At 61.5% G+C, this 68,831-nt stretch overlaps 2 protein-coding genes across 2 annotated transcripts; both read left to right on the forward strand.

Annotated features, from left to right (window-relative positions):
* The first annotated feature begins 10,497 nt into the window (after positions 1 to 10,497).
* LOC138917214 (laforin-like) lies at positions 10,498 to 11,754 on the forward strand. The gene has a single exon (XM_070232568.1). It carries the CDS (start codon positions 10,498 to 10,500, stop codon positions 11,752 to 11,754), a length of 1,257 nt encoding a protein of 418 aa, XP_070088669.1.
* Positions 11,755 to 11,948: 194 nt separating this feature from the next.
* On the forward strand, positions 11,949 to 45,806 carry FAM20C (FAM20C golgi associated secretory pathway kinase). Its single transcript, XM_023655046.2, has 10 exons — positions 11,949 to 12,706; positions 14,384 to 14,562; positions 22,082 to 22,160; positions 39,985 to 40,077; positions 40,654 to 40,769; positions 43,454 to 43,634; positions 44,002 to 44,111; positions 44,300 to 44,381; positions 44,780 to 44,839; positions 45,076 to 45,806. The coding sequence occupies exons 1-10, from the start codon at positions 12,096 to 12,098 to the stop codon at positions 45,323 to 45,325; spliced, it is 1,761 nt and encodes a 586-aa protein (XP_023510814.1). The 5' UTR covers positions 11,949 to 12,095; the 3' UTR covers positions 45,326 to 45,806.
* The last annotated feature ends 23,025 nt before the right edge of the window (positions 45,807 to 68,831 follow it).

A 68,831-nucleotide genomic window follows, 5' to 3' on the forward strand; every position in this document is an offset into this window, starting at 1 on the left:
TGTGACCTCCACGCCACAGGGAGGTGCGCACAGCTGGTGCATCATCATTGGTTTAGGAACAGAGACCACGAGGTGAGCCGCGAGGCGGCCAGCAGGGCGGAAGGAGCAGGAACATCTGCCTCTGTCACGGTCAGTGGCTTAGAGCTGCTGTTTCTGCAGGTGCTAAAAATACCGTCCGCATAACCCCGGTGCTCGCCGGGCTCTTGGTCCAGCAGCACAGAGCGCACGGGCTCCTCCTCCGGGGTCTCCACCGTCCCGGGGCCTCATCAGTGTCCAAACGCGGGAGCCCTTTGGATCATCGTCGCTTCACAGGCCACACGGTTCCAGAGGTCACTTCCCGGGAATGCAGGAGAGAGCATTACCCTCGGTCACGCCCGGCCCTCTGCTGCCCCGCGGAGTCGGCCGTGTGCCACGGTCAGGGGGAGTGATTCTGGACCCTGGCATGGCCTGTCCTGAGCAGGCCACGTGCTGCGGGCATCGTGAGGCCTGTGAGGCTGCTGGGGGCTCCCGGGGCCACCCCACAGAGCGGAGGCGTGCGGGCAGGCCAGGCAACCCAGCCCTGGAGCAGAGGGACCCGGGACCGAGGGGTGGAGCTCTCCGGAGAGCTGCCCATCGTGGTGGAGTCCTCGTGGCCCTCAGTGAATTTGCATCCCTCTCTCCTGCTGCCCCCCGACCGGGACCCCTTATTCACAGTCCAGATCGCAGGGGCCTCTGAAACACCGTTCAGGTCTTCGCGCCTGCCTTCTCAAGTGGGAAGTGGGGGACAGACCGCGAAGGAGGCTGCATCTTCCAGGGAGGGGCAAAGGTGACCTGGGTCCCGTCCCTCAGGCCCCTGAGGGCTGGGCCAGGCGCCTCCTACAGAGGACTCGGTGTCCACACAGCCTGTCAGGGCCCCTCCCGGCTCCACCAGGGAAACAGAGGCCGCACTGAGGCTCCAGCAAGGACGCAGTCAGACCTTGTCTGGGGGCAGCAGCTGGAGCAGGCTCTGCCCAGAGGGGCCGGGAGAGGTTGCCAGGCCATGGGGGACGCTGGGGCCAGCGTAAGCAGGGACCACGTGGTACTGACCCTGAGACCCGGGGAACAAAGGTCCTTCAAGAAAGAGCGGGGGATCTCGGTGCTCTGCTCTCCTCCTACCTGGGGCCACTGCGTGGACCCCATAGAGAAGGGTCTGGACCCCACATACCTGTCCAGCCCCAGTTCCCACCTCAGTCCTCTGCTTCTGGGTCCTTCTTCCTCCTGGAGCTCTGCCCTGTCCCCCTCGCCAGCTGACCCTCCAAGTCCTTTCTTTGCCTCGTCGTCCTGGCGGCTCAGCGGGGCCCCGGCAGACAGGGCACTGGGGACAGGTGTCCAGCGAGGAGAACGAGGTCGGCCTCTACCCCTCGACGGGCCGGACGGGAGCAGCTCAGACAAACGAGGACTGATCTTGTTCGTCTTCTGATAGAGAGTGAGGTTGGCCGAGGACGTTCCCCCAGAGACAGGAGGGAGGCCAAAGCCTGGAACAGACGCCCTTCCAGGTCCCTTCGAGGGCACAGCCAATCCTGCAAGACCTCCTTGCATCAGGGCCACATCCAACGACTCCGGGGGCCCAGGGCCTCTCCCGCTGTGGTGGCCTGACCAGCAGGATCGTCAGTGAGAGAGAAACTCTGACCGTCGTGCAGGGACCTGACTCGGGGCCAAGTCCACAGGGCGTCGCCACAGTCCCATCCCCAGAGCGACAGCACAGAGGGTGACAAAGCATCTGCCGTTCATGAAACGCAGTCGCCTTTCTGCAGAGCCGTCAGCCCTCCTGGGGCCCAGCCAGGAAACGGCCCACAAAGCCCCAAATGCCGACCCAGCGCACACCTGCCAACGTGAAGAGCCTGCTCGGCAGCTGCTTCCAGGCGGATCCACGAGGAACCTCGCCTCCGACCTCTGACACGTTCACAGCCTGATGCAGCCCCACGCTCTCCCTGTCAGCAACACGGAGCGTCCAGATGTGCTGGACAGTCGTGGGCCCAGGCCCGTCCCCTGGGTGACAGTGGCAGCGAGGTGCCCTTTGCCAGGGGACATGTCACATGCGGGGCCCCTGCCCTTGTGGTCTCCAAGTCCCCAGAAAGGGGAGCTCGGGCGCATCCTGGATCCACTTGTTTCCATGGAAACGCTGAGAGTCAAGGGCGGGCATCCTCTGTGACCAGGGCTGGCTGTCGAGGACCCTCTGGCATGTCCCCCGGGCAGAGCCTGGAGTGTGCAGAGGACAGAGAGCTGCAGGGGAGGACCTTGTGCCAGACTCACCTGGGACTCACCTGGGGCTCACCTGGGGCTCACCTGGGACTCACCTGGGGCTTCACCTGGGGCTTCACCTGGGGCTCACCTGGGGCTCACACCCGCCAACAGGAGGAGATGTGGAATTTTCAGGGCAGAGGGAATGAGCCTCACCACGGGCTGCGTTAAGTGAAGCTGTCGCTGCAGCTGTGGGGGTTTTGGTGGCGCCATCGGGGCCCTGGAGCTGCAGGGGTCCGTGCGCCTCCGAAGCACACCCGCTTTCCCGACATCCCCCTCTCTGTGTGACGTGGGGTTTTGGCTCTAGACCCGAAAATCTGAGGCCTCCGAATAAGAAGTTTCGCTGTGATTTATTCTCACTTGAATCTTGCATTTTCCTCTGAATGTCAAGTCTCACTTGTCTAATATTTGCATTTTCATCTCCAATCACCAAACCTGTTGATTACATTCATGCGCGAAATGTTTGGTGAGTGCCTTTTAATTTCACAAAATGCCTCCTTCTCAAATTACTCCCCTATACCCAGGAAAAAGCAGAATGATGTCACTGGAACCTGGAGATAAAAATATGTCCTGAGTATCATCGGTTCCTACTTTCAGGTTAGCGAGCGACGGCAGGGTAACGTCCCACGACTATCCAAAGGAGGGGACAGTTCAGCTGACAGCATCTCTGATGTCTTGTCCCCGTCTCCCCAGGCCCCACCCGGGGTCACGGCCCCTGGACGACTCAAGCCCAAATACTGCCGCCCGCCCTCCGTTTGGGTGTGACAGCGTCTCCGTCGTGACGAGTGTGTTCACAAGAAGGCGCACACTCGGCACTGCTGAGACCCACAGCTGGGCAGACCCAGCAGACGGTGCAGCCAGCACCGGGACCCACAAAAGCCGCACAAGGGCTTCTGGGAGAGCAGGGCATGCAGCCGCCCCCTGTGTCCATTCCCCTCGGAGGCACAGATTCCGTATCCCTCACGCCCCAGGTTGTGGGCCGGGTGCACACTGGACGCTGTGCCCAGGGGCCCGTCACTACCTTCCCCCTCTGCTGGGTGCCCTCGTCCTTCAGGGCCTGCTCACACAGTCCCTGGGCGAGTCTCCCCACCCGTTCTCTGGGCTGCCGAGACCTCCAGCCCCCAGATCCTGCACCCCTGCGTCAGCTCCCCAAGCCCTGAGACTCCCCAGGACCAAGGACATGGCACGGGCTCCTGTGGCCCAGCTCTGTGCAGACGCCCTGCACACGTATGTTCAGTGTGAGCAGCCCGTGAACGTCCCTGCTCAGCTGACAACCTTCACTCAGAAGGGAGGGCCACGGGAAACAGTCACTCATGTTTGTTGAGTGCTTTCTGTGCTGCACACAGGGCTGGGCCCCAGCCCTTAGACCTCGGGCTCCTCACACCACACGGAGACCACAGATGGGAGACCTCCCATCTCCCCCAGCACCCGTCCTGCTGCCGTTTCATCCTCTGTGGTGACCGGCGCCTGCTTCTCCTCTGGGTCAGCTGTGGCTGCAGGGGGCCCGGGACCCCACCCGCCTCTTGTCCCTTGTATCTTCCTCACCCAGCGCATCCTGGGTGCTCAGTAACAAGCCGTCCGGGGGGATCATAACGGACGCTTGAGCCCGTCCAGTTCTGTAGCCATCTGCTGCGCACCCACTGCCTGCACTGGGCCCCCTGCTAGGGATTCAGGGGCGAGAAGGAACCAGCCAGATGCAGCCCCCACTTAAGATGCTCAAACACACGTGATCCTGCGCCTGGAACTCCTATCGAGAAGCTGCTGACGGCAATGGCCCGATGGCTAAGCCTACAAGTCATAGTTATTGAAAATACTTCCAAACACGGCCAGAGCCTCTGCTGTCCAGGCCTCTGGGGGCCCCACAAGGCCTGGACTGAGGAAGACGGCGCCCAGGGCCTGGCCCACGGCACCAAGGTCTCCTCCTGGAGTTGGGGAGCAGGTCCTGCCTGGGGACCCCTGGGGGGCAGAGTCGATGCTCGGAGCCCAGGACACAGCCGGCCCAGCCTCGGGGGTGGGAAAGGGAACCCGTCCTTCTAGACACAGCGTCTTTAAAACAGAAGGGCCCTCCGGGGGGGCGAAGAGTAAGTCAGCTGGGCGAGGGGGCCGTGCGAGGCGACTTCTGGGGCCAAGGGGAGGCCAGTGTGGCCGGAGTTGACGGGGGCACCTGGTCCCTGACCCCGGGCCACAGGGGTCTTCCCAACGGATTCAGCACAGATCCTGGAGCACATCCCCCTTCCTTCCCGTCCTCAGGGGCTGATGCTCATGGACTTTTAGGATTCACAGGGCACCGCGCACCCCCCGCGAGTCTCCCACCTGGCGCTAAGCGTGGAAACTGTGATCAAAGGTTAACCCACCGCAGGAATCTTCCGAAGACTCGAACCTGCACCGCACCGCGGGCCACGGCCAGTTCCCTGCCCAGGAGCAGACTCCGCCCGCGCTGGGGAGCCTGGTCTCAGGCCAGCGCCGTCCTCGGGGCTGCTTTTCGCTTCGTCGACACGGGTTCAGTCTGCTGAGGGGTCCTGTTGACCGTCGACGAGCACCTTTTCGTACCTGTGACCTGTAGTCCTGCAATGACTGGTCCTACGACCTGCGTGTGAGCATCTGAACCGTGAGCCGGCCGGCCCCCCACAGCCGGGCAGCATGTGACCCGCGGCTGCTCCGTGGAGCTCTGCCTTTGCTCTATTTTCCGTTAAGGAAAGTGTGATTGTTCTGAAAATTCTAGGGCACCCAGTTATATAAGATAATGACTGTCAGCTCACGTTCCTCCCTGATACGGGGCAGCAACAAGTGTTGTCTTGGTCTCTCGCGAGCGCCTTGCTGGCGTCGAGCTGTCTCCTTCTGCAGGACGGACAGTGGGGAGTGCGGGTCTCCAGCCCCACCCGGCTCAGAGCAGGGCACAGACACACAAGGTCTCCCTCTGAGTTGGCTGAAAATAGAGTGACATGAATAAACACGCAGCGTGTAAATGAAGACACACAAATCACTAGTGATGTCAGGTGGTGACAGGCTACGCAGAACGAGCAGGAAGGACGAGGGCTCTGATGAAAGATGTCACTGATGGGATGTGGCGTGAAAGTGGAGATCCAGAAGGAGTGGGGAGCAAGCCCAGGAAAGAGAGCCTCAGACAGCATGTGCAAAGGCCCTGGGGCAGGAGCATGCTCGCCTGGGAAGTGGAGGAGAGAGAAGTGCAGATAAGCTGGAGAGGTGGGGGTGGGGGCAGGCCGTGGATGGGCTTGCAGGCTGGTCAGCACTTCAGATGGAGAGAAATCGATGAGCTTTGATCAGAAACCGACCTGTTCTATTTGTCCTAATAGGATGGCTCTGCTGCTGTGTGGAGACAAGGCAGTGGGGGCCAGGGAAGCCGGGGCGAGGATGGGACCCTGGAGACCGGCTAAGAGGCTATTGCAAGAGTCCAGGCGAGAGACAGTGACTTCGATCAGGGGGTGCTGGTGAGAAGTGCTGATCGGGGGCGTATTCTGAAATTGGGTTAATGGGATTTACGTCAAGGCTGATTCCACCACCTTTGGCAGATTTCCGTCTTGGACATGTGGGGCTTGAGATTCTCATCAGTCATCCGAAGGAGAGAGCGTGTGGGGATCAGTTCTGGAGACGGGATGTGGGGTGCCGCGTGCCCGGGACGTTTCACATGCCAAGTGTCTGCTCCTTGAAAGTCTGACACAGGCATCAGGCAAAACCGGCCTGACTTCCATTTTTAGGAATAAATACCGACCGTTTTCCAGTTTCTCCTGCGAGGATCAGTCCACCTCCACTTTCTGGTCCAGCTGGCCTCCCGTCCGCGGTTCCGCCAACCGTGATGGAAAGGCCTGCGATGGCTGCGTCTGTACTGGACGTGGATAGACTGTCTTGTCGTTATTCCCCAAACAATACAGCCCAGCAACCATTGACAACGCATCGCGTGTTATAACTCATCCAGAGACGACTCAAAGTGTGTGGAGGACGTGCGGGTCATATGCAAACACAGGGCCGTTTTCTATAAGGGACGTGGCATCCGTGGATTTGGGGACCCGCGGGGTCCTGGAACCAATCCCCTGGACACTGAGGGACGACTGGACTTCTCGAGTCAATTTTGGTTGTTTGAGTTTTTCTTTAAAAACACCTGTTTCGTTCGCATCATCAATGTGACGGGATGGGTCGGGCACCGTCTTTCCTGGGACTTCAGTGCCTCCCTGTGTCTGGTGGTGTCTCCGCTCTCGCTCCTAAAGGCCTTACTTTGTCTCCTCTTTCCTCTCCTTGATCAGATGTCAGGACCTGCGGACGCGCCGTCTCTGGAGAGGAGCATCTCTCCACTGGATGAGCCAGCGCCCCGGTTTCTTCTCTGACACACCTGGTTTGGTTTGTTCTCTGGACTCCGTTCCTTCTGCATTTGGCTTATTTGATTGTTCTTCTAGTTTCCCAAACAGAAGGTTAGCTCACTTATCTCCACTCATGATCATTTCTGGTAAGTGTGTTATCGCTCCAAGTTTCCGCTACAAACCCCGTCCGTGGGGTCACACAGGTTTTGGTAGGCACTGTTATCCGTTGGGCTTATTTTTAAATAGTCTGAAAATTCTCTTCTGGTTTCCTTCCTAACCCAAAATTATACGTGAGTATTTTCATTGTGGTCTTAGTTCCAGGTAGAGATATTTTTAAAGCATAACTTCCATTTTGTTAAACTGCATTGTGTTCAATGAGCAGCCTGTGGGTTACACATCTGTGTGTGTGTGTGTGTGTACACACTCAGTGAGCAGAGTGTAGATTATGTGAGCATGTGTATCTGTGTATGTACGTGTGTGTATATCTACACACTCAGTGAACACACTGTGGATTATCTGACTTTGGAATGCCAGCACATTTGCCTTTTCGTCAGTGAGGGACAGTTTTTGTGGGTCTTCCACATGTGATAGAAAAGAATATAGATCATGTATTTAGTGATACAAAATGTACAAAATAAAATCAAGCTTTTTTATTGTTTTATTCCCTCCTGTTTTGGCTCCCTGATCTGTCATTTTAAGGTGGAACGAAGCAGCCCTCTTTTCCCATGACCCCTCGGGCCGTGACTGTGCAGCGGGGTGGGTGAGAGGCCAGAGAGCCTGCGAGGAGGCGCTGCTGGCTGGGAGGAGGCTGACGTCTGGAGCAGATCCCGCTGGCCCAAGCCCGTTACCCCACAGCCCCAGGCAGGCCAGGAGGGCAGGAATCTGCCCACGTTCCCAGGTTCCACCAACAAGGGTTCAACCACACCCCCGTGACGCCCGGGCACAGGGTGGATGCCGAGGACGACCTCACCCCACCGCTGGCCCGAGCCCAGGCCCCAGGCCAGCTCCCGGAATAGCCTGCGGTCAGCGGCTCCAGGAGCCTCCCGGTGGGTCTGGGATGAGGCACCCTCAGGAAAACATCGTGGAGTGGCCAGGACCTGAGCTGGTGGGCGGCTCCCTCTGGGCCTCTGTCCTCCACGCCAGGCTGGACACTGGGGCCAGGCCGCTTGGGCGGGGGATGCAGTGGGAGGAGGCCAGCGGGGTGTTCTAGAAGCAGGAGGCACTCGGCTCCCCCCACTCCCTGCCCCCAGGGACCCAAACACGAAGACCCCCAAAGACCCTGCCCCTGCACGCCGTGTCCAGCCTGCTGTCTGCCCGGACATCACCTCCTCCTCCCCTGGTTCAGCAGGGACCTCAGCTTGTCCTCCCGCCCAGTTGTGGCACCTCCTGGGAGGGACCTGCGGCCCCCGCTGCAGCCCCATCTCACCTCCTCCCCGCACAGGGCGGCCGAGCCTCGCACCCGGGGCCTCCTGCGGCCCGTTTCCTGGGATTAGCCGAGGTGGGACGACGGATGGAGACAGTCGCTCCCCCGTGAGCATCCTGGGGGAGCATCAGGGCCAGCCCCCTCCCCTGGATCCAGGAATTCAGGGTGGTCCTGTCCTGCCCCCAGCTGCCACCCCATTCTCCGCTCCCTGCACGCAGAGCTGCTCACAGAAGCGTCCCCACTGCCCTCTGCTTCCCTCAGGCCTCCTGCCACCTCCACCGCCGCCGTGCAGAGCTGTCCAGTTAAGACAACCTGTGACCTCCAAGGGGCCACGTCCGGGCTGGTGGTCAGCCTCCCACTCCCGCTCCAGGCAGCACCGGCTGGCGTGTTCCTGGCCCTCCTGGTTCACGGGCTCCTTCTCCGTCCCCCGTCTGGTCGCACGTCTCCCCATCTCCCGGTGGCCCTCCCAGCGCTCGGCTCTCTCCACTCTCTCCCAGCCTGCGGGCCCGTCCACCCCACGGCTCTGTGCGCACGGACCACCCGCAGCCCAGAATCAGGGTCCTGATTCCCAGCACCCACATCTGCTCGTCCACAGACCCCTCTGGAGCTCCTGCTGGAGCCCAGCAACCTTCCACCTTCAGAACGAGTCTGCGCCCCAGATGGGGAGCTGCCCGCACGTGGTCCAGCTACCACCTCCCACCCCCAGACTTAGCCCAGACATCCTGTCCCTCTGTCCTCGTCCTCACTGGCTGAGGCCTCACGTGAACCCCACCCCCAATCTCCCCTCACTTGGCTCCAGCCTCCAACCCCCACCCCAGGGTCCTGACTTTTGGCTCCCTGCCCCCAGGCTGCCATGCTCTTCCCTGCCTGCAAGCTTCTCTTCAAACGCCACTTTCTGAGGGGCCTTCTCCAACCAGTCTGTGTGGACAGCGGCCGCCCACAGTGTCTGGTCCTGCACCAGCTTTATTTTCCTACGTAGTTCCTGTCACCTCCCAGCCTCCCGATATGTTGAACGTTGGCTTATTGCAGCCTCGGCCTTTAGGAGAAAAAAGCCCCCAGAACTATTCCCCTCGACTCCGATGAGGCCTTTCCTCCAGGGCCCTTTCCCGAGCCGCCCAGCCCGGCCTGCACCCAGGGACATCAAGGCAGAGGCCTGAGGGGGCTTCAGGCCCTGTGTGTGTGTGTCTGTGTCTCTGCGTGTGTGTATATGTCCACGTGTGTGTCTCTATGTCTACACGTGTGTCTGCATGTGTCCGTGCGTGTGTCTGTGTGTCTGTGTCTGCTTCTTGTGATTTCCATGGGTGAATCGATTAAACCAATCAGACTTCTCTGAACGAGGTCAAGAGCAACAGGCAGAGACCCGGCCCCAGGCTTTCCGAACTCCGCCTCCTGTGGCGTGCCCTGTCTTCCCGCGTGTGTCACCTGAGCCTTGTATCGCTTCCTCAAGCACCTGCTCTGCTCCGGCCGCAGGGCAGAGCTGTGAACAGCGCGTCTCTGAGGTCCTCGTCTCAGCGGAGCATGTGCATCTCAGGGAGACAAGCCATAAACAACGAGAGAAGAGGTATCTTGTTCTAGGAAGGGAGAGCAGTGGGCCCGGAGGGAAGGGGGTGGGGCCCCTACAGGATCTGGTTGTTGAGACCATGCTTTCCTAAGGTGGAGTTGAGACAAACCAAGAACCGTGCAAGGGGGCCATCCAGAGGTGAGTGGATGAGTCCAGATAACATCTCAGCTCCCAGGAGAACGGGGGCCCCAGTGAGGCCCCCACACGTGATGTCCGTGGTTCATGGGGTCAGCCACCCCACGGCCACCATGAGGACACCCACCATGGGAGAAGGGCAGAGGGTGGAGGTTACAGAACCTGAGGGCCAAGGGAGGCACTTGGGGGCTGGGTGACCACAGATCTAAGCCCCTTGTGCCATTAGGGGTCTGTCCTCACTCCCACGCCCCCAGACAGAGGGGGGCTTGCTTCTCAACCCCCATCTCAGTTATTGCCTCCTTGGCCTCTCTGGGTAACTGTGAAAAGTTACCTCTGCTGCCCACAGACGGTGCTGTCAGTGAGAAGGAGGGAGGGGGAGGGACGGAGGGAGGGGCTCCATCTCCAGCTCAGACCCACCCTCACCTCCCTTCCCCGACACACACCCTCTGGCTCCAGCTCCAGAACGGCTGATCCAGCCCTTTCACTTACTCAAATGGCCTCAGAAACCTTTACTTCACTGACCCTGACCCGCGCCGGGGACACCTCCCCCGCAACAAGCATCTAGTGGGTGCCTGCTGTGTGCCAGGCACTGGGCTGGGCTCACAGATTCGATGGCGAGTCTAAGGAACACTGTGCCCCAGATTCTCAGAAGGGAAACCTGAGGTCCCCAGTCGGGGAGATACCCAGGCAGCAGAGCCGGGAGGGGAGTAGGGGGTTCCCACCCTAGCGCCCCCAGAGACAGCCCCCCCTCTAGTCCAGCAGCCAGGCCATGATAAGGGGCGACGCTTCATCTACCGGCTGTGGAAATGCGCCGCGCCTGGAGGTCCGGGGCCGAGAGCCTGGGGATGTTCGCGACCACAGTCCCTGCCCGGGTTCGCCTACACTCCCGGGAACTGCTGATATGCACGTTAATGTTCCCTGATGGAGGCTGCGGGTCCAGATGCTGTGGGAGCTCAGAAGAGGCCACGTCTAGAAGCGCCGCGCCCCCGGGTGTGGGTGGCCGATTCTGCGCATCCGGAGGGGCCAACGAGACACACGCCGCCCCACCCAGGGCAGGGAGAGGCCGCCTCCGCGCACCGGTGCCTCCCGGCGCCCAGCGGATCCCAGCTCGCCGGCCCGCGGGAGCTACGGCGCAGGCGTGGCCCCTCCGGGTCGGGCGGGGTGGGGCGAGGCGCCGGCCGGTGCAGCAGCCTCTTGGCCGGGCCGGCGTCCCCTCGGGATTCGGCCCCACTCCGCGCTCCTCCGTCCTCCTCCCCGAGGCGGGGGCGCGCGGGGCGCAAGGTCGCCGCCCGGCGGGGAGCTCATCCGGCGGCGCAGACGCCCAGCGGCTCCGGGGAGGGACTTGGCCTGGGTCTGGCCCTCGCTCACCGGGGAGGAGCCGAGGGCTGCAGCTGGCGGCGGCCGGCGGGCGGGCGGAGGTCCTGGTGCAGCGGCCCGGCCGGAGGGCCCATCTCGGCCGTGCCCGCCGCCGCCGGCCCTGCTCTCCCGCTGCGGGAGCCGGGCGCCCCCCGCGCCCCGCCTGCCCCTCTCGGGCCTCTCCGTCGTCTCTCGGGAAAGCCCGGGAGAGGCGCCCTCCCCTTAGCGGGCCCGGAGCTGCGGAGGATCGCGGGGCGCGGCCGAGGGGAGGAGAAAAGAGAGGGAGCGCGTCGGCCGGGCCGGCCGTGATCGCCGGCTGCTCCGCCAATCTGCGGGCGCTGACGCGGGGGGCGGCTCCGCGGCGCTCGGATATCTGCCCGCCCGGGCGCGGGGCGCCGAGAGCTCGGCCGTGCGGGCGCAGCGCTCCAGGGACGCCGGCTGCACCTGCCGGGGACCTCGCCGGCCGCTCCGCGCGCCCCCCGCGCCCGCCCCCAACTCAGTCCTCGCGGCCGCGCGCCCTCGTCTCCCCCGGTCCCCGCCCCCGGGCCGCAGCGAGAGCGCCGGGCCCTGCCCGAGGAGCCGCCCCTTCTCCGCCCGGCCGGCCCACGGAGCCGCGGAGAGGACTGCGCCGCGCCGTCACCGCCACCACGCCGGGCCGCCGCGCCCTGGTCGGCATGGGCCGCCGCGTCCGGCCCCTGAGCGCCTGATGAGCGCGGCCGCCGCCCCGGAGATCCGAGCCGGCCTCTGCGCGCGCGGGGCCTCACCCGGCTGCGCCCCCAGCTCCGCGGACGAGGGCTGCTGGGCGCGGCCGCTCCAGAGAGGCCAGAGTGAGCGGCCCCGGGATGGCCCGGCGAGGGGGCGCTTTGGCGGGGGGCGCCCTACGCTGGGTGCGGGACCCGAGACAGCCCCCGAGCTGGTAGCTGCCCGACAACAGATGGACCTTGACCCACGCCGCGGCCCCGCGTTCGTGCCAAACCGAGACTAGAGGGGCACGGGCAGAGCGCGCTCGGGAGGGCCCGCAGCCCAGGCCGCGCTCGCCGGCGCGGCCATGAAGATGATCCTGGTGCGCAGGTTCCGCGTGCTCATCCTGATGGTGTTCCTGGTGGCCTGCGCGCTGCACATCGTGCTGGACCTGCTGCCCAAGCTGGAGGGGCGCGGCGCGCGGCCCTCGGGGGAGCCCGGCTGCTCGTGCGCGCAGCCCGCGGCCGACGCGGGGGCCCCCGGCTGGGCCAAGGCGCGCGGCCGCCCGGGGGAGCAGCCGGCGGCCGCCTCTGCCGGGGACGCGGGCTGGCCCAACAAGCACACGCTGCGCATCCTGCAGGACTTCAGCTCCGACCCCTCCTCCAACCTCACGTCCCACTCGCTGGAGAAACTGCCGCCCGCGGCCGAGCCCGCCGAGGGCGCCTTGCGCGGCCGGGACCCCGGCGCCCCGCGACCCCGCGACCCCGCGCACCGGCCGCTGCTCCGGGACCCCGGCCCCCGGCGGTCGGCGCCGCCCCCTGGCCCGAGCGGAGACGGCTCCCTGCTGGCCAGGCTGTTCGAACACCCGCTGTACCAGGTCGCACTCCCGCCGCTGACGGAGGACGACGTCCTCTTCAACGTGAACAGCGACATCAGGTTCAACCCCAAGGCGGCCGCCGCGGCAGAGAGCCCCGACTGGTGAGTGGGCCCGGCGGGACGGGTGGGTGCTGGCGGGCGACCCCTCAGGCGGCCAGGGGCCCTTTGAGGATAAAGATGGAGCTGTGTGCCCCTCCCGGAAAATGCCCTTGCACGACAATGCGTTGTGGAAAGAGGTTCAGGGACCCCGGGAGGGCGTGGACCTCCATGGCAGAGCCCCCCCAGGGGAGCTCAGGGCCCTGCCCTTGCCGCCAGAATGCCTGCCTCCTGGAGAAGCTCTGCGGGGCCTTTGGGAGCCGGTCCCTGTGGCCACTGGCCTGGAAGGCAGACTGGGCAGCTGGGAGCCTGGGTATCTGCTGCACTTAAGGGAAGGCCCTGCTCGCTGGGAAACAGAGTCAGGCAATGAATGAAGGAGCGGCTGAGAGGTTGCGGCCCTCAGATACCTGGTGGTGTGGCTCTGGGGACGGTCAGGAAGGTCTGTAGGGCCTAAGGAGCCCGTAAACCAGGTGGTGAGGCCAGGGGGCTGTCCGTCCGGCCAGGTGCGCACACCGCCAGCTGCGAGGGACCACAGCATCCTGAAAGAGCAGAGCATCTCCCAGGAGCGTCTCTTGAAACGGTCCTGGTTTCAGCCCTGCCCCCAAGGCCGTCCTCAGCTGCGTAAATCCGAAAGAGCAGACGCTGAGACCCGGAGCCGGTGAAACATTAACCAGCAGCAGAGCCAGAATAAATACCCACCTGGGGGAGGTCGCCCCGGCGCCCAGGGGAAAGGCCAGCCTCCCAGACAGCTCAGAAACAAACTTTCTCTCCTGAAACTGGGCCAGGCCCGGGGTTTCTGTCTAAACACAACGAGGTACCTGCTGGCCTGAGCTTTGTCTGCCGGCTGGGGTCAGGGAGTGCTCAGAAACGTGAGGATCAAGCCGTGGCCTGCTCCCGGGCTCGTCCTCGGAGAGATGGGCCCAGAGCTGGCGGTCAGGGATGCGGATTCTGGCCACCGTCATGTCCCTTGTGGGGCCGAAAGGGCGTCACTTGCAGGTGGATTAGAGCTGAGCCATGACCCACTTTTGCTCCAGCCCAGCAGCCAACAGGGTCAGTTCTCCCCCAAACTGGGCCCTTGACTCCAGAGATGGAGAACGGCCACATGGGCGGCGGGTCCTGCGTTTCGGCCCCAGCTGGAGCCAGCGGCTGGCTCCTTCCTCTCCCCACCCAAGGCTGCTGCCGTTAAAATCAAATTTAGCCTCTTGCATCATTCCTGCCCCTAGTTGCTGGAGGCAAGGCAGAGCGCCCGGGAAGGCCTCTGACGGGCGGTGTGTCTGCGACTTGCACACAGTCTGTGGTCAGACGCGGGCTCGCTCGCCCCCAGAAAGAGCCCACAGCCCCTCGGCCCCCACGCTGACGTCATGTTTGGTGACCCCAGGACAGACGGCGGGGCCAGCGCCAACGGCCTGGGCTTGGTCTGGCTGTAGTTACAGCTGTCTGGGAGGCTCCGCCGTAGGTAAGAATTAAGGGCCTTTGGATCTGTGATTAGCTGGTGGAGCAGCAGCCGCAGAAAAAGTGCGCACGTCGCAGGCTCCTGTTGGAGCAGACACACCTTCCGTGAACCTGCGTTTGTCTGGATCCAAAGTTAGATCTGAGGCCTCTGCTGCTGACGGCCCCCTCTCCCCGCGGCCATGCAGCTCCCGGCCCTCCCTGTTGACTCCGGGTCTCCTTCATTCGCTGTAGGCCCCGCGAAGGAGCCGAGGATGAGGAATTCTCCCCCACGGGGGAGGCGGCCATCGACTCCTACCCCAACTGGCTCAAATTCCACATCGGCATCAACCGGCACGAGCTGTACTCCAGGCACAACTCGGCGATCGAGGCCCTGCTGCGTGACCTTGGGGCTCAGAAGATAACCAGCGTCGGTAGGTCCCGCGCACGACCCCAGGGGGCCGGGGCTGCTCGAGCGGCTTCCTGGCAGGAGAGCTGGAGGTGCTGCTCCCTGCTGGGGCGTCACCTCCCGGGGTGTAAGGAGGGGCCTGTGGGTTCTGAGTGGAGAGTCCTCAGGAGGGGACACTCCAGACCACAGGTGCCCCCAGTACGTAAAGGAGGGCACCCTGGCGATGGCCCCCAACACGGCGGGAGGCGCGGCCGAGGTCTCAGGGCTCCCTGTGGTTTGGGAGCAGCTCAGCCTGGCACTCCTGCAGTCTGGTGTGGACGGCATTGCCCAGGGCTCGGCTCTGGCCAGGCTGGAGGCCCGGCACTCACTCGTGCGGAGGTGACGTCTCCAAGGACCTTGGGATCTTCTGAGTCGGACGAAAAGGGGCCTTGAGTGAGGGTTTCAGGAAAGTGTGTCACAGCAGCTGCTGAGGGAGGTCCGTGCCGTTGTTCTCGGGCCGTGGGCGACCGCGTGTGAGGGTCCCGGCCAGTCACGGGCCTGGGGAGTCAGTGGAGGCCGGGCTGAGGCCCTGGGGTGAAGACCCAGCCTGGGTGGAGGCCAGGGTGGGCGGCCGGGGAACGAGGCGCAGGTCTCCTCGCCGTGCCGCGGGGCGGGCAGTCCCAGCTGCCTGGGGTTCTATCCAGCTGCAGCCCGGGGGTTCAGGTGCTGCCTGTGAGGCTGCAGGTGGGTTTTCCGGGGTCTTCTCTGCCCGTCCTGAGCTGTGCACGGCACCCACCTTGCTGTGGGGGACAGACAGACAGCTTCTTTCTGAGGTGCGGTCACTCGCCCTCCTGGGAGAGAATGGCCCGGAACAGCTGGGGGCCTCCCCTCCTGGTGCTCGGCCTAGTGGGAACCTGAGTGCCGCCCCACCCCAGGCCTTCCTCCCGTCCTCTCAGGGCCCGGGGGCTTCGGGCTGCATGGGGAAGCGATCGGTGGGAAGGACAGGGGACATCTTGAGGACGGCCACAATGGGACGTCGTGTGGCCGTTAGAGAAATGTCCAGCGCCCTGACCTGCATGCTCACCCCTCCGCGGGCCTCTGAACGCCCTGCCTTCCAGGCGCCCTCTGGGTGAGGGGGCGGAGGATGAACCAGGTCAGCGGGATTCGGCTGCCAGCTGACCGGGGCGTCCGGGAGGAAGTGGACACGCCCTGGCGAGGAATGAGCCCTCTGGACGCTGTGTAGGTTGAGTCCAGGAGCACGCTGGGGACACGGGCTCCGTCTGGAAGGAGGAGGAGGGGGACCTCCTGTAGGAAGAGGCGTCTGACAGGGTCTCGAGTGCCAGCACAGGCTTATTGCATCACGAAGGGGCCAGGAGGTGGGGCTTCCCGGAAAGTGGGGACGAGGTTTTAAAATTAGAAAGGGTTTTAGGGAACTGCGGTGCGCACGCTGAGAGAGCCTGCCCGCTGGCTGCCATCCCTGTGAGCTTCTCTCGGCCTCAGTTTCCCCATCTGTCACGTGGGCTCAGGCTTGCTCAGGAGCCTGCATCTTACTCTGCCAAGGTGGAGAGTGTGAGCAAGCTGGGAAACATTAACTGAGCTCCACACCCTCCCTTCCACCAGGGGCCTGGCTGCGGGCACCCCTGCCCCCTTTGGTCTGACTGTCCTGGGCAGTAGGGCCCATGCCACCTGACATCACAGTGTAACGGACGCAGCCCGCTGCCCGGGATCCGACCCCGGGGTCTGGGTGGCCAGTGCCTGGCAGTGTGACCCCCGCCCACCTGTCTGCTGGGCTGTCTGAGCTGCCCTCTCACCCCTGGACCACCCTGGCCGGGCTGGGCATTCCTTGGGGCGGTAGGCTGGTCGGAGTGAGGCTGGGTGCTCAGTCCTTCGGCAGGTGCCAGAAGGTTGGTTGACGGGGCTGGGCCGTCAGCCGGGCGGAGCAGGGGGCCCGGCCCCACCAGTCACCCACCAAGGTGACTCTGGGCAACCAGATTCTCACGTGGACATAGAGGTGGTTACAACTACACCCTGTGGTCTCGGGCCTCCACGTCTGAAACCCACAGGTGGGGCAGAACCTGGACGGATGAGGCTGTTTATAAACCCTCATTCTTCTCCCCTGGCCTGAATACTCACGTGTTCTGAGGAGAGAGGAGCGTGTTTAATTACGGGCCTCTGCCCCAGAGCCGTCAGCTGTGACATGACACGTGGGGTGTCTACGCCACCGCCTCTTATCATCCGAAGTTTCTGAGGTCCCCGAACGCGTCTGCCCCCAGAGGTTCTGAAGGAGGGAGACCCGGGGAGCCTACTTCAGGGGCTGTTGAGAGACGCCAGCGAGTAAATCAGAGAGAGAAGCTGGGCCGCGTCCCTGCTGGGCAGTTCTCTGTGCGGGGCAGCGTTTTGGAGCTGGATGAGCTGGAGCCTGTGCAGGGCCTCAGTCGGACACGGACACCGGGAGACGCCCCCCTGAGCTCACGTTTGTGCAAAGGCCGCTGGTGCTGAGGACGCACAAAGTCCTCTCCCGTCTCCGCAGAGCTGGTGGAACAGGTTGGAGACTGGGGTCCCCAGAGGGGAGCCGTCTGCTGCTGGGGCCCGGCCCTGCCATGACCAGAGTGGGGTGCAGCCTCCAGAGGCCCCTGGGGACCCCGGCACGGCTGCCCCTATGGGAGCTGGGAGCCTGGAGCCAGCCTCGGGATGCCAGGCTCAGCGGCACGTCCATCTCAGCACAAAAGGGAAGAAAAGAAAGACACGGGGGTCACAGTGACCCCCAGCACGGGTGCAGAAAAGAGTCTGAATTTACAAAGCTGGGAATCCAACTGCCTTCCACAAGTGGGGAAACTGAGGCCTCTGACGCGGAGACTTGCCCTCAGCTGGCACGTCCCTGTCTGTCCCCACGCGGCCCTGGGGTCACTTTAATCTCCAGGTTGTTTGTCTCACTGGTGAACGTGAGCCTGGAAACATCCCGGCAAGAAGGTCTCCTGCAGGTCCCTGAGCTTCCTCTCCGGAAGATTCCACTAAAGCTGCCGGCGTGGAACCCTCGGTCCTCTTCACGGCACGTGCGGCCCACCGGACGAGTCTATTTATAGCTGGGCTCCTGGCTGCTTGGTAACAGCCGTTTGCCGCCGTGGGAGAAGCTGGGGACATTATTTACCTCCGTTGGCCTGAAACCAGCAGGCAGCACCGTGGGCTCGGCCGTGATAATTAAGTAGCCGTCGTGCACGATTACGGATACAAAGAATAAATGGCACCGTTAGCTGCTCCATCCTCGGAATTACTTATTAAGAAGAGGAGTCACGGTGGCCTGCATGCCTCTGGTCTGAGACGCAGGCCCCACGGCCGCTCCGTCCAGGTCAGCAAAGCCGAAGTTGGGACCTGAAGAAGGGAAGGGACTCTGGGAACAGAAGTCGTGGGTGCTGGTTGATCCAGTGGGAACCCGGGCTAATTGGCGGGCAGCTTCGAGGAACAAAGGCCACGGCCGGGGCAGGCCAGGGGGCCGGCCGGCCTGGTGCCTGGGGGGCTGCAGGCTGCCGGGCCCGGTCGGTCGGCGGTGGGCTCCTCGGGAAGGCAGTCCTGCCTCCAGAAAGGCCACAGTGCCCCCTCCCACCCCCGGGCTCCACGACCTGGAGAAAGAGAACCGGAAATGCCCAATTCGCCGGACGCCGAGGCCCAGAGCTGGAGGGACCTGGATCACCCCACAGGAAGGACAGAGACCACCCCAGAGGACATGGCGGCCCCCTCCTCACCTCTTTCCAGCAGGCCGGTCAAAGGTCAAGAACAGAAGCCCACATGGGTGCTGACCCAGTTCCCCCCTGGGCACCTGCCGTGTCCACTTTGAGCAAAGGGTGGCTGCGGCCCCAGGTCCACAGGCGTGAGTTCCGATTGCATCCTTCTGATCTGGGAGTGCTGGGTCCCCCCCATAGTCTCCCTTTCGGGGAATCGTGATTTTCAAGGTGAAAGCGAGCTGCCTCGAAGGACGGCACGGTGTCAGGGGTCCAGGCTGGAGGCTGTCATGGCTCAGATGTCCCGAGGTGGCAGGTGAGGGACTGAAGTCTGGTGGTGCCGATGTAGTCGTGCCCCTGGGGTGGAGGCCTCCCGAGGCCGCTCAGTGAGTCAGGGCGGGAGGACCAGGGTGCGCACCACCAGCCCGTCACCGTGGGCCCCGAGGATGCCCACAGGCAGCACAGGGCCCTGCGTGGGCGCCCAGGAGTCTGGACGCTGCTTGGACCTCCCTCCCCTGGGGTGGGGGGTGAGGAACAGAAACGGGGACCTGAGCCATCCTTGGGGGAGGCCTCGTTCCTCTGACCCTTAAAACAAGGCAGTGTCGAGGCCAGCCTGGTGGTGCAGTGGTTAGGTTCACGTGCTCAGCTTCGGTGGCCCAGGGTTTCAAGGTTCAGATCCCTGGTGTGGACACGGCACCGCTCGTCAGGCCATGCTGAGGCGGTGCCCCACACAGCACAGCCAGAAGGACCTACAGCTAGAATACACAACTAGGTACTGGGGGGCTTTGGGGAGGAGAAGGAAAAAAAAGGAAGAAGATTGGCAACAGATGTTAGAGCAGGTGCCAATCTTTAAACAGAAAAAGAATTTTTTAAACAAAGGCAGTGACCTTGAAAACAACTGACGTGACCCCTAAGGACAGAGGTTGGTCCCCACTCACAGGTGACTGAGGCTGAGGCGTCAGAGGCCGCACCCCAGTGGCACCTCACACGTGGACCTTTGTGGGGTCCACGAGTCTCTAACAAACGGAATTAGTTCATTTAAAAGTCAAGAGGTGGCCTCTCAAAACACGGGCTGGGGCTCCTGTTAGAAATGGGGAGACTGGCGGGCCAGCCCCGTTTTCCATGGGGGAAACAGGGAGTGTGGCTGCCCCCGGTGTGCAGGGTCCCCACCGTGTCCTCCCCAGTGTGGGTGCTGGACCCCGCTCGGCCGCAGGCCTCTCTCCTCCCTCACGGAGCTCAGAGCGCGGACGAGCGTCATGTAGGAAAAGCACCAGGTGCTCTGAGTGTGTGTGAACCTGTGAACCCAGCCGTGCGTGTTACTAACGACATTAATCGGTGTTAACTAGTAACGCATTTGGCCGCATAGCTGGGAACCGCGGAGCCCCAGCCGGGAGAGGGCGAGTCCCAGCACGGGGCCCGGTTTCCTCGGTCACGGCCCCAGTCTGTCCTCAAGAAACCCAAGCTCACGCCCTCCTTCTCGAGGCCGGTCTGTGCCCTGCCCCTCGGCCTGACCCCTCCCGGGGGCCCGTTCTGCCGTCACCCGAGGCCTGGCCCGTGGTGAGTTTTTCTCTCCTCCCGCCCCGGGTGGTCACCTTTGGCCTTTGCTGTGACTTGAGGCAGCTGTGTGGGTCTGTGCAGGGCGACCCTGTGGATCTCAGAGCCGAATCCCAGTGTCTCTCGACCGTCAACCCCAGCTGGGCAGAGCGAAGGGTGGGCCGGGGCAGGAGGCCCGAGTGCCCAGACGACAGAGCCTGGCCCTTGCGGGGCCCTTAGTCCTGGGGGGATGCGAATGCCCTCTGATTCCTGGTTATTTATTTGCTCCGTGGGGAGGAGCTGGCCGCACGGGCGCGACTCGCTCCCAGGATCAGAATGATTAAACTGGCCAGATTTGCATAACATTCTGTTATTAAAATAAACCTGGATTACAAGCCCTGGAGGAGCTGACACGCTGCCCCCAGTCAGAATAATTAAATCCCCCCTCAGCCATGGGAACTGGCAGAGACCCCATGGGAACCGGGACATCGAATGGGGCTTAGTGGGGCCACTAATTTTTTTAATAATCGCTTCCGTTTTCTGCTTATAAAAACGTAATAATGTTCGTTGTAGAAATTTAGAAACCACAGATATGGGAAAAAGGAAATTGCACTCCTGTGCCGGGCTCGTCCTGGGAGATGACCACTGGGCTTAACTGCCCGCCTGGTGTGCTCATCGTCAAAGGCGGGTGTTCATGGACCGTGGGTGCTTCCTAAGCTGTTTTGCTTGACGGTCAGTCTGTGAGCGTTTGCTGTGCAGTTAAAACTCCTTTGCTCCTGGTAAGAGGGCTGCACAGTGAATCACCGTGCGCCCTGTGCCCGCCCCCGGGTTGGCATTTTCAAGTTATTCCCGGTGTTTTGGAGTTCGGTCCCTGAGGGCCGCGGGCTCAGAGCTTCGCCGACAGGCCCAGCCCCACGCTGCTCCCAGGAGCCGCTGCTCCAGCCCTGGCTCCTGGACTCGGGGGCCCGGACCCTCCAGATGCCGTGAGGAGAGCGAAGGTTGCAGAGTGGGGTCGGCCGGCAGGAACCAGGAGGAGGGCCTGGGCCTGGCGCACACGGAGGCAGGAGAGCCCAGAGATGCCCGGGGAACCGAGGACTTGTGGAGGGCTTCCAACGCCATGGTGGCCGCCGTTTAGAACGGGCCCCGTGCCCGACGCTGTTCGAGAGGCTTCCCCGCGTCGCCCGCTTACTCGTCACGGCAGGCCTGGGATGGCCACGGGCGCAGCCTGAGCCCCGACAGGTCCTGTGATGCGTTTTCCTGGTTTGGCTTGGCCGTCACCATCACCCCATGCAGGAGATGGCAGGTGTCCCCAGGGCCCTTGAATAGAAGGGGACTGAGGGTAGGGAGGCAGCCCCGTGGAAGCCGAGCAGACCCCAGCCTCAGGGCTGCCCCCCACCAAGGCCCCCCACCACGGCGCCCTCGAGCCCGTCCGCACTCCGTCCGTCCAGCTCCGGGTGTATAGTTTGCAATGTGCCCGCCCCGGTGAACATGGACTCTGGTGACGACGCCCTCCTGCTCTCGTTCACGCCTGTGACACTAGCTCACCAGTGCCTGGTGTGCGCACAGGACGCCGTCTGTGACAAGCCCTGTGCGTCCCGTTTCAGGTGGCCTGGAGCTTCGCCGTGCCAACAGGTGGGGGTTGGGGGTCAGCCAGCTTAGTGCTCAGGGCCGCCGCAGGCCCAGCCCAGCGCCCCCGAGGAAACCCCCGCACATTTTCCTTCCTTCTGCTCCGTCAGCAAAAAGGAAAACCCACAGTCAGGAAAAAGCAGGTCCTTTCGGGAATCCTGTAGCCTCCGAGCCGGCCAGGCAGCCGGGAAGCCAGAGCGAGACTTGTGGACCTTCCACCCCCGCGGGGCCGCGTGGAGCCCGGGGAGGTGTCTGAGGAGTGAGGCACCCCCGCCTGAGGGGTCTTCGGGGTCTCCTCAGATGAACTCGGCCTTGGCTCCCCTAGGACCCAGGAACTGAGACGGCGGCAGTGCTGTGTGTGTGTGTGTGTTTGTGAGCGGGTGTGAGCAGGTGTCCAGGCGCGTGTCGTGTGTCTGGGGAGGGAGGCGGTGCGGGCAGGTGCGCCCCTGGCCGTTCTTTGTAGAAGCCGGTCCCCTCGTCTGCGTTCAGGCTGTGGGAGAGGTTCTGCCCGACACCTGGTGTCAGGAGGGTGAACCAGCGTCATTGCAAGAAACCCCAAACTTCCCAGGCAGAAGGGGCCCTCGGTCACGTCCAGGGGCCCAGGCGGGGCCGTGGGGTCATGGGGGGTGCCGGCGTTGGAGGAGAGGGGCCTGGGGCAGCGAGTGACCTGTGTCTCTTCCCTCCCCGCAGCCATGAAGTCAGGGGGCACGCAGCTCAAGCTCATCATGACGTTCCAGAACTACGGGCAGGCGCTGTTCAAGCCCATGAAGTGAGTGGGGCCAGCCGGGGTTGGGGTGCAGGGGCGGAGGGTCCGGTGGAAAGTCAGGGTCGCCCCCGGGGGTGTTTTGGGGTGTGACCTCTGGGTGACACCTCTCTACTGTCTCCCCGTCAATGCAAAGCGGGTACCAGGGGCCCCGCGCCTCCCCATCCCCCTTTGACCTCCCCACACGCCTGGGGGTCAGCCCTCTCTGCACGGGGCCAGTCGGTAAACGGTTTGGGGTTTGCAGGCCGTGGGGTCACGTCTCAACTGCTCAGCTCCGTTCTCCCGGCCGAAGCAGCCACACGACACGTACATGAGCGAGCATGGCTGTGCCGATAAAACTTTATTTGTAAAACCAGTTGGTGGGCCGGTCCTGACCCACCAGATAAAATAGAACAAATAAATAGAATAGGATCATTTCAGACACTTTGTGGGTCAACAAAACGTAGCTGCCGGTTTGCAGCTGGTGGTGGTTTCATTCGGGCTTATTTCTGGGCCTCCTGCCCCCGCTCCCTGGACAGTTGTCCTGGACGGCTGCATGGAGGAGGTGGCCTGCCCAGGACTTCCCCCAGGACCCACCTGACCTTTCTCTGAGCTGGGGCTGCCGGGGGCCCAGCTGCCTCGCCTGGCTCACGCAGCCCCGACTCCCGTGAGGATGATTTGGGCGAGGTGAGCAGGTGGCGTCCACTCAGCTGGATGGTGTGCGGCCTGGGGCAGCTGTGGGCTCCTCACAGAACATTCTGGAAAGTGTGTAGCCTGTGGCAGGTGTGGGCCCCTTGTAGGACTCTCTGTGCCTTTGACCCTCTGTGCCAGGAGACACCATGAGCGGCCGCATTCTCAGCCTGGGGCGGGTGCCGGTGCCTCAAGGAACATTCTGGAAGGTGTGCAGCCTGCAGCTTCTTCCAGGCCCCTTGGGGTCACGGCCGTGCTGTGCCGGGACGGGCGGGCCTGGACCTTCCACGGCCCAGTCAGGAGGGCGGACTTGTCCTCAGGCCCCTCCTGCTGGGCCCCGGGCACAGGCCGTCGTCCTGCGGACAAGTCTCCATGGCCTGGCGGACGTCTCCAGGGACATGGAGAGCTCCCTGTGCGGAGGGGCCGTTCCCAGCCTTGGGGCATGGACTCTGGTCCCATGGGCTCAGGCTGCCGGTGGGGTTGGGGGCTCCCCTGTCCCCCGCAGGGTCCCCTGTGACTCTGAGGTTGGGTCTTGTCCTGGAGGAGCTGGGTGTGCAGCTGGGGGTCGTGACAACAGCAGTAATCATGATGTTCGCTGAGCTTCGGCTGCGTGCAGCCCGCGGTCACCAGTGTTCCTGGGCCGGGCTCCGAGCGGGGGTTCACAGGTCGCCATGTGAGTCACAGGAAGGGCTGTTATTGCCCGAGGTCGAACCTGAGCCCCCAGAGGCCCCTCGGGAGGCTGCTGGCTCTCGTTCGCCCCGTCTCCCCAGCTCTCAGCCCCGGCCCATCGGGTCTGGGAGGAGGTCAGGACCTGCGTCTCCAGCGCCGGAGGCCGAGGCGTTGGGCGGACAGTCGAGGGCGGCGCTCAGCAAAGGCCAGTGTGACAGTGGGATCCATGGGGAGGTTGAGGCCGGTCCAAGCCATAGAACTGGGGTTGGGAATCCGAGGCAGGAGGGGAAAGGCTGTGTTCACAGGCAGAACCAGGGCAGGGCCGTGGGCTCCGTGCCCTGCACGCGCGTGCTCCAGGTGACGACCCCAGCCAGGCAGCGTGGGGGACAAGCTGCCGACATCGGCCCTCCCGGCCTGGTCCTCTGGCTCTTCTGCTGGGCCGGGTCCAGCGCTTCTTGGCAGCCAGGACCCCCGTCCACTGACCACGCCGAGTCTGGCATCGATTGTGTCCCGCTGCCGGCAGCCTCCGCTCCCCTGATGACCCCCGGGGGGCTGGACGAAGACCCAGGTGCCCGCTCACCGTTTCCTGCCCCGATGGCTGTGGCCTGAGTAGGAAAACAGCTGTGGTTGTGGCCGTCGTGGTGAAAAATTAAAATCCGTGATTAATGTTTCTCGTGAAGAACTTTCTTCTACGAGCTCATCGCCGCGTTGTCAGTTGTCAGAAGAAGATTTCGAATTAATCAGGTGGGAGTGTTTCTCCCCCGAGATCTTGAAGGATGGGGGCTGAGTGGGTCCAGAGAGGGACAGGCGAGGCGGGCGGGCCGGGGTCCTGCAGAGCGTAATTCACGCGGTACGCGGGGGACCATCGAAAGCCAACGGTCACACGTTTTTAATAGGCATGGAAAAGACGTCACTGGACATCAGCCCTCGAGTTCCTGGATATTCTTGCTTTAGGGTTGAAGGAAGATTTTTTTTAACTGCTTTATCCAGATGTAATTCACACACCACACAGTCCACCGCCTGAAGCCAACTGCTCAGTAGGTTTTAGCATCTTCCCAGAATTCCGTGTCCATCACTGCAGTCGACTGAGAACCTTTTGTTGCTCCAGAATGAACCCTGTACGCCGTTGCCATCACTCCGTCCCCTGCCCTCCCTCTGGGCCTGGACAACCGCTAACCCCCTTTCTGTCTGGAGCCCCCTGTCCTGCAACCCCGGATAAACAGCAAACAATGTGCATCCTTTGTGACCAGCCTCGTTCACTCAGCATCAGGATTCACCTGTGTTGTGGCATGTCAGGGCTTCACTCCTTTTCACGGCTAAGTAATATTCCACCGTGGGGATGGACCACATTTTATTTAATGGGCATTTGGGTTATTTCGCTTTTTGGCTGCGTGAATGATGCTGCGATGGACATTCATGTCCAGTCTCGGGGGGACGTGTGTTTTCATTTCTCCTGGTGAATTCCTAGGAGTGGAGTTGCTGGATCATTTGACAATAAGTTTAACTGTTTGAGGACCTGCCGGGCGGTCTCCTACAGCAACTCCCACTTTAGGATCCCACCAGCGTCCCCGCAGTCTCGCCCACCCTCGTTCTCTGCCCGCTGTGGGTTCGAGCCGTCCCAGTGGGTGCGCAGCGATGTCTCCGTGTGGCTTTGACTTCAGTTCTCTGGTGACGAGTGACTGGAGCATCTTTTCTGGTCCCGTTGGCCATTTGTGGATCTTCTTTGGAGAAACGTCAGTTCAGATTTCTTGCATGTTTTAGTCGCCTTTTGTTAGTACGTTGTAAGAGCTCTTTACATGTTTTGGACCCAAGACCCTTGTCACAGAGGTCGTGTCGTTTGAAGCACAAGTTTTCGGTTTTGAGCAAGATGCCCGATTTGCCCGTTTTGCTGTCGTTGCCTGTGCTTATGGCATAGTATTGAGTTTTAATATTGAGAAAATGCGTGTGCGGGGGAGGTGGTGGTGCAGGCAATGTACGTGGCTAAAGTCAGGATGCCCCCGTGCACCCACTGAGCCAGCCGGCCTGGCAGGGCCATCTTGTGGGACCACCAGTAAATTCTCTCCCCTCGCTGGTTTACCCCTCTGTCCACACGGGCATGGTAGGAAGAGGCCTTGAGACCCAGCCTGTCGGGTCAGTTCAGGAGGCAGGGCACCAAGCTTCCTGAAGCAGCTGCGGGTTAGACGCCGAGGCCGAGCGGGGCGGGCACACCCCTCGCACAGGCTCTTTCAACAGATTCCAACCTGCTTCTTGGAAAGGAGCCTTCCGGGCAGCCCGTGACGTTGCTGTGCCCGCCTCCCGGCAGAAATAGGCATCCGGCTGACCCACACATGCTCCCCGGGCCCCCGGCTGGCCGAGCGCCAGGCCCTGGGAATAGAGGCATGATTCAGACGTGGCTCCCCTGAGCTCGGGGCGGACAGGGAGCGGGGTGTGTCTGTGCCCCCACCGCAGCCCGGGAGCTGGGCCTGGAGTAGTCGGTGCCCGATGTGCACAGAGCAGAGGGAAGGGAGTGGACAAGGCAGACGGGAGCGTGCGAGCAGCTGCCTCCCAGCCGAGCGGGGCCCGGGCTGGCAGCTAGAAGGCTCCCCAGAGGTGACCTCAGCTGAGGCCTGAGGACGAAAGTGAAAGTCAAGTGAAGGTTGGCTCTCTGCAGGCCAGGGGGCCAGCCTGGAGGAGGAGGTGCACTCTGAATGGACGGCTCCCGCAGGGCGAGAGGCTGCCTGTCCAGGACGGTGGCTGCGATCAGGGTCTGCATCCCGTGGCTGCTGAAATACAAGTTAATCAAAGTGAAACAAAGGCCACGTTGTAGATGACGCAGATAGAGACGGCGTCCACCGTCGCAGGAAGGCCTGCTGGGCAGCCCTGGGTTTGCGCACAGAACATGAGGGACGATGAGGCGGCGGGCGTGGGGCTGAGGCCACACGTGGGGCACCTGGACTGGGTGCGGGTTTTCTGGGAGCGTCATCAGCCCCGCTAAGGGGCTGCCCCGGGCACTCAGAGCCAGTGAGGTGGGGAGAGCCAGGCTTGTCAGGTGTCAGAGGAACAATGATGGGGAGGCCGAGGGTGGTGGGGAGAGACGGGGGGAAAGCAGACCCCCGAACACAGCGATTGGACGTTGGGGTTGAGAGAGGGAAGGTCTGGTGGCCTTTGGGGGCATCCCAGCAGAGAGGGGCGCACAGGGGCCTGGAGCGAGGAGAGGACATGCCGGGCATCACCTCTGGTCTCCCCTTCCTGCTGTGTGACCGCACAGAACTCCCTTCCCCTCTCTGGGCCTGGGTTCCTGGCGCTGGACTGGACGGGGCTGGATTGCACCCTGACTTCAAGTCCAGGGCCGCAGAGGGGGTGACCCCAGCCCGAGCCGAGCGGCACCCAAGGTCACCCAAGATCACCCAAGGTCACCCGCGAGCAGGAGGCGGGGCTGGAAGAGGCCGCAGCTGGCTGACCTCAGCGCAGTGGGGGCTGTGGTGATGCCTGTCTCCCCCATGAGATCTCAAGGCAGGCATGTCCCCCGTGGGACCACCTTGTCTCCACTGACAGTAAGTGCAGGCTAGTTTCTTATTCCTGAGCTCACAGCGAGCGACAGTTGAGTTCTGCACCTGCGTCCACAGCCGTGCTCGTGTCCTGGGGCTGCAGGAACAGAGAACCACGGCCAGGGGTTGGCATAATGGCAGCTTGTCCTCCTCCAGCTCTGGGGGCGGAAGTCCCAGGTCAAGGGGTCGGGGGCCGTGCTCTCCCCGAGGGCCCCCGGGAGGGTCCTTCCTGCTTCTCCAGCTCCTGGAGGCGGCCGGCAGCCCTGGGCGTCCTCGTCCGTGGCCGCGTCCCTCCAGCCTCTGCTCAGTCCTCGCGCGGCTTCTCCCTGCAAGTCTGTGTCCACGTGCCCTCTTCTCACGAGGACACCCGGCCCTGGGTGGCGGCCACCTGCTCCACTGTGACCTCGTCCGAGCCAATTCCATCCACACGGTCCCCGTTTCCAAGAAAGGTCCCGCTCACAGGTTCCGGGGTCAGGACTTCAGTGTGTCTTTTGGGGGCACACAGTTCACCCTGCGCAGCACCTGGTGACACCTAGCCTGTGACACCAGCACCTCTTCTCACTGCCCATTGATGGTGGCAGGGATGAGCTTTCGTCTTTACCATCCGTCAGTTCACCCGCCAGCCTGAGGCCGCCTTTTCCATCGCACGAGGAGAGACGGGCTCAGATCGAGGCAGATAATGTGAGTGTTGGTAAAACTCAATAAAGTTTTATTTTACCGACATCGTAACTTCCCATTTCCTCGCCTTTTAAGCATTTACGTTTCCGTTGTGTTTTAACATCTGTGTGGACATGTGCGCGAATCGTAGCGGCATCCAGGGCTGAGCACGAGCCCCGAGGTTGAGAGCAGGATGGAGGAGCCGGCCCCCCGCAGCTTCTGCTCCCCCCCCTCCCGGCGCCTCCCGCGGCACCGACCTGCCCGCCCCACGAGGGGCCTCTCGTCCGCCGCCTCCACTCGGTGCTGTGTCTGCGAGTTCGTCTGGTCACTGAATCGTGTTCCGTTGTGTGAATTCGCCCCGCTTTACCGTCCCTCCCCGGCCGGTGGACACGTGGTTCGTCTCCCGTTTGAGGACGTTGTTGGTGAAGCTGCTGTGACCGTCTTGTCATCCTGGAGGACGCGTTTGGAGGGAGTCGTCCGTCCAGAGTGCGGCCTTGGGTCACAGGTCGGCTGGGCTCCGCCGTGGTGGGTCCTGCCGGGTCTGCCCCCAGGCTGCGCCCAAGGTCGACATGCCGCATCGCCAGGACGGCGCCTGGTGCCGGGGCCGCACGCCCGTGTCGAGATTGCCGTGGGGCAGAGGTCGTCCACACACAGCCTGGAGGGGTCACGGGCTGTGCACCCCCCTCCCTCTGGCCGGGCCAGGCCTGACCCGACGCTGCCCCGGGTCCTTGCTGCCCTGGCGTGGAGGCAGCAGGCTCCCCTCCATCCTGCTCGCGGCTCCTCGGTCTGCAGGACCGGCCAGCGTGGCCGTGGGGGTCATCTTTCCCTCTTTCCTTAGATTCCCAGCGTGGCAGGCGGGAGAACGTCTCTGAGCCGCTGGGCTGGGCCCGCGAGAGCCGCTTCCTCGTTGTCACTGTCACTTTAGTCTCGGCCATGACGGACCAGTGGCGGCTCCAGCTCAAGTCCTCTGACCTTCCAACCACAGGGCGCAGGTGTGTTTTTATTTCCAATGATCCCTGAAGGAGGAGGAAATTGAGGGTCAGCAGGATTTACGGGTGGACAGGGAGCGGGCGGCAGGCCAGGGCTGGAGTCCAGGGTCTCAGCCAGTGGGGCCCGCGCCCCTCGGGCGCTGTGGGGCCGGTGCAGGGGCCGCCTGGAGCCCCCTCGCTGGGCCGGGCGTCTTTGTGGAGCACGCGCTGCCCGTGGTGAACCCGCTGTCTCCTGTCAGCAGCAGCTGTGTTCAGGGGGCACCAGGCAGGCCCCGCCCAGCACGTCCCGTCTGCCTCGGTTTACCTCTTCTCTGCTGGCCAGGCCTTGGCCCAGGGGCTGGACTGAAACAGAACCGTGTCCAGCGCACTCTGTCAAACCTCCCACTGGCCGTCTGCCCTGCTTTCCTTCTGCAAAGAGTAGAAACGTGTGCGTGTGCGCGTGTGTCCTCGTCCCCGAGGGCCGCCGTCCGTGAGCAGCTGTCTTGAGGCTCAGGAATTCCTCGCAGCCGAGACCCATAAACAGGCAGCTGCAGAAAGATGTACAGGCTGTGACCTCATTTCTAAATGCAGAAACCCGAGCCTCCCACCATCTGACCGGGTGAGGCCCACCGCCCAGGCGGCAGGCTGCAGGGCGCGCTGAGAAGAGGGGGCAGGAGAGCGGGGCCTCGACCCTGTGGTCATGACCTTGGTCTGCAGAGCTGCCCACCGAGACCCAGGGCTGCTGTGGGTCACCGGCCAGGCGCCTCCCCACACGGCTCAGGGCCCGAGGGGACGAGGGGCTGGTCGCGCCCCCGGCGGGTGAGCAGGTGCAACTGGGAGACCCAGGAGCTTAGTGTCGGCTTCCTGGGGCCTCGGGCCATGCGGGGTCCACGTGCTGGGGACCACTGACCGCCGTCCCCGTCCCTCCAGGCTCAGCCAGGCCTCCGCACGACCAGGTCCATCTGGGTCAAACTCTCAGACGGGCGCCCTGCTTGGGGCTGGCGTTTCCTCGGGGTCAGTGATCTGTGGTCCAGACGGGTCGCCCTCCGTTTCCACTCGTCGCCTTTACAAGGAGAGAATTTAAAGAGGCTCCAAGTCGCAGCCCCTGGAGGAGGAAGGAGCCCGGCTCAGGGCGCCGTTAGAACTTCCTTTCATTGAGATGGAACCGATGTGTAACGTTGTGTCAGTTGAGGGCGCCCTGCTGAGCTGATACATTGAAGCTGCAACATTGTTCCCATTGCAGCCTCACTGCCTCAACTGGCTGCTTTCTGGCCCCGCCCTCCCCACGTCCCCCCCACTCACTGCGTCCCCATCTGGGCGCTAACCCAGGAAGGTCCAGCTCAGCCCCGCACCCTCGACTGCCCCGTGCCGTGCGGTTTGCCCACCATGTCCATGTGGCCCTTTGACACCGTCACCTGACCCGTCTAACTTCCCCAGAAGCACAGGGCCCCGTGGACCTCAGGGGAGCCTCGAGCTCCCAGCTCAGCGCCTGGTCCCCAAGGCAGGGCGTGGGGGTCTGAGAACTCGTGTCCGGTCTGTGGGCGCCGTGTGGCTGCCCCTCTCACCATCCTGGGTCCCGGTATGCGACCGTGTCTATGGCTGAGGCTCAGCCAGGGCCTGGGGCCGGTCCCTTCTCCCTCCCAGGGCCACTAAGCTGGTGCGACTGACAGATAGAGACAGGGAAATGGAGGCGGGAGAGGTGATGGCTGTTAACACGGGACCTTCAGTCGCTCTGGTCCAGCCTGTGTCTGACAGATGCACAAACCTGCCACGACTGCGGGGCGAGGCTGCATGAGGCGGGAGGGTGGGAAGGAAGGAGTCACAGGCGCTGAACAGCTGGGGAGGGGACCTCTGAGTTGGGTCTTGCAGGGTGAGTAGGAGTTCTCCGGGGCAGGAGGGCCTCTGGGCATATGCCCCACACTAAGGCTTGGGGGAGATGAAAGGGTTTGAGGACCAGTGAGAGGGCGGTGGGGGGTTTCCAAGGATTTGCTGTTCTGCCGACAAATAATTCGTGTCTTCTCGCTGCTGGTCTCCCCCCAGGCCCCGAAGGCAAACACACGGCCCAATGCCGGCCGCCGGGTGTGGAGCCAGCAGGGCCTGGCCCGGCCAGAGGTGGACAAGGGCCCCTTTGTGTCCACACTCGGCCTGGGCCGGCCTCCCAGCCCGCTCTGCGCGCCCGTTCTGGCTGGGGTGGGGGGTGCCGCCTGGCTTCCAGGAGCCTCAGCGTCCTCCCCGTGGCGACGCCCCAGGCCGGGTGTGCAGGGGCCGCCCCGTAGACATCTCCGTGATTAGCCCCATCCTTCTCCTGGATCCCGCTGGCCCAGCTGGTCGTCGGGCTGCGGCCCGGTGCCTCGCAGGCCGGACGCTTCTGTCGTGTCGAGTGTTCAGCGGCGAACCAGACACATGAGGTCCCGTGCGGCTCGGAGCCTCAGTTCTAGAGACGAGTCGACGGCACATGAACTGATGAACAGGACGTTTCAGAGCGAAATCCGTGGGAGGCGTCAGGCTGAGCCGCGAGCCCAGGGGAAGGCCGGCCCGCCCAGCCGAGCGCTTCCTGGGGCTTCTGGAAAAGTCTCTGTGCTTCGTGTAGTATCAGAGCAAGTGAGTTGTCCTTTCCAAAAACGTTCTCCTGATGGGCGACGTCGAGTCTTCTCGTGTTTTCCTCGGGTCGTTTGGGCGTCCGGGCGCCTGGGCTGGGGTGTCGTTCTAATCGGCACGAGGAGCGGAGGTTGAAGGGGATTGAAATGTGGTCCTGACTCCCTCGTCCTGGAAAGGAAATGAACGTCGGGGTTTCTTTCAAGAGCAGCTCGATCAGGGTTTTATGCCACAAAAGGAAACGTGCCGACTTGAGATCCCCTAAAAGGAGCCCAGGGAGGGCCTGGAGGGCAGGCCCCACCTCTGGCCGTTTATTCTCCTGGACGAAGGCGACTCTGGGCAGTGACCTCGGGGCTAAAGGTTTGGACCTGGGTGAGCGGTCGGGAGCGGGTGGCATCGTCATTTTTATGAGCTTTTAATAAAACGTTGAACCACAGGCCCCAAACCCAGACGGGCAGGTGCACCTGTGCTCCTAGGGCGACTGAGAAGCCGCGTGTGTTTCCGTTTTCATTCATTCCTCAGTTGCATCCTGAGGCCGGGGGAGCCGCCGGCGGGGCGTTGACAACACAGGGATCCCAGCGAGTCCTCCTCCTTCGCTTTGGAATCGCGGCCGAGTCGTTGCGATTACGTTTAAGTGGAACTGACTTGGGACCTTCTTTGTGGTTATGAATCCGCTCTGAACCGTTTTTAAATTGGTTTTCATTAGGGCCCGGTGGCTCAGCGGTTAAGTGCGCACATTCCACTTTGGTAGCCTGGGGTTTGCCGGTTCAGATCTCAGGTGCAGACATGGCACCGCTTGGCATGCCATGCTATGGCAGGCGTCCCACATAGAAAGTAGAGGAAGATGGGCACGGATGTGAGCTCAGGGCCAGTCTTCCTCAGCAAAAAGAGGAGGATTGGCAGCAGATGTTAGCTCAGGGCTAATCTTCCTCAAAAAAAAAACTCATTTTTTAAATTGGCCCCAGGAGGTTTAAGAGTCTCTTCCAAATAGGTTTTTCCACCCAACGAGAGAGACAAGCGACTTCTCTCCTTCTGCATCCGCCTCTGAGCGCCGTGGGGCCGGGGCTCCTGGACGCCGAGGGGGGGTGAGGCGGGTCTGAAGGGGGTCCTGTCACCTGAACGGCACGAGTCGCCAATTGGTCCTCGAGCTCTGGCCGCAGAGTCTGAGCAATGAGATGCCGGGAGGGAAACCCGGTGTGGTCGGCACGAGGCCCGTGGGGGTCGGAGAAGTTTTGCTGCACGGAGCCCGGGGCTGAGGCCCCTCGGTCCAGACCCAGGCCGTCCAGCACGAGAGGTTTTGAAGGAGACGAGACACCGACCCCCCCCCCGTGTGGGCCGGGATAGGCGATGCCAGAGTTAGTGGAAGTGTTGACGGTACACTCGAGGACCAAAAGGTCATCTGGGGTCACGGCCGGGGCAGCCCCCCCGCACCCTCCAGAGCGTCACAGCCGAAAACCTAGTGTTGAGCAGCTTAATTTATCCCCTGGTGACAAGGCGCGGTTTCCTGCCGCGTGAGTCAGGGACGACCGTGTTTGGGAGGAAGAAGGACGCGTCTGCTGCCCGAGGTCGGCCCTGAGATGGAACTGGAGCGTCGTCCCCTCTGGGACGTCTGCTCAGATGTCGGGTCCTGGTCCCCGAGCCCGTGCGTGTGACCTTGTTTGCAGAGTGATCAAGTCAGGGTCTGGGGGCGCTGGCGCCGCCCTGGATCCCGGTGGCCCCAAGTGCCATCACGTGTGTCCTCGAGTGAGGACCTGAGGGAGGTTGGACGCTGAGAAACCGGCAGAGGCAGAGCCTGGGAGGTGCGGCTCGAGCCCAGGAGCACCGGCAGCCGCAGAGGCTGGAAGAGGCAGCGGGACGGTCCCCTGGGGTCTCAGTAGGGGGTGCGACAGCCGGCACCTCAATGTGGATGTGGGGCCTCCAGAACCGCAAGGGTCAAACTCCTGTGGTTTCAGGCTCCGGTTTGTGGCTCTTTGTTCTGGCAGCCACAGGACATTTGCTCGCCTCCTGGGCCCCGGAGCTGAGATAAGTGAGGCGCATGTGGATGGTGGGTTTGCTGCTCGCTGGCCCGTGACCTCAGGGGGTCTCCTCGTCTCTGAGCTCCGGTTCCCCGTCTGTGAAACGGGCCTGATAGCGAATCCTGGCAAGTGTGCAAGTCAGTGTCATGAAGCTCCGAGGACACAGCCTGACTCCTGGAGCCCTCAGGCTGGTGGGCGTGCGGCTCACACGCGTGGGAGCATGTGCCCCCTCGCCTCTCCGCCCAGGCCCACCCTCTCCTCACCCACCTCCCCATCCCAGGCCCCGTCCAGGGCGCCCTTGGTTGGAGCGGGGCCTCGGACCCACGTGCACAGCCCTGACTGGCCCCGCTCTCTACAAATGATGGAGACCTCTCTGACCCTCCGTCTCCTCGTCTGTAGGGTGGGGACGCGTCACAGGGAGTCACAAGGCTTCGGGGTGTGAATCCACGTGACCGCGGGCGCTCAGCTCTTACTCCTTCACAGTCTTGGGGAGCCAGCTGCCAGTTTCTTCTATTTTTAACCAAAGCAGAAGTTTTCTGTTTTCCCACAAATTGAAGAACGTCGAGGTGTTAATGGCAACCGTGAGAACTGCCCAGGGGCCGCTTCTAACGGGAGGAGCCGCGCGGTTGTGACGGTTGTTCGAGGCGGGAACGGTGACGGGAGGGGCCGGGAAGGGCATGTGCAGGACGGGACACACGGCGGCCGCTTCCCTCCCTCTGAAATCGGGGTCCTGCCCTGGGAGCCAGGCCCTTCCCCGGGGACGCGGGGACGGGGTCTGCCGCCAGACCCCGGTGCCAGCGGCACAGCCTTCCCGTGTCCCCGCAGGAGCCTGGACACCCGCCCTGGCGGGGAGCGCCTTCCGGCCTCACGGGGCCCGGCTCCAGCGCCCAGAGGAGGTTCTGACCCCGGAAGAAAGTGGCTTTCAGGACCGGCCACCGGAGCCACGTCTGCCTTTGGGGCCCGAAGAAAAGAGCAGGATTTGGGTCCGAGCCCCCTGGTTCCCCCAGGACCTGCCGTTTCTCGCCTTCCCCACCTCAGGCTCCCTTGTCCTTAAAACGGGGACGAGGATCGGAGACGCGGGGCACGTGGCGCTCGCCGATTCTGCCGCTCTGGCTCCTGAGAAACAGGTGCCGCCTCTCGCGGGTTCTGTATCGTTTGTCGAAAGTGTAATAAACATCAGCAGCGAGGCGTGACCGGATCCGGAGGAAACGGCCCGGGTCTGACGACCTTTCCAAGGTCACTGGGTCACTGCGCTGTTTGTGCTACTCGGCGTCACCGAGGTTCTCTGTCAGCTTCCTGCCGCGGCTGGGACGAGTGACACAAACCTGGCCGCTCAGAGCCGCACGGGTTCCCTCCCCGCGGCCCTGGACGTCGGAATCTAAGGGATCCGCAGGCCGCTCCTTCCCGAGGCTCCCGGGGAGACGCTGTTTCCTCCTCCGTCTGCAAGGCCGTCGGGGTGGCCGCCTCTGCAGCCCGATCACCCCCTGCCTCCCTCTCATAGGACCCCCTGGGAGGACATTGGGATGATCCTCAGTCCAGGACGATGTCCCATCTCAGGAGCCTTAATCACACCAGCAACTTCCTTCTGCCATTTAAGGGGCGTATTCAAGGTTCTGGGTCCTCAGATCACAGATTTCCTGGGAGAGGTCGACATAGTCATTCTCACTGTAGTATGAATAACCGCCATCAGCTCTTACTGCGCTTCCTTCGGAGCAAAGGGAAGTCCCTCTAAAGGAGGGAAAGGGAATGTGGAAGTGCGGGGGGCTCCCAAGAGCTGGTCCTGACGGCACCTCACCAAGGTTTAGCCAGCCTGGGACTTGAGGGTGTCAGGGGTGCCCAGCATCCCCCAGGGCCTGCTTCCTGGTTGCCTGTGGGGCTTAGGGTGACTGTCCAAGCCGGGCGGAGGCCTTCCTGAGAGAGCGGGGGTGGACGAGCACCTCCCTCGGGGCCCGGCCGTCTGCATCTCACCACGCTCCACCCCGTCTTCTCTCTTCACCCCGGTCACCGCTGCCAAGGGCTCTGTCACCAAGACGGTCACCTCACTGCCTGTGTGCCTGTGTCCCCGCGGCTGTTTTACCAGGAAACTCAGCCCTTGACCTTTCGGTTCCTGCCGCGCGGGCTGCGGGCAGGTGTGGCTCCCTCTGCCCTCGGAGCCAGGTCCGGGGGTTCCAGGCGCCGACCTCTCTGGGTGGGGGCACGGCCAGGCCAGAGGCTCCTCAGGTCCCCGGTCCTCTCAGGGTCTCACACATCCCTGGGAGGGGCTCCCGCTCAGTCCACGGAGAGGACCGTGACTCCCGGGCTCCGAGCCCGTGTGCTGTTCCAGGAAACGCTAATCCCGGCCTCCCCGCCCCTCGTCCGGGCGGCACAGGCTCTGGGGGCCCGGCTCCCCCCCGCACCGTGTCGGTAACATCTCCTTCCCACAATTCCACGCCCCTCTCCCCCGGAAGAAGCCGGGAGCCTGGGGTGGCCTGGGCCCACCTGGCTGGGGACACCTGGAGGGAGGAGAGGCTGCAGGGTTAGCCCAGGGGTACTGGGTTCAGTACTTTCCCAAAGTCTTCCCCCAAACGGCTGTGTCAGCACCAGCACCTGCTGTTCTCGTGGCCCAGGACGCGGCAGGAAGGCCTCCCCGCGGAGGGAGCGTGTTCCGTGTCCCCCCGTCCGGGCGAGGAGGGAAATCCCAGTCCCCCTGCGCCCCTTAGTGGCCCCGAGTTCTTGCGGTGTGGACCCGCCAGAGGGGATGGCGCCAGGAGGTGGGCAGGCGGCTGGTGGATCCTGTGGTTTCACGGAAGTGACCGTCCGTGGTGGACCCTGCCCTTCCCCCCCTCACCCCCCGTCACGGCCGGCAGGGTCCACCGCCCTCCCTTGTTCTGCCCAAACCTTCGGCCGTGAGATGGCGGGGAGCTGCCCCTCCTTCTCCATCGGCCCCACAAATGAGTCCGGCCTCTCGCCATCGTTCTTCCTGCCCCCAGCTCTCAGCCTGTGTGGCCTTGACCGCTCAAGGTCAGGGGAGCCAGGTCAGCGGCTACAGCCTGAGCCCTGCTCAGTGACCTCGTGGGGACGGAGGCAGCAGAAATCACCCTGTCCACAGCGGGGGAAACTGAGGTGAGGACTCTAAGGCACTCCCCCAGCCCTCGCTGCCAGCAGTGGGGGCCAGGTCTGCCCCGCCGTCCAGGCACCACGGGCGTTCTGCCCACAGCCGACAGACAGGAGGCCCACACGGGGTCCACCTTCCTCCCGTGTGCCCCCCTCCCCTTCGGGTGTTTCCCGAGGGGCCTTGTCAGGACAGATCAACAGGGCCCCTGCCCACAGGAGCTTGCCACCTGCAAGAGCCTTAAAACCCCATACGGTTCTTCCACGTCAGGAGGCCGGCCCAGAGCACACAGGCCCGGAGGACGCAGGCCCAGGAGCGTCTCAAGCTTCAGGAGGGAGGAAAGCCCCGGGGCAAAACATGCTTCAGCTACCTCTCTGCACGTCTGCAGCCATTCTGGGGAGGGGCGTCTGGGAGCCAACACAGCGGGGCGGAAGGCCCACACGGCCTCGGGGCTGGGGACAGAGCTGCCTCCTGTGAACAGCCAGGGGACCGAGGTCCCGGGAAGGCCCAAGGCGGGAGATGTGAGGGAACCAGGAATTGTGCTGGGACCTGTCACAGAGCCTCCAGGAAGTGGCCAGGTTCTTCCCAGAGCAGCGGGGCTCGGAGCCACCTGCACTCAGGTGTGTGACGGGCTCAGAGGGGTGGCCGGGGTGAGGGCAGAGGGAGCAAAGGCCACAGCATTGACGGATGGAAATGCTCACTTGCTAGCATCACAGATATTGCTGCTGCACATCAGGCAGTAAGGGTCACTGTGTGCTAGAAACCATGGCCATGGAGGTGATGCTGGTGGTGATGATGGTCGTGGTGGTGGTGATGGTGCTGATGGTGGTGGTGATGATGGTGGTGATGGTGATGGAGATGATGATGATGATGATGGTGATGGTGGTGATGATGTTGGTGGTAATGGTCATGGTGGTCGTGGTGATGATGGTGGTGGTGATGATGGTGATGGTGATGATGGTGGTGGTGATGATGATGGTGGTGGTGGTGGTGGTGATGGTGGTGGTGATGGTGATGATGGTGATGGTGATGATGGTGGTGGTGATGATGATGGTGGTGGTGGTGGTGGTGGTGGTGATGGTGATGGTGGTGATGATGGTGGTGGTGATGGTGGTGATGGTGGTGGTGATGGTGATGATGGTGATGGTGATGATGGTGGTGGTGATGATGATGATGATGATGATGGTGGTGGTGATGGTGGTGGTGATGGTGGTGATGGTCATGGTGGTCATGGTGATGATGGTGGTTGTGGTGATGATGGTGGTGGTCGTGGTGATGGTGGTGATCATGGAAATTGAAGCAATGAGGGTGGGAAGAGCTCGAGGCGGCAGGTGGATTCGTGTGCTTCCCCCATCGTCTCCTCCTCTGCTCATCTGTTTACTAACCTCCTGTTCTCGAGCACGCACTTGGCTGGGCCCTCCAGCCCCCGGGCCCTGCAGACAATGGTCTAGTGTGACTGTGCCAAGCTCCTCGGGGGACGAGCCTTTGTCTCAGGCTGCCAGGAGGCCACGGGGCTGAGACGGACCTCGGCGAGGGTGGAGGAGGGAAGCACAGGCAGAGGGCCCGGCACAGGCAGAGGTGCAGAGACGGGAGGGCCTGGGGCTGGTCCCGGGAGGTGTAGTGACGCTGGAGCAGCAGGGGCGAGGGGGCCGGGGCAGGAGAGGAGGCGGGCGTCTCTGGCTGCAGGAGTCCTGGGCGGCCGGGTGCCAAGGAGCCAGCTGAGGCGCTGAGTTGGGGGCTGAGCCTGTGGCACCCGTGGGTCTAAAGGGTGCTGTGCTGTCGGCTGCTGTGTGTCCACCCTCAGTGCTGCTCCCTCTGCTTGCTGCCCGCCCGGGGCTCTCAGGCCTCCACGTGCAGAATGAGCCGGTGGCCGCAGGAGCCAGGGCCCAGAGCAGACACGGGGAGGGGTCTCCTGCCTCGGCCCCCAGGGGCCTGTTGCTGATGTGTGAGGTGCTCTGATGCCACCTGGGCACAGGCAGTGAGAGGTGTCCAAGAGCATGGAGCCATTCCCGAGGGGCTTCCTGGAGGTGGCAGCCCAGCTGAGAAATTGGAAGGAGGAAGGTCTGGCTGGGGCCGGGGAGGACGGGCTGCCTCCCGCCCAGATGAGGAAAGAGGGACAAAGGGACATCGAGGGGGCAGAGAAGCCAATGATTCGTGAGGGTTTCCAGGGTCCCTCTGCCCCGGGGGCGGGCGGTGAGCTCTGTCTACCCAGCTGACGAGGGTCAGAGGCCAGTACTTTCCAAAGAAAGTGACTCTTAATTCCACGACAAGCAAGGCCGGAGGCGCGTGGTGGGCTCTGCTTCCGGGGCGCACGGGGGTCCGGGGGGGCCGTGTGCACTGGAGGCTCGGAAGTTCCCCGGAGAGAAATCTTGTCAAATCCGAATTTTTCTGTTTCTGGTTAAAACTGACGACAATCCAGTGGAGCCAGGGTGTGCGCTCGACTCCAGTTCCTCCAGGTCGAGTCAGTGACCCCTTCTTAACCTCAGAAACACCCCCCACCCCAGAAGTGGCAGCTCGGGTCCGAGGGCGGCCTCCCGTCCGCTCGTGGTTTGTCCCACGGTGTTTCTCAAAACCTGAAGCGGACTTGCCAGTATTTAAAGGTCAGGCGATTCCGTGGAGACTTCTAGGCTGTTGCTCGGGGCGAGCGTCAGGCCTGCGACGGCGGAGCCGGGGGGCCCAGGTTCCTCAGTGCAGAACCCCAGGCGGGGGGCGTGGAGGCCGGGAGGCTGGGCCATCGGGCTGCACACACTGCCGGCCAGAGTGGGGGGCCGCGGGGCTCACTCACCACACACCTGCTGCGGGGGGGGCAGGGGGTGACCTGCCGGGTAGGAGCAGCTGGTGGCCCGGCTCTGACCACCAGGCGTCCTGCATGGGCCGGGCACGTCCCTGCTCCAGACAGAGCTTACCCTCCAGGCCGGGGGGCCCGGGGTGAACTGCGCTCGTGGTCGTGGGGGCATCGGGGGGAGCTGCCTCTGAGGGGTCGACCGCCTGAGCCAGCAGTTCTCCGAAGCGTGGAACATGGTGGCACGCTGTGAAAGAAATGGTCCCACGGTCTGTGTCGGGCTGCAGGCCTTGTCAGAGCCTTTATGGAGCTGTTGTGCGCTGTTGAGACCCCAGAGGGCACTCTCATAGGCACCGTTACCCGAACTCCAGACGTCTGTGATGAGGCTCCTTCTGTGCGGAAGCCCCTGGGCCTGGGTGGGGGGGACACGTTAATGCCCACTTAGCATCCGGAGACGTGAAGGGAAGGTCGTTCCAGGAAAACAGATCAGTGTGAGCGAAGAGAGCATGGGCGGGACAAAAAGACGGTCTGGACTCGGCTCCGGGAGATGGGGAGGGGCAGAGGGTCCCAACGCTTATTCCAGGCTCCCCCACGCCGCGTTTCCGCCCTCCAGACGCGGGAGCGGTCGAAGCAGATAAAGTTGTCAGGTGACAGGGAAGGGACGGGCTTTTCATGTTCGTTTCTGTGTGAATGTCATTTCTTTGGCTGTAAGTTTAGATAATTTGCTTTTTAATGCTGACGGGTTCACAAAATTCTTGGGAATTCAGCCGCCGGCTCTCGTGAGCTGGTGGGCTCCTCGCGCCCTCCCTGGCAGGTTCCTCGGCGGTAAATGCCGTCCGTCTTGTCCGTTTCTCCAGGCAGACGAGGGAGCAGGAGACGCCCCCCGACTTCTTCTACTTCTCCGACTACGAGAGGCACAACGCGGAGATCGCGGCCTTCCACCTGGACAGGTGAGTCTGCTTCCGCCGCGGCCTCCCCACGGGCGCGGTTGCGGGTCAGAGCACTGCACGAGCGCTGGGCCCCAGCCCTCCACCTGCAGCACCGAGTCCTGCGGCCGCTTAGAACACGGCGTCCCCGCTCCGCCCGGGCCCAGGACCAGAAGGGCCTTTCTGTGAAAACGAGAGCAGCCGCGGCCGCCGGGCCCCTCCCTGGGAGGAGGGTGACTTGTTTACCACGGCCGGGTGCCGCCGTGGGGGGGCCGAGGGTGCGGCGGGTCCTGTCTGGACGGCCCGCATTCCTCTGCGCCCGCCGCCTCCCCGCAGAGGACGGTGACGCCCGTGTCACCGGGAGGCTCAGGTCCGCGCCCTCCGCGTGGGAGGCGGCTCAGGAGGCGGCCCTGGGAAAGCGGCGGTTTAGTTTAATTTTGTTTGAAACCTGCCCGGGCCCTGGGCAGATGGACGCACCGCCCGCGTCAGCCCTGGGCCGTCACCGAGGGCGCCAGGAGGAGCCGTGACCCCAGGTCGGGCCGGAGGAGGGCGGAGTGGGCCGGGGGCACGAGGTGAAGTCCCCTCCGTCCTTCCCGCCAGGATCCTGGACTTCCGCCGTGTGCCGCCCGTGGCCGGCAGGATGGTCAACATGACCAAGGAGATCCGGGACGTCACGCGGGACAAGAAGCTGTGGAGGACGTTCTTCATCTCCCCAGGTAACGCGCCAGCTCGCGGTCCTTTAGTCAAAGGGAACCGGACGTAACCGGCCCCGCGCCAAGCGTGGCGGTTGTTTCTACCGTTAGTGTTCGAAAAGGTGAATTGAGTCGTTCTTGCAAACCCGGCGTCTCCAACGCCTTCTCCGGCTCCAACACGAGGCCTCCGTTCTCTGAGCTGCCCCCCGAGTTTAAGTCGCCCCAACACGACCCTCACGCACTGGTGGGGCCGGCAGTGGGGAGCCCGCGAATGAGGGGAGAGCAGGACAGAAACCCCCGCGAGGCAGGAGGAAGGTTTCTGTTCCCCCGTCAGTGTCTCAGCCACATGACCAGAAATCAAAGGGCTGAGGAAGAACCTGTGGTGGGGAGGGGTCTCTGAGGGCCTCCCACAGCTTGCACGCCCCCAGCGACGGGGAGCTCATCGCTCACTGATCGTTCAGTTTGTATCTGCTCGGCTGGAGCTGAGAGATGAGTCCTTCTTCTCAAAGGCCCGAGCTCCTCCACCTCGCCCCGCAGGGACCCCTCTGTGGTCTTTCCGGGTCCACCAATATGCTGTGAAAGCCCGAGAATCTCGTTTGGCGCCCGAGGCCCCACCGCTAATGATGCAGCCTCGAAGGCGCAACCTCGAAGCCCCTGCCAGGTGGCCGGGCTCCCTCTCTCCGTGACTGTCTCCGTCCGGCCGTCGGCTCCGGCAGCTGGACCTCCTCCTGAAGCCTCTGGAACGTGCGGTTTTCTCTACAGCAGCTTTGACCTCGTTTGAGAAAAAGAAATCTCACTCAGATTCCTTTGTCACTTGGTTGCTTCACCTGCACGTCCAGGCCCACCAATGCCGAAATGCCACAGATGCCGGGCTCTGCTGGGATCCGCCGTGTCCCTTCTGCCTCCAGGAGCCCAAGAAGCTCTGCTCTGGGGTCGATTGGGAAAGGGAGAAAAAGGGGGGCCGGGCTCCAGACAGGGGAGCGTGGAGGTGGCCTGGGAGGTGGGGTGAGGGCAAGCTGCCTGCAGCCCCACTGTGGACAGGAGGCCGGGGCGCCGTGTCAGGACACAGACGGAACTCACCTTCAGAGGGGCCGCTGCGCGGACGTCCAAGGAGGGCGCTTCTCATTCTCTTTGGTAAAATTCTACCTACGTGATCTCCTCCAGGTCAGGACGAGATTCTGAGCCGCTCCGGGCCCCCCGCCCTCCAGATCTCAGACTGGCTTTAAATGGCTTTTTCCTGCCGCTCGGCTCGTCCTGGAGACCCAGCCCCGCCTCAGAGCCGCCCGTCTGCCCGGCTCCCAGGTGGCCCGAGGACGTGACCCCGAGGGCGCGAAGGCGGGTGCCTGGGGCGGACTGTGCCCCTGCCGTCTCCCGCGTCCATCCTGATTATCATAATCGTTATTTCTAAGATGAAGAGGGGCCCACGCTCCCCCCTCTGTAGGCAGGGGTCGACCTCACAGCCGCGCTGTGACCCGGCCCACTCAGGGCCACGCGTCCTCTGGCTCCACCCAGGTCCCCTATTCAACTGTGAAGCAGGGGCCACTGTGGTCCTCAATTCAGACGAGGAAACTGAGGCACAAGGAGGTGGAGGGCGTCGCCTGGGGCCGCACGGCTGGAAGGAGAGACCCTTGGCCCTGAGCATTTCTCCACCAAATAAACAAAGTGATCGAAGGCGGAAACAGGGGCTCGGCCAGTAAACGCGCCCGCGGCAGGACAGCCCCCTCGGGGCCCTGAATGGCGCAACAGCCGGGCGACGCCGTCTAAAAGGCTCCGCTCGGTTGAGACATAATCACGTCGTACGGCCCGCAGGCGAGTGGTCGTGCGTCCCCATGACTCCGCGAGGCGACAGGTGTCAGCGCCTCCTCTTTTCACGGTTAAATAACGTTCGGTCTGTGGACGAACCACGTGTTCTTTGTCCGTCCATCACCCCCTGGGCTGCGACCCGGCTGCCTGGACGCTCAAGAACGGTTTCCGTGTGGACGCGCTCCATTCCTCGTGCGTCGCCCGGCGAGTGGGTCGGTCACGTGGACTCTGCGTCTGGTTTCTGAGGATCTGCCCGACCCCTTTCCGCGGCGGCTGCACCGCACGCGCCCACCACACGTCTCTGCCCCAGCGACACCTGCGACTGTCTGTTCTCCTGATGGAACCAGCCTGGCGCGGACGGGCGGCGTCTCCTTGCAGCTGGATCTACAACCCTGAGCGTCTTCTCACGTCCTTGCGGCCGTTTCTAGATTTTCTCTGGGGAAATATCCGTTGAATTCCTTCACCCGTTTACTTGTTGGGTTATTTATCTTGTTGAGTCGTAGGAGTTCTTTACATGTGTAAGCGCTGGACCCTCATCAGATAGGCGGTTTGCAAATGCTTCCTCGCGCTCTGTGGGTTTTCTTTGTGGGGCGAATGCCTGTTTAAGCCATTGAACGTCGACTCTAGCGTTTCCACAGACTCCGCTCCCTTAGTTTTGAGGGCGACTAGAAAGAACCTGGTTCAGACCCCAGTGTAGCTGCCACAGCTGTGTGGCGACGGGCAGGTCGGCGCCCCTCTCTGGGCCTTGTAACATGGGGCTGAGATGGAAGGTGAGAATGTGGGGGGCCCGCCTGTCCCGGGTGGGGTGCAGGCCGCGTGCAGACTCGGGCCCGGGACTGATGTTCGGGGAGGGGCCGGCGTGGGGAGACGTGGCCCCGTTAACTGGCTTGTCCCTCTGCCACCAGCCAACAACATCTGCTTCTACGGGGAGTGCTCCTACTACTGCTCCACGGAGCACGCGCTGTGCGGGAAGCCGGACCAGATCGAGGGCTCGCTGGCCGCCTTCCTGCCCGACCTCTCGCTGGCCAAGCGGAAGACCTGGCGCAACCCCTGGCGGCGCTCGTACCACAAGCGCAAGAAGGCCGAGTGAGTGAGCAGCGCGGGCACCCCGACACTGACCCCGGGCTCGGGGGGGCCGGCCCCTGACAGGGACCCTCCAAACCCCGGCGTCCGGGCTGGCACTCGCCTCCAGGTGTGGTCAGCACAGGGCAGGGGCCCTGATGCAATCACCTCCCAGACCCCTGCTCCTGTTAATGCAGCCTCAGCCGCCTGCTGGCCTGTTTCCATCTGCAGCCAGGTTTATTTGGCAGCGAGAGCTTTTCTCCCACCCACCCTGGTCCCGGCTGCAGTGTCCACCCCACCGTTCCTAGTGGGACCGTGCTGGACGCTGGCTCGGGCCTCCCTGTCGACCCAGAGGCGGCCCGGCCTCCTCACGCCATGCTGCTCCCTGCAGGTGGGAGGTGGACCCCGACTACTGTGAAGAGGTGAAGCAGACGCCGCCCTACGACAACAGCCGCCGCATCCTGGACGTGATGGACATGACCATCTTCGACTTCCTCATGGGTGCGTCCCGGGGGCGGCGGCTGGAGTCGGGGGTCTATCGCCAAGCCGTGGGGACCAGCCGAGGCCTGTGGTGTGAGGGGCCCCGGCTCGGAGGTGGGATGCACGCGGGAGGGCGGGGGGGCGTGTCCGGGCTGCACGGAAGCTTCTGGAATGGAGGATGCGGACGGGCGTGCTCTGCTCCTCCGCAGGGAACATGGACCGGCACCATTACGAGACCTTCGAGAAGTTCGGGAACGAGACCTTCATCATCCACCTGGACAACGGGAGAGGGTGAGGCGGGGCGTGGCCGTCCCCAAGGCCACCGTGTGCGTGACGCGGGCGTGGATCCCCCCACTCCCCCCACGCCGACTGGGGTCCACGGCGGGGAGGGTGTGTGCCGCTGAGCCACCTGATTTCACAGTAACCCTGTGAGCGGGTCCTGTTTCCTGGTGTCTGCCTGGGGAAACCGAGGCACAAGGAGGCAGCTGGGATGCCTCACTCAGCCGCTTCGGCTCCATCCAGCGGCCGGAACCAAAGGGCCCATGTCGTCCCAGGCCCTGCGTCCGGGACCAGAGACACACCGCCTGGCCTCCACGGCCCTCGCAGCCCAGCAGGCCGCCCACGAGCGGCCACTCTCTCTGTGTCCCCGTCCCCCTCGTGCAGCCCGACAACTCGGCTTTTCTCCGCAGGTTTGGAAAATATTCGCACGACGAGCTGTCCATCCTGGTGCCTCTACAGCAGTGCTGCAGGTACGGCTGACCCCCGCCCTCTGCCCCCCGCCCTCCGCCCTCCGCCTCCCAGGGGCCCCCAGCCGCCCCGTGTCCACAGCTGGGCCTGTCCCCAGGCGAGTGGCTGCCCTGTCTGCCCACGGGCCCTGCTGGGCCTCACGCGGCCACGTCCTGCATGGCGGGACGAGAGGAGGGGACCAGCCCGGCCTCGATTCGGGCGCTGACGCCGCTGCCCCGCGTCCCCCGCGTCCCCCCAGGATCAGGAAGTCCACGCACCTGCGGCTGCAGCTGCTGGCCCGGGAGGAGTTCAAGCTGAGCCTGCTGATGGCGGAGTCGCTGCGGGGCGACCGCGTGGCGCCCGTGCTGTACGGGCCGCACCTGGAGGCGCTGGACCGGCGGCTGCGCATCGTGCTGCAGGCCGTCAGAGACTGCGTGGACAAGGACGGGCTGCCCAGCGTGGTGGAGGACGACCTGGGCCCCCCGCACAGAGGCTCCGCCCGGAGGTAGTGACCGCGAGCCGCCGGCCGGCCAGCCGCCAAGGGGGACACGCGCCCGCCGCGCAGCCGGGACCTCCGGGCGAACGGGCTGCTCCCGGCCGGGGCCGTGGGTCCAACAGGACTCGCCTGACTCGTTTCCGAGACCAGAAGAGGCCGGGAGGCGGCCGGCGCCCCGTGTCGAGAGGAAGCCCCGTGACCACCTTGGTCCACACGGGGCGTAAACAGAGGGCCCGCCATGCGGCCCAGACCGCCCCCCGCTCGCGGGACCCAAACTGAGATGAACTCCTCCTCCCGGGCCCCGGGCGCACTCGGGGGCCGTGTCCTCTGACACCAGGAGGCTCCGAGCGACGTAACGACCAGTCACTCCGTTCCACGGCGGCGGGGCCCCGGTGGCGGGTGTGACCGCGTCCCCGAGGGCAGAGCCGCTGTCCTGGCCACGTTTTGTGGGGTCGTCTCAATGTGGTAAAAGTACAATAAAGAGACAGCAGACACGTTGGGGCCTTGCTGTCCCTGACCCCTGACCCCAGCCCTGACGCTGTCCCTGCCCCCTGACCCCGGCTTCCGAGGGGCCCCGGGGCTGTACCCAAGGCTGGACGGAGGGAGGGTGAGGCCTGAGCTCCCTCGGGGGGGACGGGTGTGGGGCGGGTAGCCCGGCCTCTCCCGCTGTGGCCGCTCTGAGGGCTGGGGGGCGTCCGGTCACACAGCTCTGGCATCAGGTGGGCCCATGTTTACCCAGCAGGCCCCAGGGCAGCATGGTGGGACGGGCTGCAGGAGCGGTGTGCACTGGCCACACTGGGCCGGGGGCTGGAGGGAAGCAGCGTGTCCCCCACACTGGCCCTGGGGCCCGAAATCTGCTCAGACTCGCCAGGCGCCTGCCGCGGGTCAGGTGGGGCCCGGTGGTGACGGGATGTCAGCAGAGGTCTGCAGGGCGGTGGTGGAGACGCACGATAACCCGCAAACAGGTGGCAGACTGGACACTGCGATGGGCGGCGAGGGGACGGGGAGCCGAGGGGCACCAGGCGGCTGCGTGCGAGGGGGCCGTGGCCAAGCTCACAGGTCGAGGCCCCGACCCCAGAGTGGCCGCATCTGGGAGGTAACTGGGGTCAAACGAGGTCGTGAGGGCGGCCTGACCCCGCAGGACTGTCCCCATAAGGAGAGGACAGGCCACAGGGGGACACGGGGAGAGGACGGCCATCTGCAGCCAGGAACAGAGACCCACCCAGAACGAGAAGATGAGGCCCTTGTCCGAGCCCGTCTGCGGCTCTGCCGTGGCCACTGCAGCCTGACGAGAACGTGCACGTGGCCTCCGTCCCCGGGCCCCACACGCAGCTCCCGGGTCCCTGGGAATCTCCTGAGCTGAAGACGAGCAGGACGGAGTTGGGGCGGCCGGGAGGAGCGCGGTGAGCAGGGGCTGGTCCTGCAGGGTGACATCCCGGCATCCCCCCTGGAGGAGGGACGTGTCACCTGGAGCCGCGTCCCCTGCCCCATTCAGAGGGAGGACCCCGGCCCGGGAGGAGGGCTGGAGAAGGCCCAGTGGGACGACGATGAGGCCCCCACGCCTCCAGGCTCCCCGGGGAACAGAGAGGGTCGGCCGTCTCTGCGGAAGGGACGGTGGCTCAGCGGCGACAGGCACCTGCCGGGACGTGGTGAGGACCTGGCCGTCCAGGTGGAGCAGAGCGTTGGGAGGGAGGGGACACAATCAGGGCGCCGGGCTCGGCCGGGAGAGGTGTCGATCAACACACTTTCCAGGAAGCGACTAAGGGGACGGGAGGGGAGGAGGGACGAGGACGTGTCGGGAACGGAGCGAGGAAAAACTCCCCCTGGGGACGTCCGCGTGCGCCCGCGTTCCCACGAGCCCGGCGGCCTCTCCGCCCACGAGCAGGACAGACCAGAGGGGCGAGGAGAGAGCGGGCAAGGATTCAAAAGTGACTAAACGAAAGCAGACCAGGGAGAAAGGGAAAGGAAGGGGCCCCGAGGTCGGTCCTGGTTTCAGAGAATCGGGTTCGGGAGGGAGCAGAGGCCGCGTCCAGAATTAAGATGAGGAAACGGACACGTCGATCTGTCCACGGGGCCGCCCTCGGGGGGCTCGGGACCGGACACTCGGAGCCCCCGGGGCCACACCCGCAGGTGGAGGGGCTGGACGCCGGGGTCCCCAGCCACCCCCTCCGGGACGGCCTCCCTGAGTGGCTCCCAGGCTGACCCTCACACGGCTCCCTCACGTCCGGACCACCGACCACGGGACCCTCTTCCCCGAGTCGCTCTCCCCCAAGAAGGGAGCTGAGCAGAAGCAGGGGGCAGGGTCAGAGGTGAAGGAGCAGGGGTCTCGTTGGGAGGGAATCCCAGAGCCCGCGTGTGGGGCCCCCAGGCACAGGCCTTCCTCTCTTTGGAGCCGACATCCCGCAGGACGAGTTCACTGCCCGCCTGGGGCGAGATTTCTGGGAACTGGGAACCGTGTCCTTCCCGCCTCGAGGGTTTAACGGGACGAGTGGAGACAGGCCATTCGAGAGCCCAGAGGGGCCGCTGGGGGGCGTCAGGGGCAGCTGGTGAGGCTGCAGTGGGGGCTCCGGTCAGCCGGCCCCGCCCAGGCCCCTGTTCTGCCCCGTCGCCTGGGTCCCGGAGCTCGAGGACGCAGCTTCCCCAGCCACACTTGGCGGACGAGTCCTGCGGCCACGAGGCAGCACGGGAGGCCAGTGCCAGGGCGCACGGCCCGTGTCCGGTCCCCTTGCACCACCTAGAGGACAGTCCGAGGAGAGCACAACCCGCCTCCCAGCGCAGAGACACACAGGGCCCCAGGAGAAGAGGGGACGCAAAGACCATCCGGGCAGGGGGCCTCAGCCAGCCCACCCCACCCGCTGCCGTGCCCCCATTGGGTCTGCCTGTCCTTGCAGAGTCCAGGAGCTCAGGGGCCTAAGCCCCGGGCACAGGGCCTGTCAGACTCAGTCTGTTGTCCCACCAGGACCCGGTCAGCACCGGGCACTCCAAAAATACCTGCTGAATCAATGGGTCATTCAGTGAGTGCTGAAGACAGTTCTGTCCACCGGTAAATATTTACAGACTCTCCTCAGCACAGAAGAGGCTGGAATTCATCCAGAGGGGGAGGGAAGCCACTGGAGCTCTCTGGCCTTTTGGAAGCTGCTAGGAACTTCCGTGGCGCCACAGGCCCTTTGCACAGCCACCATGGAGCTCTCTGCACCAGGCCAGCTTGACCTTGTTAATCCCATTCCAAGCGCTGCTCAGTCATTCCCTCTATGGGGAAGGTCGCCCTGGCCTCAGCGTGACCCCTCAGCACGCCCTCCATGGAGCCCTCGCCCTCCGTTTCCGGTCGTGCATTTCTGAGATCATGTGGACGGGGCGGGGGGGGGGCGACATGAGGATGGAGTGTCTCTCTGCGGTTCCCCCCGTGCTCCCAGCTCCTGGCGGGTCCTCGACTCCACGTGGCTGCGTCCCTCCCGACCTCCCTCGCTCATCTCTGCCACCGGCCTCGTGAGGTTCCCCCGAGGCTGCACCCTGCCCAGCCCTGAGCCCTGGCACGGCTGGCGGGCTCCACACCCAGGTCTCCTTCCCCGTTGTAATGCTCCCTCCCCAGCCAGTGCAGCCCCCTCCGTTGGGGTCAAGAGTTCCCAGCTCCCCATGTGGCAGGAACCCCAGGCAGGTGCCCAGCATCCCCACCTCCTGGGATCCACGCCCTCGTGAGCCCCCCAGTTTTGCCCCCAGACTGGCTGGTGAGACCGATAGAGAACACGCAGGTGAGCCTGGGCCTCTTGTCGGGGGAGATCAGCTGCCACGTGCCGAGCAGCTCGATGCAGAGGCCATGTGGGGAGGACCTGAGGCCCCAGGCAGCGGCCACTCCAGCACAGCAGGCACGAGGATGCCACCTCGGGAGCGATCCTCCATCCCCAGTCGAGCTGTTAGATGACAGCTCCAGCTACTCCTGCCTCCAGCGTGTAGGAAACCGGGAGCTGGAACCGCCCAGCTAGGCCACACCAGACGCCGGACTCTCAGAAACTCTGTAAGAGACCGTCTGTTAGTTGAAGCCACTAAGTTTGCAGTGGTTTGTTAGCTATCCCTGTTTCTGATGAGCTACTGCACAGGTCCGTGCAGTGAGCAGAACATAGGAAGGTTTGTCCTCCTTCATGGCATGCTCTGCAATATGCCTGCTGCCCTTTCTTTTAACAGACCCCTGGCTCCTCTGTGGGGAGACACCCCCCATTGGCCTCAGTCCTGTGGCTTGAGCAGGGCTGACCTCATCTCCGGGCACCAGACCTGGCGTTTGCAGTGGGAGAACTGTAACCCTGTGTCTGCAGCAGTTGATGAAGGGACAGAGGTGACTCTAGCGGGGCCATGAGAAGTGTCACGAGTCACCTCCTGGGCCATCAGAGGGGGCGCTCGGTGGGTGGAGGGAGTGTCGGGGGCAGCTGTGTTCTTTCTCAGGGGGCTCGTCCCACTAAAATGTAGGGCTCTGGAGAGAGTTTGTGAAACCCTAGACTCTGTGAACGCTGCAACATGCCTCCGATGTTAAACAGCGATGGTCGCTTGCCAAGAAGGAGGCCCAGGATGCTGAGGCCTCCGTTTACACCCGCTGAGCGGATGTGCCGGCCCCGTGATCAGGAAGTTATTCCCAGGGCTGCTGCCTTGGTTTGGGAAAGTGACGCGGATGTGATTTTTACGTTTCTCCTTCATTCTCTCTGTGCATCACCCATCGAGCGTTTGAGGCGAACGAGCCGGGTCTCCTCCCGCCCCGAGGAGCTCCCGCAAAACCACTCGGAGAAGCCGGGGCCTCCGTTCACCTGAGCTGCTGCACGGCTGGTGGGTCAGAGAGCTTCTCGCGGGATCTGGAACATCCTAGGGGCCCCATCAGTGCCGGCTGAGCGGGCGAGCGAGCCCTGAAGGCGTCTACAATTTAGAAATAAAGTTTGCGTCTGATTGTTGAGGAAACTCAGCGTGAATCTATAGTTTCAAATTAGCAGACGATTACTCACATAAGGAGGTTCCTGCAACGATGTGCTCCCCGGAAACATTCAATATATGATTTATGAGCGAATTCTGACACATTCGACGTTCCATAGACGTTAAAAAGCAGGTTTTTGAAGAATATCATGTGCCAGTAGTTTTGTGAATGGCGCCCACTCCCTGATTTCAAAATATACTACAAACCCATAGTCACCAAAACAGCATGGTCCTGGCACAGAAACAGACACACAGATCAATGGAACAGGATCGGGAGCCCAGAAATAAACCCATTCATCTATGGACAGCTAATGGTCAACAAGGGAGCCAAGTGCATACGATGGAGAAAGGAGAGTCCCTTCAATAAATGGTGTTGGGAAAACTGGACAGCCACATGCAAAAGAATGAAAGTACGCCATAACCTTACACCATGCACAAAAATCAACTCAAAATGGATTAAAGACTTGAGTGTAAGACCCGAAACCATGAGACTTCTAGAAGAAAACATAGGCAGTACGCTCTATGACATGGGTCTGAGCAGCATATTTTCAAGTCCCATGTCTGACCGGGCAAGGGAAGCCAAAGAAAAAAGGAACAAATGGGACTACGTCAAACTGAAAATCTTCTGCACAACAAAGGAAACCATCAACAAAACGAAAAGACAACCTAACAATTGGGAGAAGATATTTGCAAACCATATATCAGATAAGGGGTTAATATCCAAAATATACAAAGAACTCCTACGTCTCAACAACAAAAAAACCAACAATCCAATTAAAAAATGGGCACAAGATCTGAACAGAGATTTCTCCAAAGAAGAAATACAGATGGCCAACAGGCACATGAAAAGATGCTCAACATCATTAGCTATCAGGGAAATGCAAATCAAAACCACAATGAGGTATCACCTCACTCCGGTCAGAATGGCTATAATTAACAAGACAGGAAACAACAAATGTTGGCGAGGGTGTGGAGAGAAGGGAACCCTTGTTCACTGCTGGTGGCAGTGCAAACTGGTGCAGCCACTATGGAAAGCAGTGGGGAGTATCCTCAGAAAACTAAGGGTAGACCTACCATATGATCCAGCTATTCCACTGCTGGGTATTTATCCAAAGAACTTGAAAATGCAAAGGCATAAAGATACTTGCACCCCTATGTTCGTTGCGGCATTATACACAACAGCCAAGAAATGGAAGCAACATAGGTGCCCATCAAGGGACGAATGGATAAAGAAAATGTGGTATTTATACACAATGGAATACTACTCAGCCATAAGAAATGACGAAATCCAGCCGTTTGTGACAACACGGATGGACCTTGAGGGTATTATGCTGAGTGAAGTAAGGCAGACAAAGACAAACACTGCATGATCTCACTCACGTATGGCAGATAAACTAACGCGGATAAACAGACGCACCCGTGGTTACCAGAGGACAAGGGGGGAGGAGGGGGGAAAGGGGTGAAGGGCGTATTTATATGGTGACCAATAAAAACTAGACTCTTGGTGGTGAGCACGATGAGTCGATAGAGAAACTGATAAAGAATAACATGCACCTGAAATCACACAATAAACCGTGATGACCTCAATAAAATAATTAAAAAAAAAGAAATCCCCGGGTTTCAGGAGCTGCAACGCGACATAACAGAGGGAACTCGACGTTGCCCGTGACCCCGTCCGCTCCCGTCCTCTCCCTCCCTGAGTGCCCGACTGGGCGTTTATCAAGACCGTAATTTTGTATTTTCCCCACAGACGCACGTGTCACAAACCCCACGAGCCCCTGTGTCGTTTCTGCTCCGTTGGCGGTGCGGCTCCTGAGTGTAGATTCTCCCGGGTCCGCGGGCGAGGCTGCAGGGGCCGCTCGGCTAAAGGCCGCTGCCCAGGACTCTTCCGGGTCCCCGGCTGCCGTTCCAGCTGCTTCCGAGACACCTTCCCTGTGAGGGGTCGTCACCCGGGCCTCCTGGGGGGCGCATGTGGGGTCCCCGGTGCATCCCGACCCACAGCGGGGTCACCAGGCGTGGCCTGGGCTCAAGCCTGCTCCGGCCCCACAAGCGGGCGCATTGACTGCCCTCTCGGACCCTGTAACTGGGAATAAACAGTAACCCCTGGCCCCGGGACTGTCCTGGGGAGTAAATAAGATTCTCTGCGTCACGAGCTCTTAGAGCGATGCTGGCCCTCCTTCTCTCCGCCAGCCCCCAAATTCATTAAAAGGTTTTCTTAGAAGTCAGTCAAGCAAACGTCTCAGAACTCTAAGAAACAGTTCTTTAAGTAACTAATTAACTCTAAGTCCAGTTCTCCCGCTGACCAATCTTTATTTTCTATCTAATTAAATAAGTGAAAGACGGTGGCGTCTTCTCCACCCATTTTCGAGGTTCCTCCGTTAAGACTTCAAAGGCTCCTCCCGTCCCCCTGGGACCTTGTCTCAGGATGGACGGATGGACGAAGGAGGAGACGCCCAGACAGGACCTGCCATGACCTCTGTGGGGACGAGGCCCACGCTGGCTCCCACTCCTCCTCCTGTGCGACCAGCGAGGCCCATGAGGAGGGACCTTCGGGCGACGCCCAGCTTCTGCCTCTCCCGGGGGATCCACACGCTCCCTCCGGCTCTCATCTTCAGAGCTGCATGAACGATTCATCCGCGAATTCTGCACACGGTTCTGGCTGGAGCCTGGCACCTGCGCAGGTGAGGGAGCCCTTGGACTCAAACTCGGGCTCTGGTCTCCACCAGCTGCGGGACCAGGGCCTGGGGTGACCATCACCTGCTCCCCCCAGGGCTCGTGACGGGGCTTTTTCAGAGGGCGGATCTGCACACACGGGACGTGCACGGGCTGAATGTGCCAGGCACAGCCCGGGCCTCAAGGACGCGGCTTTACTCAGAGACGTAAGACAAAGGCCGGGAACCCCATGGCTCTGGGTGACGCCAGCTCAGAACCCCCTCCCTGTGCAGCTTGGGGTTGGGTTGGCCCAGGAGGCGTTCACCGAGATGTGGAAGCTGGAGGGAAGCAGCAGCCGTCGTTATGTGTTTGTAAATCGTATATCTGACCAGGGATCAACGGCCTGGTTTTTTTGTTTTTTTTTTTTTTGAGGAAGATTAGCCCCGTGCTAACATCTGCTGTGAATCCTCCTCTTTTTGCTGAGGAAGACTGGCCCTGTACTAACATCTGTGCCCATCTTCCTCTACTTATATGTGGGACTCCTGCCACAGCATGGCTTGCCAAGCGGTGCCATGTTCTCACCCTGGATCCGAACCGGTGAACCCCAGGCTACTGAAGTGGGACATGTGTACTTAACCGCTGCGCCACTGGGCCGGCCCCCACGTCCTGGTGAGCTCAAGGTCAGCTCCTCTGAAGCTCGAGGGAAGGAAGCGGAGCGAGGAAGAGGGCAGGGAGAGGGGCGAGCAGCGAGCTGTGTGGGCACCACAGTCCCACCAAAAAAAACCCCAAACCGAGAGGAGCCGGCGGGATTCTCTGCCCCTGGCGCTGACTGGGGACCCACCACCTGCAACACTCTGCACGGTGGTCTCCTTCTCCCCCGGCACCTGTGGGTTTCAGCTTCCATAACCGAAATATGAAGGAGGAGAAGGGAGAGTCTCAAAGAACCAAGACCACGCGGGGCTCTTGAATTAAACTTTCTGTTTTGGGACAATCGTTGATTCCATGCAGTTGTCAGTAACGAAACAGAGAGATCCTGGGTACCCTTCACCCCATTTCCCCCCAATGCTAACAATGCAAAACTCTGGTGCGGTGACGCCACCAGGATACGGACATCGATCCACTCACGTTGTCCTTCCCTCCGGCCCCACCTCCTCCCAACCCCCAGCAACCACCGATCTATCTCCATTTTACCATTTCGTCATTTCGAGAACGGCATGTAAGTGGCGTCATGTGCGTCATGATCCGAGACTGGCTTTCTTCCGCGGTCGGGGACCCCCCAGACGGTGGCTGCGTCCAGGGTGGGGCCCTTCCCGTTGCTGAGCGGGGTCCTCGGGGCGGATGGACGCAGCTCGATCGACCGTTTCCCTGCTGAAGGGCATCTGGGCTGATTCTGGTTCAGGGACGTGACAAATAAGGCCGCCGTGGACACGTGTGCACAGGAGTCTGCGTGAACTGAGCTGCTGTTTCTCTGGGGTCAGTGTCCCGGCCGTGCAGTCGCTGGGCACACAGCAGCTGCGTGTTGAGCCTTTTAGGAAACTGCCACACACAATGTTTCGAGAGGGGCTGCCCCGTCCCACCTTCCCACCGTCTCAGTTCTGACGTCTGATGGAGACGACAGGACCGAATCACGGAATGTGTTCGAGCCTCAGATCCTGAACAGAAGCCGGCAGCCACGGTGCCAACGCAGGAGGGGCCATCGCCCGGCCACCCCGAGCTTCCAGGGACCCGGACGTGCCCCACGACGGGCAGCGGGCAGCCTCAGGCCATCCCGGGGCCAACTGGCTGGACCGAGCAGAGGTCATTTCAGAGCTAAAGGTGCTGCTTTGAAGGGAGACTTTTCCGGAAGAAGCTTATGCAGGCTTCCTGGCCTCAGGCAGACGCACAGACATGGCTCACGGTCAGAATTCTGCAGACTGTTCATAAAAATGCCTTTTGGTGGCACGGCTGCCTTGAAACAAAGGGCCCCCCTAAGATCCCACCCCACTTCTTTCCTAAATTTCCTAACCCTTGTCTTCTCTTCTGCACCCACCGACCCGGACGTGGAACTATGGCTTCCAGGCTCAAAGGGACCAAAAGTGGGGGTTTGGCTGACAAGAAGCACATTCCCGGGAGCTCTTTGCCCAGGAAGGCAGGGGCTCCGTCACAGGGCAGGCACACTCTGGGCAGCGACAGACAGTGTGGCCAGGACACCGGGCGCTGGAGGAAATGCTGGGCCTGTGCCTCTGGCCGGGCTCTGAGCCGGTGCTCCAGGTGGGGACACACCTGCAGGGCCCCCCAGTCCCGCCTGGACCAGGCTGCTCTGGGGCAGAAAGAGGCCTGCCGACCCCGGCGACCGAGGGGGTGACAGCCGCGACCTCCCTCCGGCCCGGGCTCCCGGCTGTGGCTTCTGGGGGCCCAAGAGTCCCCTCCAGGGATCCGGGTGCCCGGGAAGACCCTGCGTGTCTGGGGGCGCGCCCAGGGCGCAAGGGCCAGGGAGCTCCGAGTTCACGTCCCAGGGCAGGGAGGCCCAGCTCTGCTCGGGGACCCAGCGGGCTCTGCCCCGACGGGGGGCGGCGCGGCGAGCGCGAGGCGGAGGGAGGCGCCCCTCCCGTCGGACCACCCAGCGCGCGCTCCCTCCGCCTCCCCCGCGGCGGGGCAGAGGGTCCCCCGGAGCCCGCTCGCTCCCTCGGCGGCTCTGCGGTGGCTGGGGCCTCCCCCGCGCCGGGATTGGATGCGAGAGAACGGGGTGGGGGCGGGCGGGGGACCCCAGAAGCCCAGGTTCCCAGCTCTGGCGGAGAGCAGCGCGCACTGCAGACGCTGCGGGTCGGCTCCCGGGAGGACCTCCGCGCGGACCAGGCGGCCGGCGGGCGGCGCGGAGGAGGCGGCAGCGGAGGCCCGCAGGCGCCCACGATGTTTGACAGCTCGCAGTACCCCTACAACTGCTTCAACTACGACGCCGACGACTTCCCGGCCGGCAGCTCCGACGAGGAGAAGCGGCTCACGCGGCCCGCGTACAGGTGACCTCGAGGCCGCGGGTGACGGCGACCTTCTCCGCTGGGGGCTCGGATAACCCGCATCCGCCCGGGCGCGGGAGGGCTTTCTCCCCTCGGGCGGGGCTCGGCGGAGGGACGCAGCCGTCCACACGGAGCGGGTTCCCTCCGCCTCCCCGAGGGGACCCCCAGGGGCGAGGGACAGCTTCTGGGGTCTGGGCGGAGGCGCAGATGGGGGCGTCCAGGGGTCACCCGCCCAAAACCCCTTCCCGCTGTCCGCCTCCAGCACCCCGAGACGCCCCGGGGGGAGGTCCACCTCTGGGGGTCCCGGACGCCCAGAAGGGCTGGCGGGGAGGACGGGGGACTTGGCTGCGCTCAGGGCAGCCCCTCGGCCCGCGAGGCTGACGCGCCCCGTTCGCAGCTACATCGCGCTGATCGCCATGGCCATCCAGCAGAGCCCCGCGGGCCGGGTGACCCTGTCGGGCATCTACGACTTCATCATGCGCAGGTTCCCCTATTACCGCTCCAACCAGCGCGCCTGGCAGAACTCCATCCGCCACAACCTGTCCCTCAACAGCTGCTTCGTCAAGGTGAGCCCCCCGCCCGCCGCGGAACAGCCCCCAGCGTCCCAGGCTTGGTGACCGCCCCCCCACCCCGGGGCCAAGTCATTCCAGGCTGGAGGGAGGGGCGCGGCTGGAAAGTTCGCTCCGAGCACACGGGGCGCCCACCCGGGACGCGGCGAGCGTCGCTTCGGGTCCCACGGGCGCGCCCCCGACGCCCCCCGAGCCGGCCGCGCGCTGAGCCGCGTCCTCGCGCAGGTGCCGCGGACCGAGGGCCACGAGAAAGGCAAAGGGAACTACTGGACGCTCGCCGGCGGCTGCGAGTCGCTGCTGGACCTCTTCGAGGGCGGCAACTACCGGCGGCGGCGCAGGCGGCGCGGCCCCAGGCGCGAGGGGGGCGCCCGGGAGCCGCCGGGTCCGTCCGAGCCGCTCAGTGCGCGCAGGTCCCCGGCCCCCCGCCCGGCCCCCGCCCCCGCCGGCCCCGCCGCCCTGGGGAAGCTGGAGCGCGGGGACCTCAAGTTCAGCATCGACTCCATCCTCTCGGCCCCCGACCCCTTTCCTGCGCTCACGTCGCCCCGCCGCGCGCCCGAGCGCAGAGACCCCGCGCTGGAGGCCCAGCACCTGAACCTGCGCTTCTGGACAATGTGAGAGGGGCCTGGGGCGGTTGGCCCCCCGGGAGGCTGGCACCCGGTCCATCTGGGGTCGTCCAGGTGGGCCAGCCCCTCCACCAGCCAAGAAGCGGGGCTTTGCCGAGTCCTAGAAACTTCCACAGACTCGTGCTGGGTGCTGACACCCGCCTGGGTTGGAGGGAGAGGCGCCAGTCTTGCGAAAGGTGTTCCTGTGGTGTTGAGGACAAACCCTTCCAGAAAAATCTCCCTGAAGGAAAACCTGTGGGGTTCCTGTTCCGGTTAGGGGTCCGCTCTGGATTCAGGGGGTGACCCCGCCCTGAGGAGCCAGGAACAGTTTAGGGTGCCGTCCACTTAGAGTCAAGGTAGCATTTCCTCTCTCGGTCGTTCGAGAATTTGGTTCATAAACGCCACAGCCTGGTGGGCTCAGGACTCGGTCAGGAAGTGGGGGGGCATCTTCCCACAGCTCAAGTCCTAATAAAGTGCAGACGGTGAGGTCAGACGCTGCGCGAGCCCGAGAACATTGTCCCCAGGTTCTTGACCGTGTCGCCGTGGTGGATGCTGTGGTTGCAAGTGACAAACGCGTCTCGTGTCGTGGGCAGAATATTTGGTGGTGGTTTAAGAAATCCCGTGCACTTTTTTAAACCGGAAAGAAGGAAGGGAGGAAGGGAAGGTCGTCCCACATTTGGGACGACCTGGGGGCAGAGCACACTTCTGGGTCCTCCTGAGCCGGGTGTAAGCCCTCTTCCGGCACGTTCCATCCCCGGAAAGCAGACACTACATAGCAGACGGCTGACGGATTCCTGCTACCCTGTGAGGCACGCGGGTAGCGACCACACAGTCGCGAGCTGGGAGGTGGGTGCGCTCCATCTGAAATGTAAATGATTTAATCACTGCGTGGAGACGGGCGTCGTGAGGAACACAATTACGCAGGGAAGCCATTCGACCGGCCTTATCATTTTTCACCAGCCCGTTTTGCAGACTTAATCGCCTCCTGTGACTTAATTTGAACATTAGTATGGATTACGCCTAATCTGATTCACCAGGTGACGACAACAACTGGCTAATTTCGTAAACGGCAAAAACGCACCCAAGGAGGCCGGCTGTCTCGGCCGGGAATTGCGTCTCTTGCTTTATCCGGTTCTGACAAACGGGCCCGGAGTGAAGGGAGGCGGGCGGGCAGCTGAGACAGAGCAAACCCCACGAAGACGCGCTCAGACCTTGACGGTTCGTCAGGTCTCAGAATTCCTTCCTGCACCGGCCCCGCAGGCAGAAACTCCGCGCTGAGTCCCCCAACGCCGGCGGCCCCCTAGGCCAGCACCCCAGCCCCGGGAGATGCTGTCATCTCATCCCCATTCACAGCTCAGGGACCCGCAGCGCAGGGGCCCAGGCCCAGGACGCAGGCGTGTGGCCTCGGGGTCAGGCTGCCCGTGCATCCTCGTGCTGTGGCTCACCCAGGCCGCGAATGCCCTGTGCACGCGTGTGCGTGTGTGTGCACACGTGTGCATGTGTGTGCATGCAGGTGCGTGCTGTGCGTCCATCTGCCTTCCATCTATGTCCCTCTGTTGTTTGTGCTAAAAGTGTTGTTATAAATAATACTGGACAGAATCTGGAAAGTGATGCGATGCTGGCGGCACCGTCCGTGAGTCGACGGCACGCGGACTATCGGGAGGTATATTTTTCTGCTCCCAACGGAGCAAATAAAATGCGCAATTTCTCTCTGGCTCTCGCTCAGCTCCTGGTTGTGTCCAGGTGGCGAAGGCTGACTGAGAACAGAAAACCCTAAACAGGACCATCTCTGGAGGCCCCGGCCTCAGGGAGGGAGACGAGGCCTCGGAACGCGGTGGGGTTTGGTCGCATGGCCTCCTGCGCACGTCCCAGGCGGCCGCCCACGGGGCTCCGGCCGCGAGCACAGGGGAGGCGAGGTCTGTGCACGATGAGGCGTAACATTTGTTTTGCAAAGGATATCAATCATGTTTTTAAACGCGAAGGGACATTTTCAATTTGCCAGCGTGTGGGATCCCGCGACTCCAGCCCCGAGAGTGAGCGGCATTTAATACCGACAACACGCCCTGACCTATTCAAATGTCGCCGCCACCACGCAGGCTCGCCTGACGCGATTATAATTAAGCGCTTTATGCCTCTCTTGCAAATCGGCTGATTGATCACCGACGCGTCCGCTGTCACCACGTCACCCCGAGCACATGTCTGCCACGCGTGGTCACGGATCGCCAGGTTTCCATTAGCAAAGTGGGGGGCGCTGCCCCCGGGGGCTTCGGGGAGGGGCCTACGGATCTCCACCGTGCGGAGCGAAGTTCGGGCCAGGCGGCGTTGGCCAGAGCTCCTCGTCCCCGGCCGCCTGGAGACCGAGGCTGTCCCTCCTCGTGGCAGCTGGCCAGTGGGGTCCAGCATCACTGTGTCTCCCCAGAGAGGCCTCCCCGGCCGAGGTGCCCACAGTCGGACCCCTCCCTCCACTCCAGGCTGAGGGGGCTCCTGGACCCGCCGGCCCACCCGGGGCAGCAAGAAAAGGCCTCACTTCTCTTCAAACTCCTTCATTCCTTTATTAAGCAGTGCTGGGGGCAGTTTGTTTATTCATTCAACAAACATTCATGAGCCCCATGCTAGGTGCTGGGTGCAGCTCTGGACCAGAGGCACAGACGGTGCTCCAGCCGTGGGCTCAGGAGGAGCTCCCAAGGGTGCGCAGAGTCGCACATGCCGGTGCGGTTGGGGAGCAAGCCCGCCCGTGGGGGGTTGGGATGGCAGGACCTCTCGGGGGACGGGCGCCACAGCTCGCTCAGAGACGGAGGTTGGGCAGGGCCCTCCCAGGAACCACCTTCAAGCCGAGGCCTCGGGCAGGGCAGGCGGCCAGGCCGAGCAGAGAGGGTGTTCTCAGTGGGGACAGTGAGCTGAGCCCCGGTGGTGGGAGGGAGTCGGGAAGGCCTGTGGCTGGAGGGCCGTGGGGAGGGGACGAATGCATGAGAAGACCCCAGTCTGCCCCTCGGCCCCAAAGTCCGGGCCGAACACCCTGTTTCTTTAGTTTTGAAATGTGTCCCCTGCATTTGAGTGTTTGTCATTCTTCTTTTTGATACATGGAACTCCCACAGGAATCACCTCCCACGTCGTGGGCGCTTTGCCTTAGCTAATGAGGCCTCCATCCCGGCTGACTTACTTGAGCACACACACCGCGGGACCCCTGCTCTCGTCCCCCAGCCTTCCTCCTTGACCTGTCCGGTACTCTGCTGGTGATACTGAGTTCAGGGATCCAGGACCAGAGGCAGGAGCTGGTAGGGTGGTGAGAGGTGGGAGCGGTCTTCTGGAGCCCCCCCAGCACCAGCCTTCCTGGGTGTCATCCAGGCCTCGGCTGCAGCCCCAGATCACCTTGGCGGCCTGCAGAGGCTGCAGCAACGTGCTGGACTCCCGGGGGGGAGCACTGGGCTGGGAGCGTCGGCGGCTGCGTGTCCTTGGAGAGCCCGTCTGCCCCTGGAGCCTCGGGTTCCTGTCTGTGGCTCAGGCCGCACACGGCACCACCTGCGCTAAGCTGAGCCCCTGCAGGCTGGGCTGGTGGGCGCTGGGCCAGGTCCGTCTGCCGCCTCCCGGCCCCCCTGCCCGATCCTCCACTCGGCCGCCTGGGACCCGGTGAGGGAGGCTGGGAGGCCTGGCTCCAGGCTGTCGGGCCCCCACGGCCGCCCCCTCCCTGAAGCAGCGCCTGGACCCCGGGCCCCTCCCTCGACCCCTCAGGAGCTGCGATCTCCTCCCTGGAAGGCTGGCCGGGGCCGGGCGTCCTCTGCCCCCCACCGCTTCTCTGGCGCATCTTCACACTCCCAGGCCCTGGCTCTGCCTCGGTTCCTCCGTTGTGCAGCGAGGGCTCAGCGCTGAGCTGGGCGGGGAGCCAGGCCGGGTCTGGGGCAGTGGGGAAGGGGACGTCCTGTCAGAGTGAGGCCGCTGGGTCTCACGGGCAGAAAAGGGTCCAGGGTGCCTGTGACAGGACAGGGCCTCCAGGGCAAGACCACCCAGTCGTCCTGTGACGACAGCAGCTAGCGCCGGTGTTTGTTGAGCGCTTTCTGCGCACCAGGTGGTGTTCTGGGATCCTCTGCTTTCAAGGCCTCGTTAAGTCGGTCCCGTAACACCCTCTGTTTTGAGGGGGAGGTTGGGATTGAGCTCAGGGCCCGACCACGCTGGTCAGCAATTTGTCTGGAGGCCCCGGGGTGGCTGGCGGCCGGGCCGAGTGTGACAGTCGAGGGATCATTCCGGGAGGTGGGAGGCAGCGTGACTGCAGGGCCCGGGCCCAGGGGCTCCACACCCCGTCCCCCGCCCCACGCGGAGGGGTCATGTGGTGACGGCCGAGGGTCAGGCCTGCTGGGCTCCACTTCATGGAGGAGACCGAGGCCCAGAGAGGCCTCCTGACCTTGTGGGAGCAGAGGTGGGTCCCAGCCCGTCCCCCGCTCCAGGCGCCCGGCCGCGGATGGAGCCACATCCTCCAGCCTGGAGGTCAGAGGTCATCAGACTCCATGTCCCCGTCCACCAGCTGCAGCCTCCACTGGGTGGAATTATGACCAGTGAAACAGACACAGCAGCGTAAAGGCCTTCGTGCTCCAAGCGCAGGTCGTGGCCACGGGGGGCATGGCCTATGAGCCGTCGTGTTCAGGAACCTGGTCCCGGTCGCTCTGCCTCTGGGGGCGGCTGTGAGAGGTCACAACCTGCAGACAGTCAAGACCCATGAGCCGGCCCTCTGGGGAGGGGCCCGTGGGACACAGCACTGCTGCCTGAGGCCAGGGCCTCGCTGACAGGCAGCCAGCTGGGTGAGGCACAGGACGGGGGCGCCAGAGGGACAGCCTCACTGACCACAGTGATATCGAGCCCTGGTGTAGCAGGGTGAGTGGGTCTGGGCACAGCGGCGGGCGGGCCCCAGGCCCTGCAGACCCCTGGGAGGATGGCCTCCCACACCAGGACCGCCTCCACCCCTCAGGGCTGGGCGTCCGGACACGGCTCTGGGCTGACACAGATCTCGGGGGTCCTATGGCCCCAAGTCCAGATGCTCCTGAACCTGCATTGGCTGCATCCTCCCCACTGCACCCAGTGTGTCTGCAGGACCCGCCTCGGGTCCCGGCCTGGCCACCCCTGGCCAGGTGTGGTTCAAGGTCCTGTCTGCCCTGGTGCTCTGGACCCCCGGGAGCCCCCGGATCCTGCCGGGACGCCTCCTCTGGGCAGGTGTGAGCCCCGCTTGGGAGCCGCTCAGCGGGATGCACAGAGAGGAGCTGCCATGGCCGCTCGTGAAGTGACCGAGGGCCAGTGGGATGGTCAGAGCATCAGTCAGTGAGATTGTGAACATGGACGGGGAAAAACTGGGGTGAAATCGCGCCCACAGTCCTCTTGGACCGGGGCCTGTCGCTCTGGACCGGAGCCCCTGCGGCCTCCTGGGATGGACGTGCGAGGCTGGCACTCGGTCCCGAGTCCATGGTGTCAATCGGCCCCGGGGCAGGTCACGAACACGGTCCAGCCAGACGAGCTTCCCAGACGCCCAAGAGAAAGCGCGTTCTGGGCCCGCCCCTGAGGCCAGCAACCCCTCCTCAACCGGACGTCCCCAACCGCCAGCATCCGGCGTTAAAAATACTCCAAAATCGCAGCCCTGTTTGGCCATTTCTTCCACTTTTCAAAGTAACTCTTCGTGTTTCCTTCCTGTGACAGCAGGAGATGGAGGCGGCCCCTTGCCCTCTCTCTGCCTCGGAGACCCTGCTCCCCCACCCAGAACGGGGTCCTCCCGCTGCCCCAGCTGAGCCGTCTGCTCTCTGACCTAAGCCCCTCTGTTGGGCGTCTTCTCCTCTCAGCCTGGCTAACTCACACTTGTGCTCCAAGACTGAGCACTCAGGCTGTCTCCTCCAGGAAGCCTTCCGTGACTGCCCTCCCATCCCACCTGGGCTGGAGGCTGCCCGAGGACTCCCACTGCTGCCCCAAGATTTCTGATTTCCTAGCATCTCTTCCTCCCGTTTTGATCCCAGCAGCTCCCGGGGGTGCCAGTGTTCACGAGGATGGATTCCAAATGCCCCTTCACTCCTCCTGGGAAGGAGTCTTGGCTTCGCCCACTCTGCCTCCAGGGCCCGGGAATGCAGGGGACCCACCCTGACCCCGCCCACCTCCCCAGGTGGACCCGAAGGTGCTGACAGTGCAGCCTCTTGCCTTAGCTTCGGCTTTCACACTCTCACCGTGGATTTGCCCAAAATAGCAACAACGGCGACAACGGCTCACCCCGTGGAGAGGTTACCTCGTGCTCTGCCTGCACTTACTCAGTTACTGGTCACAGCAACCCTACGTGGTCGACACCACGTCATCGCATTTTACAGATGAGAAATCCATAGCACAGAGAGGTCGAGTAAGGGATCCAAGGTCACACAGCCTGAAAATTGGTCACAGGCTGTCTGCTCTGGAGCCCATGGTTTTATACCCTCTTTCCAAAGGGCGGCGGGTTTAATCTTTGGACAAGGGAACAGGACCTCACTGTAGGGCTTGGCTTGAGGTGGAAAACAGCTCTGTTAAAATGCTGCTGATACAAAGGTGGTGAGACAGGTCTGTGCCAGATGTGGGAGGGGGACCCCAGCCCCGTAAGCTAGGGGCAAACCAGAGTGAGTGTCGGCTGTGCAAACTGCACTCGTGTTGTCATGTGGAGCTAACGTGCAGGAAACAGCTGTGCAAATGGCAGGGGGTGGAGCTCAAAGGCTCTGAGGTTGCAGCAACACGGACATGGCAAAGCTGGTAATTTGTATACGACTTGTGAAAGTTAATAAAAGGAAAATGCCCTTTACAGTGGAGGCGGGAAGCCCTTCTGGGGGGATTGTCATGCACACACCGTCCGTTGTCTCTTTGTCTACAAATTGGGGCAGGAAGTGCAACTACCTATCATTCCAGCAGGAAAAGGGAGATTTTCTTTGCACCTGACAACAGCTCAGCCAATGAGAAACCCCGCAGCTCAGCCAATGGGAAACACCACAGCTCAGCCAATGGGAAACCCCTCAGCCCAGCCAATGAGAAACATCACGGCTCAGCCAATGAGAAACCCAGCAGCTCAGCCAATGGGAAACACCGCATTTCAGCCAATGGGAAACCCTGCAGCTCAGCCAATGAGAAACCCCGCAGCAAAGCCAGTGAGACGGCGTTGCCACCCTGAACTGTCACTCTCCTCCAGTGGGCTCTCCTTCAGCCCCACTCTCTCCCCCTTTCTCTATAAAAGCAGCCCCCTCTTTGGTTCTCCAGTGTTGCCTCTGGTTCACCATAGCGTGCATGTCCTGAATTGCAATTCCTCTGGCTATTCCTGAATAAACCCCTTTTGCTGCAAGATGACTGGCTACTTTATTTTACAGTGGACATTAAATGGTGGTCAGAAGGGGGGTCCAGAGGAGACCCCCAGGGACTCCGAGGCTGGTGAGTGGCCGGGTGCTGGTACCCACAGCCGTCGAGCTCGCTGCTTTCTGGCTGCCTCTGGAGTTGAGGGTGCGTTTCCTCCTGGGTTCACACTCCGCTCTCTGAACCCTCTGGCTTTGTCCTCTCTGGTCCAAGCCTCCATCCTTGGTGTCCAGCTTCGTCCAGTGATCTCCTTTCGAAACTGCACTAAAAGGATAAGGTTCTTTTAGGAATCGGTCTTGCTAGAAATTTCCTTTTGTTCTTGTAAAATTTTGAGAAGCGGGATCTGAGTCATAAAAATGCTCTAAGGGTAGCCCTCCTTCAGGGACCCCTGCCGGTTTCATGTTTAGAAACAATGGACTGATTTAACCAGAAATGATTTACAACATCGATAGCCATTATGGGGAACTTTCAATCTCCCCAAACTTCCTTCTCTCAGAACTGAATCAGAAAGCTGCGGCGCTAAAGTCAAACGCGCTGGATGGAATGCCTGTTTTAATTGGTACCTGCGGGCTTCCAAACGGAGCCAAGACTCCAAAATTGCCTCTTTGCAAAATGCCGTTCCTAAATTAACTGAGACGAACAAACAATTGAAAAAAGTCAAATGGCTTCGGAGGCCTCTTTTTCCTTTTCCCTTCCCCCTGCCTCTTTGTCTTCAGACACCAGCGGCTCGGGCCCCCAGTGCCATCCCCCTCTCTCCCCCGCCGTGAAAACCTGCCCCTTTAAAATCAGATCCTCTGAAGATTCAAACGCTAAACCCCTAATTACTATTTCTAAGTTAAGTGGAGCAAATAAACAACTAGAAGGAAAATTTTAAATAGCAATTACCCCAGACTTTTGATAATAGACAAAAACACTCCAAAACTCCTAGGAGAAAATTTGCTTTCTGTTTCTGCCTGTTTGTTGAAGCTTCTTGGCGAGTCATCCATCCTGTTTACAAGGGGGGAGAACCCGTGATTTCCAGCGTTTCGGAACAGTTATTGGAAAACAGGACCCCTCGTCTTTAAGACGTTTTAGGGAATCAAAGGAAAGACGGCTTCGACCTGGCGTGTGGGCCAGGATCTTGTGCCTTTCTGGAAAAATGGGTGAACTTTTGGATAATTTGGAATTGTGGTGGCCGCTCTGGGGAAACTTTGTTTCAGAGACATGCACCTTAAGAGGCACCCTTGAAAGAAGGATTCCAAGCCTCTTGGGAGACATCAGAATGGCTTCTTTGATCGGGAGGCAGAAGTTTCTAAAAGACAAGATGACTCCGAAAGCAGCTCTAAAAGGGTCCTTGCAGCACACAAATGAAAATCTTTGTTCCTAAAGACTTTGGCCGTCTGAGCAAGGAACTGTAACTCAGTCCATCTGCCAGAAACACAATTTGGACCCGATTGTTCTTTGAGTTTTGTACCTGAGACATGACTAAATGTTTTTTCGGTGAAAGCTGTAAGACCTCTGGCTCTGCCCGTCTGTATGTTGTGTGTCTGTGCGTGTCTGTTACAGAGATGTGATATTTTCCTGCCTCCAGATGGTATCGCCAAAATTAATTTCTAAGAGAGCTCTATTTAACTGGCCTGAAGGAAATCAACTGGTCATATGATGGAGTATTGACAAAGTTCCAAAAATATAATAGAAGCTAGTCCAAACGCTTTTCAGGTTCACATGATCTGGGGTAATCTTTGGTAAAGAAGGCTAATTTAAGTTTAGTTCAATTGAAATAGGTGTCTTCAGAGTTATCAGTTTGTACTTGAAAAGAGCTCCCAGAATCTTTATTTTCTTTTTTGATAAGCAGAAATCTTAAAAGTGTTGCTAAATTAGATGACGGATAGTCGCGAGTGTCTGGATCATTTCCAAATAAGATAAAAATACTGAACCATTGATTGCTGAACGTAGGTTTCAGGTTTACCTACTTTTCGGCTTCTTTTTACAGAGAAACTAAAGATAAAATTGGGCCTGTTAGTAAACATGCTTTGTGCCACATTAGAAAGATTGTGCTATAGGGGCTGGCCCTGTGGTGTAGTGGTTAAGTTAGACACACTCCACTTTGGCAGCCTGGGGTTCAATGGTTTGGATCCCAGGCACGGACCTACACCACTCATCAGCCATGCTGTGACAGTGACCCACACATAAAGTGGAGGAAGAGTGGTACAGATATTAGCTCAGGGCCAATCTTCCTCAAGCAAAAAGAGAAAAATTGGCACAGATGTTAGCTCAGAGAAAACCTTCCTCACCAAAAAAATTTTTTAAAACTTAAAAGAAAAGATTGTGGGGCTGGCCCCGTGGCCGAGTGGTTAAGTTCGCGCGCTCCACTGCAGGCGGCCCAGTGTTTCGTTGGTTCGAATCCTGGGTGCGGACATGGCACTGCTCATCAAACCACGCTGAGGTAGCATCCCACATGCCACAACTAGAAGGACCCACAACGAAGAATATACAACTATGTACCAGGGGGCTTTGGGGAGAAAAAGGAAAAAAACAAAATCTTTAAAAAGAAAAAAGATTGTACTATAAAAAAAGCACATCTCTGGAAATTGTAAAATGTATTTATAAACTTACCAATCCAAGGAATGCTGATGTAACAGGCAGCACTTCTGCATACTTCTTAGTTAGGGTTTGCTAAGAATTCTAATCAGTGTAGTAATAACATCTCTGTACACAGAGGAAATAAAATGTATATTTTGGTGAAAGAAGATAAGAGAAAGGGAAATGTATTTTGTTGAAGGAAATGGAAGTAATTTTGTGCTAAAATAAAACTGGCTACTTTGTAAAGAGAAAGAGGACGAGAGACAAACTAAAATGGACACAGGAGGTTTGTGGAAAAAGAGTCTTTGAAAAGGAATTTAGTGTGTGGCCAAGCTGGCCAAAATTAAGTCAAGTTTGTGTTAAAATGAGTTTTAATATCAAAAGTGCACTGGCGCAAAATTAGAATTTGGTTTTCTCTCTAATAAAAGGACAGAGTTTTCTTAGATTATTGGTCTATTCCTTGTAATAAATTGTAAACAAAGTTTCTTTACCTGTTATGTAACTTTCTAGAAACAGAGATTCTGTGTTTCATCTTTATTGGGTCTTTACTTAAGAAAGCTGCGTCTTCTCTCTTAAAAGAACTTAGGCTTTTTGCAGCTCTGTAAACTTCAACATTTGTTTGAAATCTTTTTGTCACTTTCATTAAATGGATAATTAAGTATTGTTTCATAAAAATCTGTGATCCTGTTTGGTCAAATGTCCAGAAACTTTTGATGTTTTTAACAAACTTCTCAAAGAAATAAAATTGTAGATTAAGTCTCTCTGACCTTGAAATACCTCTGGGTTTTTCCAATGGGCCCTGGGGGGTCTCAAAGGATTCATCTTCCACCTGGAAAAATGTTGAACTAATCAGGCTATTTCACACATCAAACGACATGGGCAACATGGTCAGATAAGTGACAATAAACCTTCTTAGATTTTATTGTACAGGTGAATGTTACTAACATAAGTGTCCTAGAAATTGTATAAAAAATCCTAAAATTCTGATACGCCCTAGTATCATGTTCTCAGTCATAATTCTAGTTATTATCTTGAAACGCTGTGTGTCACAGAAATAACCCAACTTCTTGGTCGATTGCATTGCAATGAGCTTTCATCAGATCTCTAACCATTGCTATTTTTAAGTCTTTTGTCATTTACAGACAGTCACAGCTTTACTCTGGTGCTTTTGCAAATTGCTTTTATCTTCAGAGAAATTCATGGAAAAGATCCTGACAAATGCTCTAGAATGCAGGTGTTTGATAACTAAGATCATCACACTGAACGGTATTTAAAAGATTCCTTTCTCTCTTCTCCTTGACGCTGTCTGTGACTTAGAGCAATTTGGTAAAGTGTGTCTTTGCAACAAAGGTGGGAACATTTATCTTTTTCTCTCTACCTGATCCCTCCAGAAGTCAGAAACTCTTCAGTATTCTTTTCATGACGATACACGTATTTTCAGAAATTCAATGACAGCCTGTTCTCCTCATAACAGGACTCAGTTAGAAATATTACAAGGCTTTGACTATAATGTCATATTTGAGAGAGACATATACGGACTCAGACATGGCCAGACAGCTTTAAGGAACTGCGTGGACCTTGCTTACAAGGTTCCAGCAAAGCAATCCTAAAAAGAGCTTATATGGTCAATCACTATTCTTGCTGCGTTTATATAAATCATCAGGCCACATTTAAAACAAACAAGTTATTTCTACTATTATTATCTTTAATAAAAATGAGGATGATTGTGGAAAGAGAAATTGCATTTCTAGATATTAAATTCTAGTCCTATTAATTGTCTTTAAGGTTTGTTATACCTGTAAGCTGGACTGGATCCTAAATTCTTCTAGTTTCCTTAAATGTCTGGATCCAATACTCTAAACTGA

The sequence above is a fragment of the Equus caballus genome, chromosome 13 (genome assembly GCF_041296265.1).
Source record: "Equus caballus isolate H_3958 breed thoroughbred chromosome 13, TB-T2T, whole genome shotgun sequence".
Lineage (NCBI taxonomy): Eukaryota > Metazoa > Chordata > Mammalia > Perissodactyla > Equidae > Equus > Equus caballus.

What these genes read in the sequence shown, in the direction of transcription:
- LOC138917214 (XM_070232568.1), top strand. Translation starts at nt 10,498, where the DNA reads ATGCGCCGCGCCTGGAGGTCCGGGGCCGAGAGCCTGGGGATGTTCGCG.
- FAM20C (XM_023655046.2), top strand. Translation starts at nt 12,096, where the DNA reads ATGAAGATGATCCTGGTGCGCAGGTTCCGCGTGCTCATCCTGATGGTG. An exon ending in GCGCTGTTCAAGCCCATGAA is followed by an intron (nt 22,161 to 39,984) that starts GTGAGTGGGGCC and finishes CCGTTTCTCCAG; the next exon opens with GCAGACGAGGGAGCAGGAGA. An exon ending in CACAAGCGCAAGAAGGCCGA is followed by an intron (nt 43,635 to 44,001) that starts GTGAGTGAGCAG and finishes TGCTCCCTGCAG; the next exon opens with GTGGGAGGTGGACCCCGACT.